General features: G+C 43.7%; 1 protein-coding gene and 1 long non-coding RNA gene across 2 annotated transcripts; one reads left to right on the forward strand and one right to left on the reverse strand.

Annotated features, from left to right (window-relative positions):
- Positions 1-3,619: 3,619 nt before the first annotated feature.
- Positions 3,620-24,031, reverse strand: LOC117088765. The gene is made up of 3 exons (XR_004439312.1): positions 23,880-24,031; positions 5,252-5,519; positions 3,620-3,979 (listed from the first exon to the last, which is right to left on the reverse strand). It is a non-coding gene; the product is annotated as an uncharacterized LOC117088765 (long non-coding RNA).
- An 18,754-nt stretch (positions 24,032-42,785) lies between these two features.
- On the forward strand, positions 42,786-46,388 carry IRX5 (iroquois homeobox 5). Its single transcript, XM_033218427.1, has 3 exons — positions 42,786-43,355; positions 44,404-44,809; positions 44,983-46,388. Exons 1-3 carry the CDS (start codon positions 43,107-43,109, stop codon positions 45,777-45,779), a joined length of 1,452 nt encoding a protein of 483 aa, XP_033074318.1. The 5' UTR covers positions 42,786-43,106; the 3' UTR covers positions 45,780-46,388.
- Positions 46,389-72,089: the final 25,701 nt, after the last annotated feature.

Genomic DNA, 72,089 nt, shown 5'->3' on the forward strand with positions numbered 1-72,089 from the left:
CTTAATTATTTATTGCAAAGATAGAATAAGTTAATACATGTAACGGTGTTTTGAATAATGCATGGCATAGAGTAATCAATAGATGGCAATCCAATATTGTATTATGACATGTACACAAAGATGTATATACAAACATGTGCTGCAAGTTCACACACTTAGCACACTCACAAATTCCCCATGGGCCACCGGGTGCCGTGGCTCACGCCTGTAATCCCAGCACTTTGGGAAGCAGAGGCAGGTGAATCACTTGAGCTCAAGAGTTCAAGACCAGCCTGGGCAATATGGTGAAACCCTATCTCTACCAGAAATGCAAAAAATTTAGTCAGGCATGATGGTATGCATTTGTGGTCCTAGCTACTCTGGAGGCTGAGGTGGGAAAATTTCTTTGAGCCTGAGAGGCAGAGGTTGCAGTAAGCCGAGGTGGCACTGCTGCACTCCAGCCTGGGTGACAGAGTGAGACTCTGTCTAAAAAAAAAAAAAAAAAAAAAAAAAAACTCCCCATGGCATTATTTGCCAAAACAAAAACTGGATATATGGCTTTAAAGGACATGGATAGGAAGAAGTAAATTTTGTACCTCCAAAACAGAGATAATAAATAGCTATTAAATACAATAAGAATGATCTTGAGCACCTATAGAGGAAGATGTCTGTAATAAAATAAGTGAAAAGCCGGGCACAGTGGCTCAGGCCTGTAATCCCAGCATTTTGGGAGGCCAAGGCGGGCGGATCACAAGGTCAAGAGATCGAGACCATCCTGGCCAACATGGTGAAACTGCATCTCCACTAAAAACACAAAAATTAGCCAGGCGTGTTGGCGGGCACCTGTAGTCCCAGCTACTCGGGAGACTGAGGCAGGAGAATTGCTTGAACCCGTGCGGCAGAGGTTGCAGTGAGCTGAGATCGCGCCATTGCACTCCAGCCTGGGCAACAGAGTGAGACCCAGCTCAGAAAAAAAATAAAATAAACAAATAAAATAAAAAGTGAAAAAAAAAAGCAAGTCACAGACTTCTATGGAATAATACTAATATGCTATATGTAATATATACATATAATATACCCATATGTTCCTATGTATAATATGCACGGAACATGTTACAAAAGGACTCCTTCAAATTGTTAGCAAAAGTGACCACCAGGCAGGGAAGTAGGACAGGTGAGAGAGTCAAAGGGAGAGGGAGAGTTTATCAAATAAACTACATTTTTTTTTTTTTTTTTTTGAGATGGAGTTTTGCTCTTGTTGCCCAGGCTGGAATGCAGTGGTGCGATCTCGGCCCACTGCAACTTCCGCCTCCCAGGTTCAAACAATTGTCCTGCCTCAGCCTTCCACATAGCTAGGATTACAGGCACCTGCCACCATGCCTGGCTAATTTCTTGTATTTTTAGCAGAGACAGGGTTTCACCATCTTGGCCAGGCTTGTCTCAAACCCCTGACCTTAGGTGTTGCACCTGACTCAGCCTCCCAAAATGTTGGGATTACAAGAGTGAGCCCCACACCCAGCCTACATTCTTCTTCTCTATTTTTTCTTTTAATGTAAGCATGTATTGTTTTGTTTTTATTTTTTGAGATGGAGTCTCACTTTATTGCCCAGGCTGGAGTGCAGTGGTGCAATCTTGGCTCACTGTAACCTTTGCCCTCCAGGTTCAAGTGCTTCTGATGTCTCAGCTTCCCAAGTAGCTGGAATTACAGGTGCATGCCACCATGCCCAGCTAATTTTTGCATTTTTAGTAGAGACGGGGCTTTGCCATATTGGCCCAGCTGGTTTTGAACTCCTGACCTCAAGTGATCCACTGGCCTCAGCCTCCCAAAGTGCTGGGATTACAGGCGCGGGCCACGGCGCCCAGTCCATGTATTGCTTTGAAAAATACAAAAAATAAAATAGAAAAGAAATGATAAATAAATTCTCAAAAACTGATACAGGGACAATGGTAAGCAAAAGAAAATTATGAAATCAATGTATCCTATAACTTTTTTTTCCAAAAATTATAAAATGATTGGCAAAGGAATTAGTCCAGTCATGCTTCAAAGAATGTTAGTTTAGCTATGGGGTTTCTAATACTTTGAATGAGAGCTAAAAATGTCAAAGTCATACATCTTTCAAGGATAACAATTCTCTAATAGCCTTCATTAATTGCTTCCTTTGTACATAATATTTGTAAGTTTTACGTCTCCAGGAAAGTAATGTTTGCACATTCAAACCGTGTACCTTCAATATTACTTAGGTGACATAAACAAATTAAAATAAGGCCAATGTATACCAGTTGTGTTTATCAACCTGATCCCCTCTGAAAATGAGAAATGCAATCAAATACCCTTTAATACTATTTATTAGTGGAGTAATATAATACATTTTGACAAGTCGAACAGTTGTAACAGGAGGCCATTTAAGTCTCTACAGGGCCTGTTTAGAATGAAAACAGGAGTGAGAGACAGCTCTATAGCTGGGTTTTAAGAACAGTTCAGCCATCAGCTATATCCTAACCAAGTACTTTCATCCAGTTAATTTACGGAGTGAATCCCTCAGGGTCTCTAGCCGTCTACCCCTGCAGCTCATTAGAGCCCAATATCCAACTTTTCTCATTGTAGCACTGAAAGCATTTATGCTTAAAATGTAATTAAACTTAAAACAAACAAGATCTTTATCCCCTGACAGTCTCACTATTTTTAAATTGACAAAGGCATGAACTTATATAGGATTATTTAGCAAGCACTATACATTTCAGCCACTTATGGCAAGACATTTGCCCAACTGTTCATCCTGCATGCAATTAGAAATCTAAATACTTGGGTAACGGATTTCTATTGGGAATTAAACTTGCAGATCTCTTACAAACGAGTAATGTGGTAAGACTTGCTGTCCAATGAGGTGTCTTATTGAAATATCCCAGGCCATTTCACTTGTCACAGCTGTCGTTTCAGCCGCTTGCACTCACAGTGTATAGCTTTCATTACGAAAATAGAAATTTGTGTCCTAAGTGCTGTTACATTACTAATGCTAAATATTTAATTCCCTGGGGTTCCAATTATGGTTGAGCACTGGCAACACTGATTCTACTTTTTAATAACAACTGTAAAAGCAATTTGAGCATTTTTCAATTAATTAAATACATAGTGAACGAGTAACCTCTTGTCATTTTGCCCTCCAGGACCTGAGCTAATTGGTATAAAATAAAATGTTTTGAAAATTAACTGATATTCTGGTCTGCACACTGTTATACCATTAAATTACAGTTTGCGAAATGAAGTTTGTCTTCTAATAGTTACACTCAATAGAGTCTGCAGATGTGAGTAAGTACCTGCATTTTATGTACGTCACGGTGCCTCTAATTAGAGCCGAGTTGAAAGTCGAGTGTAGTTTCTCCAAACACCAATCAGTATCAATAATACTTTGCATTGTTCACAGATAAATGCAACATATTTCAACATAGGAAAGTTTCCCAGGTTTCATTACATGTTTTCACAATTTAGCTTAAATGTTTTGAAAGTTTGTTCACAGGAATTACTATTGTTAATTATATTCACATAGGAAAGTCCAAAAAAATTTTTATTTTTTTTTCACAAAAGAAAATGACAAATCGGATGCCTGGGAAAGCCCTTCCTTTTCAAACACTTTGTGGCAGTTTCTCGTTTCACCATAGAACAATGTCATAAATAAGCTCTAAATTGTTGTTTCAGCTGAAAAGGATGAATTATAAAAGCAGATGCCATTTTACTCACATTTTAAAATAAACCTTTTTCTGAAGTACAATGAAATCTGATTAAAGAGACCATCTCCTTGTAGAAAAACGTCTCTGACAGGTGTTCTTCCAGCCCAGAGTCTTGATTGGCCATAATCTAAAATCCATGCTCGGAAAGCGAATGCCTTTTCAGCAGCTGTCTGCCTAACAGAGATGATCCCCTAAACAGGTTTCACTGAATTAGGAATCTCAGCAGAAGCATTAGGGCTCATGGAGTAAGACACAGAAAGTGAAATTAATCACGCTGGGAGAGAGAGAAAAAATCATAGGGAAAATTTAATCACTTCCATACCCATCTTTAGGGTTAAAACTTTAATATTTCTAAGATTTTAGTAACATCTTTGAGAAACAAATTTTTAATTATAGGACTAACTGGATAGTACCAGTCGGTTAAATAATCAGCCTAAATTTCTGATTAAAAAAAAAAACTTAACTGGGTAAAGAGAATATTTTAGATTTCTGAGGTTGAGTTGACTTTTCTGGAAGTAATCTCCAGTGAATCAGCAAATACACACACCACATATAAATGAAAATAAAAATAAAAATTTATTTAAGGTTTATTTAAATATTAATCTATCTGGAAGGTAATATCTTAATAGACCTTTAAAAACAACAGCTTAATATATATTATAAAATAATTCTTAAAAGAATAAGCCATAGAATTTCTAAATGACATATTACATCCAGTTATACCAATTATTTTTGCCAAAGATCATTTTTTTTTTCCAGCCCAAAAAACGACTATATTTTAAAATCAAAAAGTCAAAACTGGCCAAGCATGGTGGCTCATGCCTCTAATCCCAACACTTTAGGAGGCCGAGGCGGGTGGATCATGAGGTTGGGAGTTCAAGACCAGCCTGGCCAATGTAGTAAAACCTCATCTCCACTAAAAATACAAAAATTAGCCGGGCATAGTGGTGCACACCTGCAATCCCAGCTACTTGGGAGGCTGAGGCAGGAGAATTGCTTGAACTGGGGAGGCAGAGGTTGCAGTGAGCCAAGATTGCACTACACTCTAGCCTGGGTGATAGAGCAAGACTCTATCTCAAAAAAAAAAAAAAAAAAAATCAAAATAAAGAAAACTTATGCTTTGAATACCAGTGGCACAGATATTTTTTATATTAAGAAATGGATCAGAATTTAACTGACTTCTAATATGTGGCCAAAACACAACTAAACAAAACAACACCCAGTTATCTAAAAACATGAGACAGTCATAATTAAAGTCACTATATTTAGTATCAGGGTCCCCAGTTATTGCACCAAGCTAACCAGTTGGAGTTGGTCATCAAATCCCAGTCTCCACCCATCTCCAGCTGCAGTAGCAGGATGACGACTAGCTGAAGATGATGAGACATTGACTCCCTCAGGATCACATGCCCATCAAGTTCCCCTCCTTGTGACCTGACACTCCATGTACTCACAGGGGTTGGCAGCCCCAATCTACACAGTCAGAACTCTCACCTATTATCCCACCAATACCAGTACATGAAGCCAGTGAGAAAGCTCCACCAACCTTGGAGGCAGAGGATCTGAGCTCAAACTTGAGAGTGCGAACAGTGGTGTGATCTAGGATGGGTCACTTCACACCTCTGCACCCCTGATCTCCTGGTTCTGACATGGGGGACAATGTAATCTCTGCATTGGTCTCAAGGTCCAGTGAGAAAAGATGAAGCTGCTGCAGAAGTTGTAAAGCAGCATGGAAATGTAAGATACCCAAGGCTTCCAGGCTAATGCTTACCTGCCATTTAGCAAAGCATTTCTCATGTTACTGTGCAAAGTACCTAAAGTAAAAAACATATGCAGTGAATCCATAATAATGTGCCTAACAAAAAGAAAAAGGTTAGAATCATTGTGGACTCTGCAATTTTCACTACAGATGCTGTTTTAGAATTACGGCTTTAGGCCGAGTGCAGTGGCTCATGCCTGTTAATCCCAGCACTTTGGGAGGCTGAGGCAGGCAGATCACTTGTGGTCAGGAGTTCAAGATCAGCCTGGCCAACATGGTGAAACCCTGTCTCTACTAAAAATACAAAAAATAGCCAGGCATGGTGGTATGCGCCTGTAATCCCAGCTACTTGGGAAGCTGATGCATGAGAATCACTTGAATCTGGGAGATGGAAGTTGCAGTGAGCTGAGATCGCACCATTGCGCCCCAGCCTGGGTGACAGAGCGAGACTCTGTCTCCAAAAAATAAAAAGTAAAAAATAAAAAATTAAGGCTTTAGCTTTAGTCCCAATAAATTATAAGTCAAAAGAAGATATATTTAGAGTTTATTTTTAAAAAAGGGTGGGGGGAGCAGTAGGATAAAGAAGAGAAGGGGAATTAACAGGATATTATCTCAATATAGGTGTCATTTAATAAACCATAAACTTAAAATGAGGCCTGTTTCAATTTTATTTTCTAAGGTGTATTCAGCTATTTCCCTTAGTTCCCAGACTCGAGGCCCGATGGCTCACCTATCCTGGTTAGAATCAGCCTCTGCAGAACTCTGTGAAGTGGAGAAGGATGTCAAATGAGGGGGTTAGAGCAGACGCCCCTCATTTTAACACCCAATTGGCTAAAATACACAGAGAAGTGAGAAAAGACTTGCTTCCAAGTTAATATACAACTGTGGCATCTGGCCCATTAGTGGGCTCTGGAAGCCCTTTTTCATGCTGGCTATCTTCTAATAAGCTCCACTACCTGGTCTCCCAGTCCACAGAAGCATAAAAGCAGCACTTTGAAGGGCAGGGCAAGGCCTGCAGGTAGAGCCTATGAGAAATACAGCTGACAGCAATTGAAGAAACAGAAAGCTTCCAAGAAACGCTAATGAGAGCTAAACAGAAAATAAAAAACCAAAACAACTAAAACAAGACAAAAGGGCCGAGTCCTTTCATGAGAACAGTCCAATTCTTACTGATGACGATGAGTTATTACCAAAGTTAAATGAGACTTGTTATGCTTTCAAGATGAGAGGGGAAAGTATAATCCATTTTAGAAAGATTTCCATCACAAATAGTTAATGTTAATTCTTAAAACTGGGCTATCTTGAATAACCCATTCCCTGAGGGTTTCAGATTAGCATCGTTTCACTGTAGTTAGATAGTTTTATGGTTAATGTACTGTGATATAAATAAATATTGCTTAGCCTAACTGTCTCCACTGAAAATATGTGTTCCATAAAACAACAAGTAAAATAGGTCAATAACCAACCCATAGTAAATAATTCAAGCATAAAAGTACATAACATTAGAATGAACTAAGATAAACCAGTCCTCTTCAAAATTGACAGTGTATTTATTCAAAATGGACTTTTAAAATGAAAAACTAAATATCTAAAGATAAATGGTGAGAAAAGAGGTATAAAATTATTAACTTACATGCACTACACTCCTATAAGAAGAGTCTATAGGAAAATAAATCAGTTTATGCATCCATGTGATGATGAAATCATATTCTATACCACTCTTATTCGGTTTTACAACATACAGTTATAGTAGGTGTTCAATAAATTGTTGAACGGAAATATAATTTACAAGGCATTCAGATGTCAGATAAAAAAGAGATGGGCGATAACAGGTATATCATCAATTTTTCTTGGGGGTATTTAGAGATGTGAAATATAAGGAAAGTGAAAGAGAGGAATTTGAAATTTTAGAGGAACTCAACCTGCTGAAAGCTATGATGCACACATTGATTTTGACTGCATCTGGGAGCAAAAGATGCTGGGTGAATAGTATCTGGCTCTGGTTAGGTTTCAGAATAGGAGACTAATCTGAAGACATTCAAAATGGCACCAGGAGATCAGAAGGATGAAGTCAGAGTCCCAGCCTCACAGCTCCCCAGGCACTAGCTTCACTCCTAGGCAGTCCCATTCAGCCAGGCTAACAAAAGATGTCCTGATTTGTGACTTTGAGGAAACAAGGTAGCGGTGACCTCCATGGAGCCCCTTGGGGGCAGAGGGAGGTGACAAAAGGTTCCCTATATTGTTAGCAAGCTTCCTTCACCTCCTTGCCTGGTGCAGGTTATGTCAGAGTTTTAGTGATTCCATTGTTTTAGATTTTAGTTTACATGACTCTTCGGGCATTTTGCAGAGTATATCACCATAGAAGTGGGCATGTTTGCCTTTAATGTTTAATGTCTATGGGCATAATTTATGCATTACTATACTGTCCACCACTCTATTAACTCAAATGTGTTAGTAACCTTTGTGTTTTTTCCCATAGGCTGTGAATTGTGGATGGCATAACCATATCAGGGACATGGGTATCCTCTCAGTCCCCAGCCTTACCCCAGTTTATTTTATTTATTTATTTATTTGGAGATGGAGTCTTGCTCTCTTGCCCAGTTTGGGCAAGATGCGCCCATTGGGCAATGGTGCGATCTTAGCTCACTGCAACCTCTGCCTCCCAGATTCAAGCAATTCTCCTGCCTCAGTCCCCCAGGTAGCTGGAATTTCACGTGCGTGACACCATACCAGGCTAATTTTTGTATTTTAATAGAGGCGGGGTTCTCCGTGTTGGCCAGACTGGTCTCAAACTCCCAAACTCAAGTGATCTGCCTGCCTTGGCCTCCCAAAATGCTGGGATTACAGATGTGAGCCACTGTGCCCAGCCTTATCCAAGTTTATGACCAGCTGAACTTTACTCTCCCAGTCCAAAATTCACACAGCCCACTGAAACATAGGGCACTCCTGACATTACCAAATTGCTTTATGGTGAGGTTTTAGAAGAACTTCATGTGTCTGTCTCATAAAGACCTGAGTAAAAAATTTACAAGCACTTACACAATGCTTAGAATGTGCACAGTGGCTCACTCCTGTAATCCAAGCACTTTGGGAGGTTGAGGTGGGCAGATTATCTGAGGTCAGGAGTTCGAGACCAGCCTGGCCAACAAGGTGAAATGCTGTCTCTACTAAAAATACAAAAAATTAGCCAGGCGTGGTGGCTGATGCCTGTAATCCCAGCTACTCCAGAGGCTAAGGCAGGAAAATCGCTTAAACCCTGGGTATGGAGGTTGCAGTGAGCCGAGAACTTGCCACTGTAGTCTGCTCCCCCCCAAAAAAAGTGGCATACATCTTCCACTCCACTAGTGAAGGACATTTCAGGGCTCTGCAATAAATTGGCAAGAGGGGGCAGATAATTCATTGTTTACAACATTTTGGGGGAGAACAGATCTGGGGATTTAGAAACCCCAAAGGCAATCCTAGTGAGGTCTTTGAAAGGCTGTTTAGAGACAGAGCAGAAGAAGGGGGATTCTTCTCTCTCCTTTAGAATAGGTGTCGGTCAGCTAAATCCAGTCTGCAGCCTGTTTTGTAAATGTCATTGGAACACTCTTGTACAAGTGTCATTGGAGCACAGTTACACCCTCTAGTCTATGGCTGCCTCTGCAATGCAGTGACAAAGTAACTGTGACAGAGATTGTCTGGGCCACAAAGCCAAAAATATTCACTCTATACCTCTTAATAGAAAAAGCTGGCCAATGCTTGCTTTAAAGTAACTCCCAGGCTGGACATGGTGGCTCATGCCTGTAATCCCAGCACTTTGGGAGGCCGAGGTGGATGGATCACTTGAGATCAGGAGTTTGAGACCAGCCTGGTCAACATGGCAAAACCCCATCTCTACTGAAAATATAAAAATTAGCCAGGCATGGTGGCTCGGGAGGGAGGCTGAGGCAGGAGAATCCCTTGAACCTGGGAGGTGGAGTTTACAGTGAGCTGAGATCGTGCCACTGGGCTCCAGCCTGGGCAACAGAGCAAGACTCTGTCTCAAAAATCAATCAATCAATCAATAAAATTAAATCTCTCTACCTGAGAAGGACAGGAACCCCAGCAAATCTGTTTCTGTCCTAGAAAGCACCTTCCCCAACCCAGCTTTAAATAGCTTCTTCCTTTTCGCCCCTCCCTACCCCCACCTCAGCCTTGAGACATCCAGATGCAGAGGTCTGTGTTATTTGGAGATCACAAAGGCCTAAAACACACCCCACTTGCCAGTTGTGAAACACCCAGTGAAGACTCAGAACCATCAAGTCATTAGAGGAGTGGTTGAATTTGAAAGTTCCCTTTTCAGCTCCACATTCCCTTTTCAGTGACAGGGCAAAAAAAAGGGGATCTTTTCTCTCCTTTAGAACAGGGCTTGGCAAACTAAATCTAGCCTACAGCCTGTTTTTGTAAACGCTACTGGAGCACTTGTTTATGGCCGCCTTTGCGTTGCAATGACAAAGTAGTTGCCACCTTGATGGCTCAACATTGATTGAACACCTGGTTCCTGCCCATGCATTTGACCTCAAGTGCAGGGAAGCCTCAAAGAGGACGATGTGAAAGGGTGTGTGGATTTCATCAGAATAGGATGAGACGAGGGAAGACCCTCCAAACGGAAGAGGCAGCAGACCCACAGGCATGGAGGGGGTCATGTATGTCATGGTCTACCCTAAGAAATGCAGCTGCTGGGAGAGAAGGGTGCATAGGCTGAAGAGATGGGAAACAAGGCTGGAATAGTCTGCCAGTCAGGCAGCGAAAGACCTTGTGAATGGCACTGTTGAGAAGTGGAGGGCAGGAGGATGTTTCTGTTTAATTTTAATTCTTATTGTGATTTTACTTTAAGTTCCAGGATATAAATGCAGAACATGCAGCTTTGTTACACAGGTATATGTGTGCCATGGTGGTTTGCTGCACTTATCAACCCATCATCTAGGTTTTAAGCCCCACATGCATTAGCAATTTGTCCTAACACTCTCCCTCCCCTTGCGCCTCATCCCCCAACAGGCTCTGGTGTGTGATGTTCCTCTCCCTGTGACAATGTGTTCGCATTGTTCACCTCCCATTTATGAGAACATGTGGTGTTTGGTTTTCTGTTCCCGTGTTAGTTTGCTGAGGACGATGGCTTCCAGATTCATCCATGTATGTCCCTGCAAAGGATATGATTTCATTCCTTTTTGTGACTGCATAGTATTCATTCCATGGTGTATATTATCACATTTTCTTTATCTAGTCTACCATTGATGGGTATTTGGGTTGGTTCCATGTCTTTGCTGTTGTAAATAGTGCTGCAGTAAACATACTGCATGTGTGCATGTGTCTTGATAGTAGAATGATATATAATCCTTTGGGTATATACCCAGTAATGGGATTGTTGGGTCAATGATATTTCTGGTTCTAGATGCTTGAGGAATCACCACGCTGTCTTCTACAATGGTTGAGCTTATTTACATTCCCACCAACAGTGTAAAAGTGTTCCTATTTCTCCACAGCCTCGTCAGCATCTATTGTTTCTTGACTTTTTAATAATTGCCATTCTGACTGGCAGTGTGGTTTTGATTTGCATTTCTCTAATGGTCAATGATGTTGAGCTTTCTTTCATATGTTTATTGGCTGCATAAATGTCTTCTTTTGAGAATGCTTTTTCATATCCTTTGCCCACTTTTTGATGGGATTGTTTGGTTTTTTTTTCTTGTAAATTCGTTTAAGTGCAGGAGGATGTTTCTAAAGGATTTAAACAGCAGGGCACGGTGGCTCCCACTTGTAATCCCAACATTTTGGGAGGCCAAGACGGGCAGAACACTTGAGGTCAGGAGTTTGAAATCAGTGTGACCAACATGGTGAAACCTCGTCTCTATCAAAAATACAAAAATTAGCCAGGCGTGGTAGTGCGCTCCTGTAATTCCAGCTACTTGGGAGGCTGAGGCAAGAGAATCGCTTGAATCCAGGAGGTGGAGGTTGCAGTGAACTGAGTTTGTGCCACTGCACTCCAGCCTTGGGGACACAGTGAGACTCTGTCTCAAAAAAATAAAATCCTGAAAAAGCATTTAAGCAAGGGCACAATGTGATCAGATCTCACTTTAGGAAGATGACTCTAACAGCAGGGGTCAGGTAGGTGGGGTACGGGAAATCTGTGCCCTCTCCTAGGCTGCTGGACCCTCCCCACCACATCTCCTCTGAAAACCACTTCCCTGTGCACCCCAGAGAATTCAACCTTTTCCCCCAGGATCTATGGGCACCTTCTAGACAACAGCAAAAACAGTATCGTTCTCACCCCAAATCATCATTTTCTGGACTGCCTCCCAGTCCCATGCTTCTCCTTCTATCAGCTGTTATTGTTGTTTTGTTTCTAATTTCCAATCTGCTAGAAAGGTAATTCTATGAAATACAAAATGGTACACTCAGGTACCGTGGCAATGTCAAATGCTATACAGGTCTCTAAATGCTTTCCCTCATTTTCTGCATTTGTCTTGCCACAGACTGATCAAAAATATTTGTGGAAGTTCAGTTTCCAGTTTGGCATTTAAAGCACGTGGAAGCTGCCCCTTCATCATGACAGGTGGAAAGCTGTGCAAATTGAAAACTCAGCAACCTGACTTGGGTCTGCAAGAGTGAGATCACAGAGCAAACTGCTGCTTCTGAAACTGGAGAGACAGACAGGTAGATATAGAAAACGACTTATCAGAGCAGAGACCTCTGTGGGGACCAAAACCGGGCAGGAAATCCTGAATTATAATTGACCAATTGCCAGAGACTGGTTGTGTACACATCTGACAGTTAACCCCCACCCCCAACCCCCAGTCATGGGGAGGTAGGGGCCATTTTGTGAGGTTTGCTTCTTAGAGCTCTACTGGGTTATTACAGTGAATATCAGAGAAAAACTTCCCCTCATGCTTCTAACGGGATGGGAGGGGGAAAGAAACCACTTGAAATACAATACAGCACTCTCTTCCATTGTGTTCTTTTTTTATATATATTATTTTCTTCGAGATGGAGCCTCGCTCTATCACCCAGGCTGGAGTGCAGTGGTATGATCTCAGTTCACTGCAACCTCCGCCTCCCGAGTTCAAGTGATTCTCCTGCCTCAAACTCATCATGCCTGGATAATTTTTGTATTTTTATTTTATTTTATTTTATTTTATTTTATTTTTTGAGACAGAGTCTCGCTCTGTCGCCCAGGCTGGAGTGCAGTGGCCAGATCTCAGCTCACTGCAAGCTCCATCTCCCGGGTTTACGCCATTCTCCTGCCTCAGCCTCCCGAGTAGCTGGGACTACAGGCGCCCGCCACCTCGCCCAGCTAGTTTTTTGTATTTTTTAGTAGAGACGAGGTTTCAGCGTGTTAGCCAGGATGGTCTTGATCTCCTGACCTCGTGATCCGCCCGTCTCGGCCTCCCAAAGTGCTGGGATTACAGGCTTGAGCCACCACGCCCGGCCAATTTTTGTATTTTTAGTAGAGACAGAGTTTTGCCATGTTGGCCAGGTGGGTCTTACATTCCTCACCTCAAGTTATCCAGCTGCCTCGGCCTCCCAAAGTGCTGGGATTACAGGTGTGAGCCACTGTGCCTGGCCCCCATCTGTTCTTTCTTTCTTTCTTTCTTTTTTTTTTTTGAGGTGGAGTCTTGCTCTGTTGCCCAAGCTAGAGTGCATTGGTGTGATCTTGGCTCACTGCAACCTCTGCCTCCTGGTTTCGAGTGATTCTCCTGCCTCAGCCTCCCGAGTAGCTGGGATTACAGGCATCCGCCACCACACCCAGTTAATTTTTATATTTTTAGTAGAGACAGAGTTTCACCATCTTGGACAGGCTGGTCTTGAACTCCTGACTTCCCGATCCACCAACCTCAGCTTCCCAAAGTGCTGGGATTACAGGCGTGAGCCACCGTACTCGTCCCTCATCTGTCCTTAACAAGATCTGCTATTTGACTATAGCCTAACTTGATGGGGTTTTATCAGAGCCCAGGTGTCATGGGGGAAGTGAAATACTCAATTTCAGCCCCCTCTATACTTCCATGTGGTAGAAGACAAATACCCTACTCCAGCCCTCTCCAGCCATCCTGTCCCTCCTAAGCAGGGGAAACTGAGAAACGCATGTGAAGTTCATAGTCCAGAGGCATCAATTCACTAAAAGACGAAGACCTAATCACAGGACTATAGAATGTTTCCCCTCTCCCCACACCTACCGTGAGATTACTAAAGGCCTATTTACGACAAGTCTTTTTGCCCAGTACATCATGCCCAGCTATCAGGAAAAAAATTACAAGGCATACTGAAGGGCAAAAAACACAGTTTGAAGACACAGAACTAGCATCAGAACCAGATCGAAACATAGCAAGGATGTTGGAATTACCAGACTGGGAATAAAACAATTATTTAAACAACTTTTTTTTTTAGACTGAACTGTGTCTCTAAGTGATGTTTATTACCCTGTCTTTCCCAAGATCAAACATATTGCTAATGGTTAATTTCAGAAAAGTAAATTGAGCCGTGCCTGAAATTGAACAAGTGATGCTACAGTTCAAGTCAAAATCAAAGTCAGACTTTGTTAAACTGAATTCAAGCATTAGGTTGGGCAAAAGTAATTGTGGTTTTTTCCATTCCTTTTTTTTTTAATTACTATTTTTATTTTAAGTTCCAGTACATGTGCAGGATGTGCAGGTTTGTTACTTGGACAAATGTGTGCCATAGTGGTTTGCTGCATCTATCAACCCATCACCTAGGTATTAAGCCCAGCATGCATTAGCTATTTTTCCTAATGGTCTCCCTTCCCTCACCCTATGCACCAACAGGCCCCAGTGTGTGTTGCTCCCCTCCCCGTGTCCATGTAAAACAACTATAATTGTTATAGTTGAAATGTTTTTGTCCACTCTAAAACTCTTGTATTGAAAACTTAATCCTTGATGCAATGATACTGATAGGTGGGTCTAATGGAAGGTTTTTAGGTCATGAGGGCCCTGCCCTTATGAATGGATTAATGCGAGTATCAAAAAGGTTTGCAAGAGTAGGGTCTCTCTTTTTCACTCTTCTGGTATGTGAGAATACAACTTTCATTTTCACTTGTTCTTCTGCCTTCTGCCATGGGAGGACACAGCAAGAAGGCACCAGATACCGGATACTAACAACTTGATCTTGGACTTCTCAACCTCCAGAGTTGTGAGAAATAAATTTCGGTTCTGTATAAATTATCTCATCTGTGGTATTCTGTTATAGCAGCACAAATGAACCAAGATAATGATAAAGATACTAATGACTCTAAGGAATAAAGTAGAGGGCATGCGAGGACAGATGGGAAATATAAGCTGAGACATGGAAATTCAAAAAAAGAATTAAAAAAACTAGAGATAAAAAAACAATGTTAAGAGAAATGAAGAATACTTTTGATGGGCTAATTAGTAGACTGAGGCAAGAATCTCTGAGCTTGGCAATATCTCAGTAGAAACTACCAAGACTAAAAAGTAAAGAGAAAAGTAACTGAAAAGGAAAAAGAGAACAGAATATCCAAGAACTATGGGACAACTACAAAAGGTGTAATCAGATGTGATGAGAATACTAAAAGGAGCATAAACAGCGAAAGGGCACATAAAAAATACTTGAAGCCATAATGACTGGGAATTTCCCCCCACTTAATGTTATACACCAAACCACAGATCCAAGAAGCTCAGAGAACATCAAGCAGGATTGATGCAAAAAAAAAAAAAAAAAAAAAAAAAAACCAAACAAACAAAAAACTACTCCTAAGCATATCATATTAAAACTATAGAAAATCAAAGATAAAGAAACAATTTTGAAGGAAGTCAGATGAAAAAACACCTTACCTATAGAGGAGTTCATTACATCTGAACTTCTCCTCAGAAACCATGCAAACAAGAAGAGAGTAGTCTGAAATACTGAAAGTGTTGAGAGAAAAACAAAACAAAACAAAATCATCAACTTAGAATTCTATGCCCTGTAAAATTATCCTTTAAAAATAAAGGAGAAATAAAGACTTTCTCAGACAAAAATTGAGGGAAAGGGTTGTAAATAGATCTGCCTTGCAAGAAATGTTTAAAAAGATTATTTAGAAAGAAGAAAACATATATAGGCCAGAAACTTGGATCTACATCAAGAAAAAAAGATCATCAGAGAAGGAATAAATTAAGAAAAAATAAAAATTTTTATTTTTCTTATTTTTCATTAATCCAACAGATAATGTTTTATTCAAAATAATACTAGCGACAACAGCATTTGATTATATATACATGAATATGTTTATGTATAAGTAAAATGAATGACAACAATGTGATATTAGGCATAGGAAGGAGGAATTAGAATTATTTTATTATGAAAAGGTAATCATGTTACCTATGAAGCCGTATCATATTATTTGAAAGAAGACTTGGATTGGCTGTAAATGCATATGACAAACTCTAGAGCAACCACTGAAAAAAGTAAAAAAGAGGAAATATAACTCATACGTTAAGAAAGGAGAGAAATATTGTTAAATGCTTAATTAAAACCATAAAAGGCAGAAAAGGAGAAGACAAAAATAGAAACAAAGAACAAGAATAACAAATATACAATAGGAACAACCATGATATATGTTAATCCAGCTATATAAATAATCATTTTAAATGTCAGGGGTCTAAATGTACCATTGAAAAGAGGTTGTGTATGAGCCTGACAACAGAGTGTCAAAAACATATGAGGCAAAACCTGATAGAACTGCAAGGAGAAGTAGATGAATCCACTATTAGGGTTGGAGACCTTAACACTTCTTTATCAGAAATGGATAGATTCAGCAGGCAGGAAATCAGTAAGGACAAAGTCGAACTCAAGAAAACCATCAATCAACTTGATATAATACATCTATAGACTATTTCATCCAACAGCAGCAGACTACACATTCTTCACAAACTCACATGGAACATTCATCAAGATAGAACATATTCTGGGACATAAAAAACACCTTAACAAATTTAACAGAGTACAAATCATACAATATATGCTCTCAAAACACAATGGAATTAAACTAGAAATTAACAGAAAGATTAACTGCAAAATCCCCAAATAATCTGGAGATTAAATAATACATTTCTAGATAACATAGTAGTCAAATAAGAAATCTCAAGAGAAATTTCAAAATATTTTAAAATAAATAAAACTGAAACTGCAGTTTATTACAGGTTACAGAAAAACCAGTGCTTAAAGGAAAATTTATAGCATTGAATGCATATGTTAGAAAAGAAAAAATAATCTAAAATCAACAACCTAAATTTCTACCTTAGGAAACTAGAAAAAGAAGAAAAAAAAAGAAATCCAAAGTAAGCAGAAGAAAAAAAATAAAACAAAAAGTGGTACAAATTATAGCAAGGTAGCCTGCTATATACAAGGTTCATATGCAAAAGTCAATAGCTTTACCATATACTAGCAAGAAACAAGTGTAATTTGAAAATGAAAACACAGTACCATTTACCTTAGCACCACTACAAATAAAATAATTTTAAATATAATGAAATATGTGCAAGGTCTATAGGAAGAAAACTATACAATTGATAAAAGAAATCAGAGAACTACATAAATGAAGAGATATTCCATGTTCATGGATAGAAGGACTCAATGTGGTTAAGATGTCTGTTCTTCCCATCTTGTTCTAGAAATTCAACACAATCTCAATCAAAATCCCATCAAGTTATTTTGTGGATATCACCAAACTGATTCTAAATTTTATATGGATAGGCAAAAGACCCAGAATAGCCAACAGATATGATATGATATGAAATGATAAACAAGAATAAAGTTGAAGTTCTGACAATACCAACTTCAAGACTTGCTTTAAAGGTATGGTAATAAAGATAGTGTGATATTGGTGAAAGAGTAAACAAATAGATTGATGGAATAAAATAGAAGCCCAAAAATAGACTCACAAAAATATAGTCAACTGATCATAGACAAAGAAGCAAAGGCAATACAATGGAGGAAAGACAGTCTTTTCAACAAATGATGCTAGAACAACTGAACATCTGCATTCAAAAAAAAATGAATCTAGACAAAGACTTTAAACTCTTCACAAAAATTTACTTGTTTGGACAAAGGGAGGCAAGATGGCGCAGTTCCGGGTTCTTCACTGTCAACTTTCCCGCGCCCGGGAGAACCATGGGTCGACTGCGCAGGCGCAACCCGACCTCCGACGGAGAGAAACCGGAACCTGCCTAGCCACGCCTACCGCCCCGCCCCTGACCCGCCTATGTCCCGCCCACTGCCCTCCCACTCCTGGGCCCAGGACATAAAAGCCGCTGGGCGCGGGGGGGGGGGGGGCACGCGGCGCGAACTTCCTCGGCCCCTCCTCCTGCATGGGACCCAGGAACCTCGCCGGAGAGCGCTGGAGCGGGCTTCCTTGGCCCCTGCTCCTGTGCGGACCTGGGAACCTCGACCGAGAAGGCCGGAGCGACTTCGTCGGCCTCCACCGCCGGAGGCTGGTGAACCTCGCCCCTCCCTCACATTTGGTTTGTAAATAAAGGTTTTTTTTGCCTTGCCTACTTGCCTTTTCTCTGGCATTTGGTCTGGGGGTCACATTAAAGCCAATCATTACTCAATTAGATCGCAAAACTAAATGTAAAACACAAAACAATAAAATTCCTAGAAGATAACATAGGAGAAAAATCTAGATGACCTTCGGTTTGGTGCTGACTTTTTACACACAACACCAAAGGCATGATCCATGAAAGAAAGAACTGACAAGCTAAACTTTATTAAAATTAGAAATTTCTGCTTTGTGAAAGACACTGTTAAGAGAATAAAAAGACAAGCCAGGGACTGAGAGAAAATATTTGGAAAAGATATATCTGATAAAGGACTTTGTGTATACAAAATACACAAAGAACGCTTAAACTTAAAAATAAGAAAACAAGCAACCTGATTTTAAAAATGGGCCAAGTTGTGTATGGTGGCTCATGCTTGTAATCCCAGCAGTTTGGGAGGCTGAGGCAGGAGGATTACTTGAAGTCAGGTGTTCGAGACCAGCCTGGGAACATGGGGAAACCCCATCTCTACAAACAAATTTAAAAAATTTGACCAGGCATGGTGGTGTGTGCCTATGGTCTTAGCTACTCTGGAGGCTGAGGAAACGGGTTGCCTGAGCCTGGGAGGTAGAAGCAGTGACTGTACCACTGCACTTTTAGCTTTGGTGACAGAGTGAGACCCTGTCTCAAAGAAAAGGGGGGGTGCTAAATGCCTTAACAGACATCTCACCAAAGAAGACATATAGATGGAAAATCATCCCACAAATATATGGTCAACTGATCTTTGACAAGGTTGCCAAGTATACGCAATAGGGAAAAGGCAGTGTCTTCAACAAATGTATTGGGAAAACTGGATATCCACACGCAATAGAATGAAACTGGACCTTTATACCATAAACAAAAATTAATTGAAATTGATTAAAGACTTAAATATAAGACCTAAAAATGTAAAACTCCTAGAAGAAAACATAGTAGAAAAGTATCAAGACATTAGTCTTGGCAATGACTTCATGGATATAACACCAAAAGCACAGGCAGCAAAAGCAAAAATAGACAAGTGGGAGTCCATCAACCCAAGAAGTTTTTCCACAGCAAAGGAAACAATCAAAAGAGTAAAAAAGCAACCAAAGGAATGGGAGGGAATATTTGCAAACCATATGTCAGATAAGAAGTTAATTTCAGAAATTAAAGATTCTTACTTAACTTCAGAAATTAAATTATCCAGGTGTGGTGGCACGCACCTGTGGTCCCAGCTACTCAGGAGGCTGAGGCAGAGGATTGCTTGAGTCTGGAAAGTAGAGGCTGCAGTAACCAGTGATCACACCACTGCACTCCAGCTTTGGTGACAGAGTGAGACCTTCTCTCAAAAAAAAAAAAAAGAAAAGAAAAGAAAAAAAAGGGGGCTAAATGCCTTAACAGACATCTCACCAAAGAAGATGGATGGAAAATCATCCCACACGTATATGGTCAATTTTTTTTTTTTGAAACAGTCATGCTCTGTTGCCTAGACTGGAGTGCCGTGTCATGAACTCAGCGCACTGCAACCTCCGCCTCCCAGGTTCAAGCAATTCTTCTGCCTCAGCCTCTTCAGTAGCTGGGACCACAGGCATGCAGCACCACACCCAGCTAATTTTTTTGTATTTTTAGTAGAGATGGGGTTTCACCATTTTGGTCAAGCTGGTCTTGAACTCCTGACCTCAAGTGATCCTCCCACCTCAGCCTCCCAAATTGCTGGGATTACAGGCATGAGCCACCATGCCCAGCCTATATGGTAATATTTAATTTCAGAAATTAAATAAACTCCTGTAACTCAATAGCAAAAACACTAATAATCCAACTTAAAAATGGGCAGACGTTTCTTCAAAGAAGACAAAAATGGCCAACATGTATATGAAAAATTGAAAAATACTCAGCATCACACTAATCATCAGAGAAGTGCAAGCCAAAACCATGAGATACTATCTCACACCTGTTTAGATAATGGCTATTATCAGAAAAAAATAAAAAGCATGTTGGCAAGAATGTGGATAAATGGGAAACCTTGTACTATTGATGAGAATGCAAAATGATGCAGTCACTATGGAAAACATTATACAAATTCCTCAGAAAATTAAAAATAAAAATATTATATGATGCAGCAATCCAATCCAAAACCATTGAAATCAGGATCTCCAACAGATATTAGCACTCCAATGCTCATTGCAGCACTACTCACAGTAGTCAAGATGTGGCAACAACCTGATGTCCTTTGGCAGATGAATGGATTTTTTAAAAGGTGGCATATACATACAGTGGGATATTATTTATCCTCAAAAAAGAAGGACATTCTGACACATGCTGCAACATGGATGACCCTTGAGGACATTATGCTAAGTGAAATAAGCCAGCCACGGAAAGACAAATACTACATGACTCCACTTATATGAGGTACCCAGAATAGTAAACTCATCAAATCAGAGAGCAGAATTATGCTTGCCAGGGAATCGGGATGGGGGAATGGGAAGCTGCTAATCATCACACATAAAGAAAGTCTCAATTATGCAAGATGTGGATCTAGAGATCTGATGTACAGCATTGTCTCTATAGTTAACACAACAGAGTGTACAATAACTACATTGTACACTTAAACATTTGTTAAGAGGTTAGATCTTATATTAAGTATTTCTTATCAAAATTCTTCAGAAAAGAAGAACTACAAATGGCAAATAGGCATATAATGCTCCCCATTACATGTCTTTAGGGAAATGCAAATAAAAATGAGAGGCCACTACACACTTATTAAAATAGCCAAAAGCCAGAACACTGACAACACCAAATGCTGACAAGGATGTGGAGAAACAGTAACTCTCATTCACTGCTGCTGGAAATGCAAAATGGTCCAGTCACTATGAAAGTATGGCAGCTTCTAACAAACCTAAGCATAATTTTAACATTTGACCTAGCAGTCACTTTCTTCGGTATTTACCCAAAGGAGGTGAAAATTTATGTCACCACAAGAACCTGCACACAGATGTTTACAATAGCTTCATTCATAATTGCCAGAACATCGAGGCAACCATGTTCTTTAGTAGGTGAATGGATAAAAAACTGTGGTATATCCAGATGATGGAATACTATTCAGTGCTAAAAAGAAATGAGTTATGAAGTCATGAAAAGCTATGGAGGTAACAAATACATATTACTAAGTGAAAGAAGCCAGTGTTAAAAGGCTACATACTACATGATTCCAATTATATGCAATTCTTGGAAAGGCAAAACTATGGATATACTGAAAAGATCAGTTGTTGCCAGGGGTTAGGGAGAGCGAGGCATGAACAGGCAGAACACAGAAGATTTTAGGGAGGTGAACTGATTCTATATGATACTATAGTGGTAGAAACATGTCATTATACCTTTGTCCAAACCCATAGAACGTACAACACGAAGAGTGAACCCTAATGTAGACTATAGACTTTGGGTGATAACGATGTGTTAATGTAGGTTCAGCAATTGTAACAAATGCACCATTCTGGTGTGGGATGTCAATGAGAGAAGCTGTGCATGTGTAGGGGTAGCAGGCATGTGGGAAACTTCTGTACCTTCTGTTCAATTTTACCATGAACCAAAAACTGCTCTAAAAATTAAGCCTATTTTTTTTTTTTTAAATATATGCGGGCTGTCAGTCCATGGAGCACACTTGGAGTCGCACTGTGGACTGTGGCCTTTCTAGTGGTGGAGACGATTCCTCAACCCTGGGTCCCCAGCCCTTTGTTCAAGTATCTCTGATGGTGGAACAGATCCAGGTGTGAGCTTTGAGGGGGCTAGAGGGCAGAATTGACCTAATCTGATGGGGAGGAACACGAACTGATTGGGTAACTGGGGAAAGAGTGATGCCATGACCCAAGACATAATAAGGAGGAGGGTATGGAGAGAGACAGGCTTGGGGAAGAGGAGCCAGACGAGGAGCAATGAGGAGCTGTCCCAGTAGACAACTGAGCTCCCCATATTCAGGCTTGGGCCAAGGAGAGCACTGAGGTGGAAGGTAGAGCTCCAGAGAGCAGCTACCTTTGAGGGATACACAAATGAGGTGGCCAGCAAAAGCAACACAGGCAGGGGCCAAGGAGGAACCAAGCAATGAGGGACACTGTTCGCTGCACAGAGAGAACAAGCAGGATGAGGAATGAAAACCATCAGATTTGGCAACTAGGCCTTCTAAGAAAACTAAGAAAACCAGGCTGGGCGTGGTGGCCCACACCAATAATCTTAGCACCCTGGAAGGCCAAGGCAGGCTGATCACTTGAGGTCAGGAGTTCGACACCAGCCTGACCAACATGGCAAAACCCCATCTCTACTAAAAATATCAAAACTAGCAGGACGTGGTGGTGGGTGCCTATAATCCCACCTACTTGGGAAGCTGAGGCAGGAGAATTGCTTGAACCCAGGAGGCAGAGGTTAAAGTGAGCTGAGATCATGCCATTGCATTCTAGCCTGGGTGAGAGAGTGAGGCTCTGTCTGAAAAAAAAAAAAAAAAGACAGAAAGAAAGACAAAGAAAGAAAGAAAGAGAAAGAAAGAAAGAGAAGAAAGAAAGAAGAAAGAAAGAAAGAAAGAAGAAAGAAAGAAGAAAGAAAGAGAAAGAGGAAGGAAAGGAAGGAAAGGAAGGAAAGAAAGAAAGGAAAGAGAAAGAAAGAAAGAAAGGGGGAAAGAAAACCAGATGGCATGGGGCTGCATGAGAAATGAGAGCGGGAAAGCCAACAGAAAGACACCTTTCTATCGAGTTTTTTCTAAAAGCTCAGTTAAGGATGCAAATGCTCCCAGTGGAGCACAGAAAGAGAGTAGGTCTAGAAGGATGTTTTAGAATGGAAGTAAGGAAAAGAAATTAAGTGAAGAGGGAGAATTTTAAGATATAGAAAGAGGTAAGATACCAGAGGAAAATGGAAAAGAGAAAGCAAGTGATTAGCTAGATAGTAGAAAGGCTATCATTCAGGGAGGCCGAGGCAGGTGGATCACATGAGGTCAGGAGTTCAAGACCAGCCTGACCAACATGGTGAAACCCCATCCCTACTAAAAATACAAAATTAGCCAGGCATGGTGGCACATGCCTGTCATCACAGCTACTTGGGAGGCTGAGGCAGGAGAATTGCTTGAACCCAGGAGGCGGAGGTTGCAGTGAGCATAGATCATGCCATTGCACTCCAACCTGGGCAACAAAAGCGAGACTCTGTCTCAAAAAAATAAAAAAATAGAAAAAAAAATTACAGAAATAACGTAATTGTGCTTTGCTGAAAAAATTATCCCATTTGGTTTTACAATTAAGTCTGCATTACTTCAGCTTCTCAGTGGGTTTCAAGGTTTTCAAAATGAAAATGTCAAGGAAGTACCAGTTTCCAACTTCCTTCTAAAACCTGTCTATTCAATCTCTATTTTTTGTGTGTGCTCATCTTTTTGAGCAAATTAGGGATAACCCCTTATTTCTTAGCCACTCAGGAATAAACAGGAGCTACAATCCATATCTGGTCCTGTTTCTGCTCTGAGGAACAATTCCACCAGCCCCAACACAACAGGCAAAAAATCAAGGCAGTACTGAATCTTTCTTTCCTTTTTCCATCTCGGAATACGGTAGTGGCTTCTGGAGGTATACATGCTCACTCTTGCAGGATTTAAGAGTTGTAAGTCGTCCTCACAATGTATGTTAATTATATTAAGCAGATGCAGACAGGAAGATCATATCAGGGTTTATAATCCACAGTGGGGTTATAAACTCTGTGAAGGAAGGACTATGGCTACCGTGGTCTCCACTTACGGCCAACGCTGTCCCAGTACCCAGTACCTAGTAGGTGCTGAATGAGTATAGTCATGTGCCACATAGCAACATTTTGGTCAATAGTGAACTGCATATGTGATCCCACAAGATTATAATACCATATTTTTACTGTACCTTTTCTATATTTAGACATGTTTAGAGACACAAATATCATTGTGTTACAACTGCCTACAGTATTCAGTACAGTAAGACACTGTACAGCTGTGTTGGCTAGGAGTGATAGGTTACAGCATACATTCGAGGTGTGTAGTAGGCTATGCCATCCAGGTGTGTGTAAGTGCACTCTATGATGTTCATGCAACAATGAAATCACCTAACAAAGCACTTCTCAGAACTATCCCCATCGTGAAGCAGTGCATGACTGTATTTGTAGAATGTCTATTTGAAGTAATAAGACACAGGTAACATTACATGAAAACCTGAAGATACTAATCATTTGAGCATATGTTGTAACCAACCTCATCAAATTTCTAAAAACAAAAATATTCTTAAATGCTTTTTGTCCCTGAAATGTTTCACTCCTCTCCATCTACTAATTGCTATGCACAATAGAAATTTACTACATTTAATTCATTGAAATGCTTACGGGACAACTAGAGCTAGGAACATTCTTTCTCTTTCCTTCTTTCCTATACTCCCAAACCCCATCTTTTTCAAAACATTGCCCAATAATATTGAACAGTTTGCCTCACAACTGGCTTTACACAGGACCATGACAGTTGTATTACACAAAAACAAAACAAAAAATAAATAAAAATAATGAAAGGAGACACATTTCTTGAGAAATTTGCTCTTTAAGAGGAAAAAAGATGCAACAATATAAAAGAATAGATTCCAAACACTTAGGTATTTCGGTCGCGCCTCAAAACCAACTGCTGGACCCACACTGAACATGGATCTTTTTCCCTCTAGACCTAATTCTCCTGGGTCCCAACTCAAAACATCCCCATCCCACCACAACCTAATTGTTTAAGCACTCTAGATGCCATTGATATGCTTTTCCTCTGCCCTCACATGGAATCAGTCATCAAGTCCATTTATTTCTAGCATCTGAGCATCTCCCATCAATTCACAGATCTCTCTCCTTCCCCTGGCCACTCTTAGTTCAGGCCAACAACTACTTGCAGAAACTTAACTGATCTCTCAATATCCAATCTTGCTGGCCTCTAATGCATGTCCCATGCTACCACCAAAGTGATATATTTAAAATGCAGAACTGGTCAGGTAAATGCTTAAAACCTTAAGGGGCACCCCTGTTTGCACGATGAAATGCAAGTTTGTTGGCCAGGCATATAAAAGCCCTTCACAGCCTTGCCCCTGCCTGTGCCCGCTCTCTTCCCTCTCTCCCATCTCTGCATACATCCCTCGTAATCCTCTACACTGAACTATTCCAAGGTTCTCCATTGTCATTGGTCTTTGTTCCCCTTGCCTGGAACCCTGTTCCTGCCAGGGCTCAACCCCAATGCTCTCTCCTCTAGGCAGCCTTCCTTTACTTTGCCCACACTCCATCAGATTTAATTAGTGACTGGGCCTATGTACTCCCATGATCCCTGGCGTTCCCCCTTATCATGCTGTGCTGAGATGATCTGTTTATGGCTTCATCTCTACAATAGGCGATAAGCTTCAAGTTCTGCCAGGGTAAAGACTGCATGCCATTTAACATTTTGTCTCCTGGCCAGAGTCAATGCCTACTTTGTTGAATTCGGGGAATATTTGTATTCATATTTGATTCCCTGGATTTATCACAATGTTAAAGCACAGCAGGTATGCATGAATAGCAATGAATAAACAGAACATTCTATTGGATAAAATCCAGTTCTGAGATGAACGTGCTGCTTTCTACTTGTACCCACATCTGGTGCCAAAATGTTTGCATGACATGTACAAATGACAAGTAGACATTTATTTCTGACATTTATTTCTAATGTGAAGAAACTATTATTAAGAATGAGGTTGTAAGATAAACACTGATACAGTGAATTTCCAGAAGTTGGGACAAGCATCTTTAAGTTGGCAGCATTTGCTTTGGAGTCAAAAAATAAGTTTAATCATATCACTTACCAGCAAGTCATTTCACCTTGCTGGGACTCAGTTTCCTCATCTGAAAAACAAGTCTTCTCCAGCTCCAAAAGCCTGTAAGTGGAAGTAGCCTGCTATTTTTATGCACTGCATTTAAAAGGTATTTTGAATAAATAGGCTCCTGAAAAAAAATAGTGCATAGATGTGTCTTGCAACTGAAACTTTAGTACACTCATATACAAAGTTTAAAGATGGCACACATGTTAAAGTAACTTAGCAATAAGTTGTTCTAAAATATGTTGTGGAGAAAAAATATATAAACAATTATAGACAAAATTACAAAGTGCCTGGTGTTTTAAAAGAATGTACAGTGAATACAGCAACCACTGCAGAGTCAGGAAGTCTAGTGGTAACCAACCTATGATTTGAAGTATTTGTAAAATTTTTTTAAACTGTCTAAAACTGCACCATTTTCTTTTTATTTTACGTTTTTAACTACTACATAAACAGTAGTACAAGATGATTCCACAATGCTTTGTCATTGTATGTACTCGGAACTTTTAAGTGACTGGTCTAATATAGCCCTTTCATAAAATACAATTCATTTTGGTCTCCTCATTGGCAGTGCCACAGAGTTGAAGATATTGGAATCAATATTATTACATATAAAATCCTGAGTATCTTAATTTTAATGTCTTTTATAATTACCTTGCTCAAATTTATGATTTACATAAATTTAAAGAAACTCTGATAGAAACTTACATCTTCTGTTTTCCAGGTTCCCAAGCTAATGGGGACTTGGCTATATGAAAGCTTCCTATTTTAGCCTCTTAAGATTGGATGTACATTTAGAAAAGGCTCTTAGCTCTTACTACCCTGTACACTTTAACAAAATAATGTACAGAAATAACTGTGTTTTCTTAGGTTGTTCAAGAGTTTTTTAATATAACGATAAACTCTATGTATAATCTTACCAAAGGTCATTTGCGTGTATGTGTGTGTGTAGACAGTTTCAATCTATTGCCCAGGCTGGAGTGCAGTGGTGCAATCACGACTCATTGCAGCTGTGACCTCCCCAGGCTCAAGCTATCCTCCTACCTCAGCCTCCCAAGTAGCTGGGAGGTTAAAAAAATTGGTTAATTTTTTTTTTTTCTGTATTTTGTAGAGACAGGGTTTCACCATGTTGCTCAGGCTGGTCTCAAACTTTTGGGTTCAGGTGATCGCTCTTATCCCCCAGGCTGGAGTGCAATGGTGCAATCTCAGCTGACTGCAACCTCTGCCTCCTAGGTTCAAGCGATTCTCTTGCCTTAGCCTCCTGAGTAGCTGGAATTACAGGCGTCTGCCACCACACCTGGCTAATTATTGTATTTTTAGTAGAGACAGGGTTTCACCATGTTGGCCGGGCTGGTCTTGAACTCCTGACCTCAGGTGATCCGCCCGCCTTGGCCTCCCAAAGTGCTGAGATTACAGGTGTGAGCCATAGCGCCTGGCCTGTACGGCCTTCTTTGTGATGAGTTCCCAGTGCTGGAAGGGCCAGAACATGGGATGCTACAACATGGCTCAAAGAATGAACGACTATGCTGGTATTCAAAGATTCATGTGTACATCCTTTTACCCAGGTCAGTTTTAAGGGCAAAAACTATTTTATCTTGTGTCATTTATTTCACTATGGTCATGACCATAATGAGCTAAAGACTAAACTATAATTCATGAATATTGAAAGACTGGGGTTCCCTGTGCCTAGTATCTCAATAAAAAAAATGTTAGATTTATAATATTGACTGCTGTTAGAGGGATCATTGTGACCAATGTTTCATCCTTGGTAACTTTTGTTTTGTTTTGAGACTGAGTTTTGCTCTTGTTGCCCAGGCTAGAGTGCAGTGGCACAGTCTTGGCTCACTGGAACCTCTGCCTGCCGGGTTCAAGCAATTCTCCTGCCTCTGCCTTCCCAGTAGTTGGGATTACAGGCACCTGCCACGACACCTAGCTAATTTTTGTATTTTTAGAAGAGATGGGGTTTCACCATGTTAGGCTGGTCCCGAACTCCTGACCTCAGGTAATCCATCCGCCTCGGGCTCCCAAAGTGCTGGGATTACAGGCGTGAGCCATGGCGCCCAGCTGGTAACATTTTAAAGTCAATATACATGGCCAGCACGGTGGCTCACGCCTGTAATCCCAGCACTTTGGGAGGCCGAGGTGGGTGGATCACCTGAGATCAGGAGTTTGAGAACAGCCTAGCAAATCCTGTCTCTACTAAAAATACAAAAACTAGCCGGGCATCGTGGCACACGCCCGTAGTCTCAGCTACTCAGGAGACTGAGGCACAAGAATCACTTGAACCTGGGAGGCCGAGGTTGCAGTAAGCAGAGATTGCACCACTGCACATCAGCCTGTAGGATGGGGTGAGACTCCATCTCAATCAACCAATCAATAAAGTCAATATACATGATGGAAAATCAGAGTAAAAATTATCCTTGAAAATTCTTTCAGTGGGTCTCCCCAGTAATATAGCATACATGGTTGTGTACTACCTCACTACGTCTCAGAAAGCATAACGTAACTTTGCATAATTTCCACCAGAAGTTTGATGGAAACAGAGCTGTTTCCTCCATTCAGCATTGTGTAAAGCTGTCATTTTTAGGGGCCATGTACTAGAAAAAGATACTTTTTCTTTTTCCTAGTAAGTGTATATAATTGAATTAAATGAGCATTTTTCTGCAACAGCACTCAACAAAGCATTGTGAAGATAATGAGTTAATTCTACAAATAAAAACTGCAGGCCTGAGGGTAGTGACAAACGCTAAAGAGTCTATGAATTCAGAAACTATCATAATACATCCTTGAATGTCAAGTCTCTAGTAACACTGGAAAACTGCCCTCAAATTTCCCAAAGTCGCCTGTCAGCTTTGCAACATCTTTCCTAGAGTATATATGTGTCTTTGATTTCTTTACATAGGAATTGTTTGCCAATAAAGCAATTTTTTCAAAAGTATTTCTCTAAAATAAGAATAAAGTCTAGATTCTGGAAAAATCCTTTCTTATATTTGGCTACAACTTATGTTAAGATTTTATGTTTTAGGGCCGGGCGCGGTGGCTCAAGCCTGTAATCCCAGCACTTTGGGAGGCCGAGACAGGCGGATCACGAGGTCAGGAGATCGAGACCATCCTGGCTAACACGGTGAAACCCCGTCTCTACTAAAAACTATAAAAAAAAACTAGCCGGGCGACGTGGCGGCGCCTGTAGTCCCAGCTACTCGGGAGGCTGAGGCAGGAGAATGGCGTGAACCCGAGAAGCGGAGCTTGCAGTGAGCTGAGATCCGGCCACAGCACTCCAGCCTGGGTGACAGAGCGAGACTCCGTCTCAAAAAAAAAAAAAAAAAGATTTTATGTTTTAAAATCATAAACAAATCTAGTTAAAAACACTACAAAAATATAGAGTTTCTCCTTGCCTCCCCCCTCACAGACACAAAGTCAATTCAAGTCTCAAAAAAAAAAAAAAAAAAAAATACTCTATGTAATTACCATATGACTCACAATTTTCACTCCTGGGCATTTGTCCCAGGAAAATGAAAGTTTATGTTCACACAGAAACCTCTACACGAATATATATAGCACTTTTATTTGTAATAATGGAATACCAGATACAACCCAGAAGTCCTAATTGATGAGTGATGTGGTACACGCATACCATAGAATATTATTGAACTAAAAAAAGGGAACAAACTATTGACACATATAAGCTGAACCTCCAGAAAATGATGCTGGGTTTGAGTCAAACCCCAAAAGGTTACACACTTTAATTGCAATTATATAACATTCCTATAAAGACAAATTTATAGAAATGGAGAATAGGCTAGCGGTTGCCCGGGTTAAGGGAGGAGTGAGATGGTCTGGAAGTAGGGGTGGCTATAAAAGGGCAGTAACGAGGGATCCTCCTGGTTATAGAAATGTTCTCTATCTTGACTGCATCAATGTCAATATCCAGGTTGTTATGCTGTACTATACAGTATATTGCAAGAAGTTACTATTAGGAGAAACTGGGTAGTGTTCAAAGATTTCTGTATGATTTTGTACAGCTGCATGTGAACTTATAAATCTGAGAAAATAAAGTTAGATCAAAAACAAAAAAGGAAATCTCTCTAGCCTAATAAATTTACTTTATGACTCTGAGATCTAAGCTTAGAATTCATCCTAGCCCTTGGATTCTTTGTCATCATCAGCCTTTGTGGACCTTCCCAGTTCCTTCCCTAAGCACTCCTTCCCACCAGACGTACCCCTTTCACAGTGTCCACACCAAAGAGGCTGGAGACCTGTCTGTACAGAAGAATTCTTCCATCTTCCTGTAGCTGCTACAAAGGCCACAACAAGGTATTTCCCAGTGGCAAGGTAATCTGTCATTACTCAATTACCCAGATGCAGGGATTCTGTGAAGGAGGTGGATGTCAGCCTTCTTTACAGAGATGAAACTCTGCCAGTTAGGGCAACTTTTTCTCATATATGAAATGAGCCAATAGATTTGTTTGAGGAAGAGACATTCTATTCCAGAGGGACTACTACTACAGAGAATTAAAATACACACAGGAGTATCTTTCAAGTCTTTTTCCTCCCATAAATGTAAGAGTCATATTAGAAAATTATTTTAAACCGAGTCTAATAATAACTGATTGTCAAAAGAATGACTATGATGGTAAAAGGAATTTTTTGAACCTTTTTTTTTCAGGCATAAACATTCATTCAATCTAATAAAGACATTTTTAGAAAAAAGACATTTTTAGAAAAAAGTCAACCTACACAATTTATTTTTCCTATACTTTGGCTAAACAAAATATATTCAGTGATACTGTAAAATACTAAGCATTTTCAGTAAAATTGGCAATCAAGTAGAGCTTAACCTTCTTCTGCATGACAACTGAGGATTTTAATTGGAAAAGTATTATAGTCTATAAACAGGAACATCCAAAACATATTTAAACCACTCGAGCACTTTGATTTTTCCATGTCCTTTGCATCTAGATTGAAACTCATCACAGGAAATTTCAAAGACCGATGGCTGAATCTAAAATTAAAAAAAAAAAAAATCCATTTAGTTACCATGATCATTGTCACCATCAATCCTTAATATCTTATACTTCACTGGTCACACTTAACTCTGCTATGCTGTTTTATGCTTGGGAGAAGACAAATTACTAATCAATTATGTATACTAATTTAAAATGCTACTTTAGGAGGCATTTTAATAACTTAGTCATGGGGTGAAGTGCTTCCTCTAACTGCTTACGTGAAAACACCTTCAATAACACATTAGCCAGGATGCACTGAACATTTGGGAACAATTAATGCTATAGTCTACATAAACTATCAAATTGCTCCCCAAAAGTGGTGGTACAATTCTGCAACTGGTTGAGGTCACATGGAAAATAGAATTAAATGCTAATTTGTTCCCATATTAAGTTATCATAAAAGGTCCGACTAAACACAGTAAAACGAATTCTGGAAAAAAATTAACTAAGTAGATTGGTATGTACCGTATCAAAGCAAACTGTTTATCTTAATAGATACAAATACAAGACAATCTTAAAGCAGGGGCATTTTCTCCTTTTTAAAAACGAATGTTTAGCTAATCCTAGGCAATGACTTACATGATTTAAAAATACTTTATAGGAATAGATTTTCCCTAAAGGACAACAGGGGCAGGGTACTTTTTTTGCTTTCAAGCAGAGAAAAGCAATGGAAAAGGGCATAATATCCAAAAAGGAAAAATTTCCCCAGAAAACTATTTCCTCTACTTTACATGTTTCTTAAATTTAATTTACATAGTTCTACATATGAACTATAAAATGAACACACAAACACACATGCTTAGTTTAGTTGAAATTAAAAAGGGGTCAGGAGATGGTGACTATAATACATTTATGATTTTACTCCAAAATAAACTAAACAATAATATAGGTGTTTTTCTTAGCATACATTTGTGTTTATGCTTTATTTTCCATATCTAACTTTATTAAGAAACTATTGAGGAAAAAAATTTGTATCTTTTTTTTTTTTCCTAGAAGGTGTAAGTAATTCTATGGTTACCATGTTGACTTAAAAAACTGTAAATCAAATTAATGGTTGATGAATTTGGGCTACTAGTTTCACATATGATGATCCCTCATATTTCTATATTTCAAAGGTCCTTTTAAAGAAAAGGGGAAATAATTTGGAGGTGAGATGGAGAAATGAAATATTACAGCATATGAAATCACAGGTCTAGTATTTTATAAAGCATCCAGTTTATTATAGGACACAACTAAGTGACAGAGATCATCTGTCACACCCTTAGGCAAACTCCTGAGAAAAAAAATAAAACAATAATTTTGTGTTCTAGAGACTATCCTTTTTTCCATCAAAAGATACACTTGTAATTTTTCATTTCAACATTTCCAGTGGCATCCTACAAGAGAACTAGCACTCACAATGAGTCATCTGAATTTTCTTTAAATCATAACTCATTTTTAATTTCTAAACAGGTTTTACTATTGATTTAAATAAGATTACTATTAGTTACCATAAAATGAGTTAGGTTTCCATGAAATATCAGTCTGACATCTTGTTCAAATACTTACTTTTCTGCTATATATTACCAGCATTGTTTATCCTATTTTCCTTCCTTAACGAGTTAGATATGGAGATACCTAGGCATAAAATCTTCAGATACCTTGATGGACTAAAAATAAATTTATTTTTATAAAAAATATAAAATTTATTATTCTTCTTTTGAAGGATTTTATGTATTGGAAATAAATCCATAAAAAGTTGAGAATTATATTAAAAGGGGGTAAAAGTCTGACAAAAATGAAAACATGCATTGATGCCTAAAAAATCAGGACTGAAGTAAATTAATCTTCATTCCCACTGAAAGCAATCTGATGTCCAGAGACTGAAAATTATTCTACCATAAAATACGGCACATTAAATACCACAACAGCCCATTTGAAATGTCTTAATATAATTATGATATCATCTACAAATGATTGTACATATATTTTAATATTCATTACTTGAGATTCCAATGCAAAATATATTGAAATTGTAAAAATATTAAGTCAGTTAAAGACCCCATCAAATCAGTAACTATTCTATGACTAAAAGTAAGACTGAAAATAAGAAATGAAAAAAAACACTAAAAGCAGGGTCAACATATTTGGATGTTGCTTATCAGAAACAACACTATCATTCCTGATGGTTTGCTTATAAAATTCTATATTCCTACCAGCTAGCTGAAAAGAATGAAAAGCTTCTTACAAACCAGCTAAAAAGAAAGACTTTACCATGCCCCTTGAAAAAGCTCATTTTCACATTACTCAGGCTTCATTATGCTAAATCAATATTCGTTTAGTCACTGGGGTTATTGACATATTTTAAAATAAAAGTATACCCTTCAGCTACTGCACTCATTACAGGTAATTTGTCTTGTCAGAGAGCAGGGAATATTATCCTAGTCTTTCAGGGGCTGACAGCCCATGGAAATACCTCCCCATGGTTACAACTGTAAATAATTTTAAGGTAAAATATTGAAAAATCAATGACTGTTTCCTGCAATCTGTCACAAACAAATCAATCATAATCTGTACTGCCAGAGAGTATGATTTGAAGGAGATGGGAGCAGATGTAATTCTTGGCTGGAATCTCTCATTTCAAAATCACTTCACATAATGGTGTCATCATTTAAACACTTAACAGTCAGTGCAACTGCCACTGTAACATCTAGTTGGACAAAACCACAAGGAGGGGGAGGAGAAAATGCCATCATTATTATGTTAACAAACATTTAATTTAAATGGTTGCTGCATTAGTAAATTTCAGCTGAAAACAGTTTTACCTGCCCCCTTTCACAGTTCCAAATTAATCAAGGCTGCTTTTCTATAATCTGATGCTTAGTAAATTAGCTCATGATTCAAATTTTGCCCTCTGAAGCACATACACCTTTTATTTTAAAAGTCCATTATAGAGAATAAAATTTGGAATTAATATATAAGATATCTGAATTGTAGAACACCCCTCTAATTCTGTTAATATAGCAAAGACAAAACAGTATCATATATGTAAACATCATACTTTTAAAGTTTAAAGGTCTCAATTGGCCAGATATTAAATTTATATTTTCCTTCTATTAAAAAATATTACATTTCAACTTTGTAATATTGCAACATATTTTAAGATGACCAGCAAGACCTAGTCAATTCAAAAATACCCTTGCATTCCATACACAAGCTATCCCATAATAACCCAAGTATATGATGTGAAAAAGTTGGTGAAGGTCATAATACTGAATTTTTTTTGCAAATGTAAACTGCTTTCCAAGTAGTAATCACTTTGATATCACCATTTTTTACTAGACTACATTTTAATCGCTTCCTTAGCTGCTTATAACCTCTACTTAGGCATGAATAAAAGAATCTGAAATTGGTATATTTCCCCTTCCTGCTGGGTTAACCAAAAATACTATTTGACTTAAAGATTAAAGAGTCTTTTTCCTGAAAGTTTTTGTTTTTAAATGTACACTAGTTCTTTTAATGAAAGAAACTGGTTTTAGCCATGTTTCTAACCAATTTCCTAATTATATAACTAGACACCATGAAGTCCTTCATTGTTTTATTAATAATATTCCTCCCCAGATATAGTTCAGGGGGCAGATTTTTTTAAGCCAGTCAAATTTAGCGTTGGGGGTTGGGGGAAGGTGGTATGTCAACATTAGAGAAAGGGGCAGATATTTTTGATGCCTAGAAAAGTATATTATTTCCCTTAAAAAGGAAAACAGATATAAATACCATTACAAAATTTCAGCCTGTATAAACATTCCTAGATATAGTAATTGGCCTATTATAAAAAGGTTTTTCTCTGTTTTTAATTTAGCCTGCATATTCAATGTGGCTACACAGCATCAGAGGATTGAATCTTTTCTCACAGATACAAATTGAACCCAACTTTTGTTCTTCAAGAATCTTTGATTCTTAAACACCATTGGGTTTTTGAAAATGAAAAAGCACATGGGTAGATTATCAAATAAATAATCCACAATAAAAGAGAGCCCTCCATTCCATGTGAATCCCTGCAACAGCTACAAAGCAAGCAGCAAGCCAACCTAGGAAAAGATTACATGAAAAATGGAAAGGCACCTAAGGCTCTGATCCAGGAAAAGACCCCCTGTGCAGGAGCTCCTGGCCTCCAGGACACTACAGTGCTCCACGCTGGGCCCAACTAACTTCTCAGCAGAGCACTGGAACCAGTTGCCAACCACCAACTCTTCTACTCAGAGTTTGGTCGTGTCTGGCAGTAAATCATCCAGCAGAAAACACATTCCCCCCAAAATGAAGGCAACAAAGAACTGGGAGGCAAATGAGGATGGTTAAGCAACATGCTAAATGCATGCACGTCAACCACAAACTAAAATGACATCTACAAGAACTGTGCAGGACACCTTCGCAGATCTAATACTCAGAAAGAAGCTATTTTAAGGGTGCTGAGTACGGCAAAATGGTATTTCTCAGCTCTACCAATGTAGTCCATAGCACTAGAAGAGGCAGGCTCAAAAACTCAGCAGAGGAAAATAAAATTGTTTCCATATACCAAATTTAAAGAAATTGCTGTCTACTGCACAAAGTTCTTACATGTAATAAAGGTTCAGGATTACAGAGGAAAGTATTCTTTTAAAAGAGATAACATTACCTCCTTATCTTCAGAATCTCCTCCTTCCAATAGCCAGTACAGTAGCTCCATTATGAATTGTAGACTCTTAAAAAGAAAAACAGGAATAGTTAGCTTCATTTTTGCACCACTTCCTTCCTTCATGGAATTACAATTTAATTACCAATACTCCAATTGATTTTATTCCTAGATGATACATTTCTCAAAAAGCATGCTCTTTAGCCATTTCCACTAGAGAACATTTAATACAACCTTCTCAATTAATCAACCAAAACCCATTACTGCTGAAAGGACATGTTTTCTTCATATTTTCAAGAGTGGGAACCCCCTACATCTATTTTACATAGAAAGAATATAAGAGTTTTAATACATTTGAATACCTTTAATATACATGAAATATGAATCTTAATAAATATGGCCGATAACAGATATAAAACTCATCCAATCTGCATATGTGTTTAGATTTTCCCTACATTTACCCTTAGGAGGAAAAAAAAAAATCACTCAATCCTCTTATGTTTTAAATTCAACAATTTTATACATGGCTTAAAACAAAGTAAAACAAAAAACTAAGCTTAAAGGCAAACAAAAAGGAATCAGATTGCTCACCGCCTAACACTTTCTTTATATTTGTGTTGTGTTTTCCAACTCACTGTAATGCTTTGGCTCTCAGTCATACATGAAACCCAATTTCCATAAGCAATCAGTAATAGGAAAACACAAGGATGTTATTTTAAAATTATTATATATCACTTCATATTAGTTAAAAATCACTGTAATGCCTCGGAAAGTATTCAGAGAAACATTAATTTTATTGGAGGCTATATTAACTACTGCCTTCTGTAAAATTAACTTTTTATTTTTCCGATTATAAGAAGCCATTTTTTTTATTTAAAGTGTTCTGAGTCAATAAATTCAGTTCCTAGATCTGACCACTAGACAAATATTCTGCAAAACAATTCTTTCTCATAGCTTTTCTTATCTGCCTATATTCAGCAGTCTCTATTTGATGAGAAATGACAAGTTTTACATACCTGTGTGTACTCTGTCACTAAAAAAGTTTGGTACCCCTGACTGGAACTGATATTCCCACTAAATTTGTTCTTAAAGGAACTAGGTAATTGAAACGATTAAAAACTCTAATTAGGCATAAACAGGTTATTTCTCTTAAATAATAATTCTATTTGTATAAAATATCACAACCTTCCCTTTGATTTTTATGAAAAGCACTGAGTTTATAAATTTTACTGTCCAATTATACCATTAAAAATAAATTATTCAAAGTAATTCCATGATAAATAGTAAGTAAAAATGAATTATTCAGTTTTATTTCATGAATCTAAAATTTTTCTATTTATGGTACCCTTGTTTAATGAATTAATAAAAATTTTTAATGATCAAAGGCCTCAAGTAATTGACATTCTCTACATTTTGTACTTAGCCTCTATTATCAATATAAATACTTTGGTAAAACCAACATTGATGCCATTTTGGACTGACTCCACGTACAAGCAAACTGTGTGCAGACACTCACTTGCAGACGAGCCTTGGGATGTGCAAGGACAAATTTCAGCCAACATGTGGAGGAACCCCTTAGTTCAGAAGTGAACTTAGCTGACAACATCCAAATGTATTACGGAAACATCACACTTATCACCTGCACAGAAAATGGAAATGATTCTGTCTAAGGAAACACAGAAAACTAAGTAATACTTTTGGGATATTAGATTCAAATATCCAATTTTCTCCAAGGTATCACTCCATATTATGGCAAATAAACAAATAAAAGCTGTATCAAGGTGTGGAATATCATTAGCCTGAGAAAAGACTAGAAAAATGGATTATATAAATGACAACTGCAGGAGAAAATTACATTCTCTTCTCCCGAACAAATGTTAAGTGCATGCTTACTAATAAAGACTTAAACTCAAAGTACATTAGAATATACTGGTTTTCAATTTTGAAGCATCTAAGTTAATTTGCTAAGCTAAATTGGTGTTTAGGTATACTACAGCTATAAAAACACTGCAGATTTATGCAGAAATAAGTCTTCAGCATCACACTTTGGAGTAGTGCTATGAAAGCAAACCAGTCATTATTGAAAAAGGAAAAAAGAATTCCTAGATTTGACATGTTCTTAGAGTTGCACCAGCTGCTATTCTATTAAGAAAAATTATTCCCTATACACAGCTAACAAATATACCAAAAAGATGTTAAAATACAGGAGTCAACACAAAAGAGATATTGAAGAGAAATATACAAAGATAATGAGATACTACCACTAAAAACAGGCTGTACTATTCCAAAGTTAAAACATTATTCCAAAGTATGATGCTATGTTCATAATCTATTGTGAAGAGCATATTTAATTCACTCAGGATTACATGATTTAATTTACTTTCCTGTTACCAACTAAAGAACATTTTTTCCTAAGATTTCTAGAATATATACATATAGTAATAATTATTGAGTTATTCGTTAAAATGGACAATTAGTTCATATTCCTATTTCATCTCTTTTAATGCAATATATCAAATTTGAAAATAACACATGGATAACACCATAAGAATGCTCATCATAGCTGCCAGAGGGGAAAAAACTTTTTGATTGGGGGTGCTATGGGAGATAAATAAAGCAATTATCTCAAAATTAATGGTCTTGTTTTAGTTTTAGCAAACAAATCTACATAAGTCTTTCTTTTTAGTTTACTATGTAATTCTAACCAGCTAATTATCCTTGGAGTCAAGAATGAGCTGTGACTACACCTGGCTTTTCCGATCATATGCCTATGGTCTCCTCCACTTTCACTTCCTCTTTCTACAATGAGTTTTAATATTAAAGAAAAACATACACACTTCTTACATACACACTGATAGACAGCCAGCTTCCAGGAAATCATGAGCTACAAAGAGAGGGGAAAATCTTAATGCAATACTTATGTTAAAAGGTATTAGGTGCTGGGTAAGCCAAGGGTAATATAATTAACAGCATCCATCTTGCCAGTATTTTTGCATTCCAAGATTTGGAGTAAAGAACAGTAATATTATTTTAGTGGTCACCCAGGTTATGACTCAGATCCTTAAACGAGTAAGAGACTTAAATGCACTATCTTCACTTACTCATCAATTCAAATGCACAGAACAATATTTTGGAAGAAATAAAACAGTTTTCTTCTATTTTTAGAAATAAAAACAAGGCATTCCATAAACATTGTAGCTAGGTACTTGATATGAAAAAGAAATTGTTTTAGATCATTAAGGCACCCCAGGAGACTGTTTCTTTTCCAAAAAAACGAAATAGCATAAATTTCTCAAATATTTACCGCTTATTACATTCCTGTTCCTGCACATTAAGCATGCCTTCCTCTACAGATTTATTCTGAACACTAATAAGTGTTTGCTTAATAAAATACTGCTCTATTTTATGCTTTCCATTCAAAATTAGAAACCATTATTCCACAAAGATAGAGCACAAAGAAAGCCGACACAGGCATTACCAAAAAGCCACAAGTAGTATTAGTACATGCCAGAACACTTAACATTAAACTATCATTTCTCTCTAAAACTTCTGTTGCCAAAGTGCTCACAAAATCTGGAAGCTCAAAGACAGGTTTCAAGTGCAATTAAATTCTCCAAAAGCAAAACTGTACAAAAATATGCCGCCCTTCTTATGTCACCATTTATAGACAACATTTTCTCAGGATCTTAATTAAGATAACGATGCACACCTGTGTCAACATTCTCTGGCAAGACAGCCTTATCAATCATAATCCTTTAAGTACACTCCAAAACAGCAAAGTGATATGACAGAAGCAATCTGTTGCCTTTCCTAGTACTGGTGTTGTGTCTGTCCCACAAGAATGATGAGATCTTTAAAATACAGCAGACCTACTTTTAGGAGTCTTTTAAGTTTTAACTGTAAATAGCTATTACACTAAATAAACAGGAATAACCTTTTTTGCACTTGACTGAAACAATGACAACTGTACAGCCAAAACTTGAAGAACAAGCTCTAGGGCCACGTCTCGGCAATACAACTGCGGATCCTACTTTAAAGCTTTAAATTTTAAGAGTTATGCGAAACTGGATCCGTGCAGACATGACAAACCAATAAACCTTTAGGAAGTTTTAAAATGAGAATATTTAATAGTCCTACGTTAAAAACAACCCGAGCAAACTTATCCCTAGTGTAAGTTTAAGTGTTTGGAAAGATACAAATGCAATAGAAAGCAAGGGGAGAAAAAGTCTTCTTGGTAACCTGGGATGGGAGGGATACAGATCCCACCTCTGCTGGAAGAGAAAGCTTCAGAGTCAAGGCACCAATTAAACTACCGCTACCAAGTATGCAGCTTTCCAAACGGAAAAGCTGATGAATAGGAAGTAAGAAGGAGGGAACAGTGAAACAAATGGTCTCCAGTATCCAGACAAAAAGTTAAAACCTCGTGTTTACCAGCAAAAAAAATGAACGCTTTCATATAAAAACGGAGAAAACCCGCCAGATGCTATCTGCATGCAGTCTGCCTGCTAATCATGATCCGCCCTTCCCTTTCTCATATTAAGACAATTCCATCTCAGACGCCGGGTGGCCGTGGCCAGCTGAGCAGCAGAGCCATCAATGTGCAAATAAAGCAGAAAATAGAGACATCCTTAAGAAATGAGTCTTAAATTTGACATAGAGAGGAGGTGACAACCACGGCAACAGAACCATACATTCTAAATGCCTCAATATCTTGCAGGAGTCTCTCCAGTCCTTGACACCAAAAATAAGACAGTACAAGAAAAGGGGTTAAAAAAATTTAAAAACCAACCAACAAACAAGCCACCGGGCGGGGATGGGGGGAGAAAGAGCGGGACGGCCGGAGTGGCAGGATGATGTAATGAGGATGTCTGTGTGACAGACTCGGGTTCTCGGTGGCACAAACCTCCAGGGCTCTACTCCGGAAAGCCGCGTCCCGGACGAGAGCCGCGGCGACTGAGTGGCCACGCGTGGACTGAGGGGCCACGCCCACGCGCGCCCGCCGCGGAACGCCGACACCCAGAGAGGCTCGTTCGGCGCCTACGCGGCCCGAGGCCCAGGCCCTCGCCCACGGGACCTCTGGTCGCGCGCTGAGCACCGCCGCGTCCGTCCGGCCCACCAGGGGACGCGGCTCGAGGGGCGGACGGCACGGCCAGGGGGCCTGGCCCGGGCGGGGGCTCACCTCTCCTCTGCCGCGCGGGCGCGCGGGCCGCGGACGCTCCCTCGTGGCTGGCGCGAGCCCCCGGCGGGCGGCGCGCGCGGGCCGTTACCGACCGTTAGCGCCAGGGGCTGCGGCTGCGGCGGGCGGAGCCGGGGGCGGGCGCTGAGGGGCCGTGGGGCTGCAAGAGGCGGGAGCGAGGGCAGCAGGGCGGGGACGCTGCTCGCGGGAGCTCCCAGCGAAGACTCGGGCCTACTGCGAGCCCGGGAAGAGGCCACCGGCGAGGCCACCACTGGCCGGCTCCACACTGCCCCAGGGTCGGGCCGCCCGGGGCGTTCCGCCTCGCTTAGGCATTGGCCGGCTGGAAGCCACCTCGGCCCAGCTGTCCCCGCTGCCGCCAGCTTCCCGTCTCCATGACAATAGCGCGATCGAGGCCCCGCCTCGCCCCGCCCCTTTGGCGCCGAGACTAGCAGGAAGGCGGCATTACGTCACCGGGGGGCGGAGCCCAGAGAGGCCAGGGCCCAATCATAGGTGAAGGAGGTGTCAGGCACTGGGCTGGGCGGACCCAGGGTTTCTCGGAGAATGTAGTCTGAGCCGGTCAGTCCTCTTGGTGGGCGGTGTCTGGGGGAGGGGAGCGGACGGAGGGGAGGAGACAACGCGTGTGCACGAGGGCGCACTGCCGAGAGGGTGCCGGTGCAGCGGATGGGTTAGCGTGAGCTCGCGAAATAAAGTACATCTCGCCCGTCAAAGTCAGTGCGAGAAACTTTGTATATAGTTATGCTTGGGCTTGCGTGTGGCCCCATTATGCGAAGTTCCCGAAATCCCGAGCTTCCGCGGTGTGCCCAAACCTGTGCCATCCTCTGTCCTAGTTCACCAGCGCCCCTGTCTGTCCCAGAGTTCGAGTGCGTCCGTGGCTTGTGGCGGCGGGAGGAGGAGAGGAGAGGGTCTGTTTTGTATTCTAACTGTGTGGCCGTCGTGGGCAAGGGCTCTGCCTCTGACTCAGTTGTGTGTGTTTGCCTCGCCAGCGCCTCGCTGAACAAACAGTGGTTGGGTTGGGCACTGCTCTGCCCAGTGTTTGCAGTGGAGCGTGGGCGGGTGCGAGAGTGCGTGCGAAGGGGAAGGCGACTTAGTTGAACAAAAGGGAAGGGGATCTGCTCCCTCCACCACCACCGACTTGGCGGTGCGAGCTGCGTGCGATTGGAAAGCCGGGAGAAAGAGGCGGAGAGGCGTGGGAGTGGAGCTGGGGACAGTCCCGAGACCTCCTCGGGTGTAGCTGATTCTCTGGCAGTTCTTGCCCACCACCCATACTCTAGAAAAAGGCTACCCCGGTAATTCCAGGCACCAGTGTCTTTTCCCTCGCCGTCCGACGCCGTGTCGGTAGAAGGAAAGCTAGACGAAGACGTGCAGACGTCTGAGGCCTGTCTCTCGCCCACCTGCTGCTGCCGGCGCAGAGGGGCAGTCATCCCGGACTTCCAGCGCCCTGGGCGCGGGCCATCCATCGGCTCTCCCAGAGACTTTCATTCCGGATCTCCAGCTGGCTCTCGACCTCCCTGTCTTGGGGAAGACGCCAGAGGGAGGTGGGCAACGAACGGCCTCGGAGCCCAGCCTGCCGAAGAACAAGAAATCCGCTAAGTCCGCAATCTACTGTGGCTAGGAGAGCGCAGAGCGTTCGCCGGCGCACAGCCCGCGGCCTTGTTCCCTTTGTGCTTCGGGGCGGCGGGACCCGCTGCAGGGCTGGCCGTGCGTCGGGACTGCCACTCCGCCCCAAGTTAGCAGAAGAGGAAAGTTGGAAGATATCGGCGCTCCTGGGATGTGATTGTCATCCTGGGGCCGGCGCTCGAGAGTCTGAGAGAAAGCGAGAAAGAGGGAGAGACCGGGGAGGGGAAAAGGGGAGGCAAAGAGGAGGGGTGAGAGGGGGGCCGCGGAGGGGAGGCGGGCGCTAGGGAGGGGCGAGAGGAACGCCAGCGAGCGGGAGAGGGAGCCGGGGAGGAAGAGGGAGAGGGCGAGGCGCGCCTGGCGGCCGGGTTGGCTGCGGCCGCCCAGAAGCTCCTGCCAGTCCTCCCACCTACTACACCCCGGGAAGGAGGAGCTTCGGACGCGCACAAGGCGTCAGAATCCTCAATTTCCAACTTAGCATCTTGGCAGGACCTTTGCAAAGCCAAAAGCAGAGCCCCCCGGTGCAAAGAGCGAGGGGAAAAAAGAGAAAGCAGCAAGGGAGGGGAGGGGAAAAAGCCCAGCTGGGGCGAGCGAGGCGCGCAGAGGAGCGGGCGCGGCGGTCGCAGCCGGAGGCGCGCGGGAAGCCAACGAGGAGGCGCCGCGGGCCGGAGCCCCGGAGCCGGGGCCAGAAGAGCTGCGGCCCAGGGCAGCCAGAGGCCAGGTGCCCGCCCGCTCGCCCTCGCAGGGCGCCGCCCGGCTCGTTGGCGGCCGCGGCGCGGCGCGCCCCATGCCCGTGTGTGGCCATGTCCTATCCGCAGGGCTACTTGTACCAGCCGTCCGCCTCGCTGGCGCTCTACTCGTGCCCGGCGTACAGCACCAGCGTCATTTCGGGGCCCCGCACGGATGAACTCGGCCGCTCTTCTTCGGGCTCCGCGTTCTCGCCCTACGCTGGCTCGACTGCCTTCACGGCGCCCTCGCCGGGCTACAACTCGCACCTCCAGTACGGCGCAGACCCCGCGGCCGCAGCCGCCGCCGCCTTCTCCTCGTACGTGGTAAGTGAGCGGGATCCGCGGCTGGCGAGGGGCAGCAGGGGCCCGGCGGGAGGACGGGGGCGAAGGGGGACACGGGCCTAGGCGCCAACACCGACCTCCCCCGCCAAGCTTCGCGACCCCTTCAGACTTGGGCGATTGTCTCCCCCGGCTTCGCCCAGGCCTCGGACTCAAGAGTTGCTCGGAAAAGAGAGCCGCGTCTTGCTCGAATCGCTGAGCTTGCGGGAAGGGGTTCTGTGGGGAGAGGTAGCTGCAATTAAAGAGCAGCATTTGGTGTAAACGTAAGCTCCGGGCTGCCCTGCAAATTTTATATTTTTGGTTTTGCCATTTTGGAAAAGTAGTTCAAAAGAAATAGACCCGAAATTTGAGCAGAAGCGTGCTAAGTTAATGTAAATGTGTTTGGCCTAGCCTTTAATTAGTCCTCCAAAATGTTGCAAATCCGTAATCCTATCTTCGCAATCCGATTTACGGGTATTAAATTTCAGAAAAGTCGGTCGAGCTGCGGTGTATCCGGGATTTTTCGGCCGGGTTGTAACTTCGGTCTGGGTTAGTATTTTTGGAGGGTGGGAGTGCCTGGGCATGGCTCAGCTTTTTGTTTGCATTTCTTAGCGTGTTGGGAAAAAAAAAAAAAGAGCAAGAGCCTTTACTTCCCTTGTTTTCCCCCCTTGCGCCCAACGTGCGGCCGCTCCCGCGCGGGACCGCGGAGTCGCCTCAGTTGCCCAGGCCTCTATCTGGATGGAGGCCGGGCCGCCCTGGCCAGATCTGCGCACGGGGTACGGACGTGCCCGGGCAGATGGGGGCCTATGGGAGGCACCGAGGCCGGGACAGCTTCAGGGGCCCCAGAAGGACCTGACCCAGGAATTGAGGTCCCCGCTGCCTTCTGAGGAGGGGGAGGAGTTGCTCCTAGGTCTGAACCCCGCCAGCGTTGCCCCAGAGGAAGCTGGAGTGCGGGCCTCGTCCACCCACAGACCCCGGGGAGCGCAGGGTGCTTCGGTCGTTCCGATGGCAGTGGAGACCAAGGCCCACACTCACCTCTGCGTCTCCACCGCAGGGCTCTCCCTATGACCACACACCCGGCATGGCGGGCTCCTTGGGGTACCATCCCTACGCGGCGCCCCTGGGCTCGTACCCTTACGGGGATCCAGCGTACCGGAAGAACGCCACAAGGGACGCCACAGCTACGCTCAAGGCCTGGCTCAACGAGCACCGCAAGAACCCCTACCCCACCAAGGGCGAAAAGATCATGCTGGCCATCATCACCAAGATGACCCTCACCCAGGTGTCCACCTGGTTCGCCAACGCGCGCCGGCGCCTCAAGAAAGAGAATAAAATGACGTGGACGCCGCGGAACCGCAGCGAGGACGAAGAAGAGGAGGAGAACATTGACCTGGAAAAGAACGACGAGGACGAGCCCCAGAAGCCCGAGGACAAGGGCGACCCCGAGGGCCCTGAATCAGGTTGGTGGACACGGGAAAGGGCATGTTGGGCGGGAGTAAAAAGGAAAAGAGAGACCTAGAGGGGGCGCGCACGGGGCCTGGAGGTTGGGGGCAGGGGTCTCTACCTTTGCGGGCTGGAACCGGGTCCCGCCGCGTGGCCACTGCGCCTCTGACAGCCTGGATTTCACCCGCAGGAGGAGCTGAGCAGAAGGCGGCTTCGGGCTGCGAACGGCTTCAGGGACCACCCACCCCTGCTGGCAAGGAGACCGAGGGCAGCCTCAGCGACTCGGATTTTAAGGAGCCGCCCTCGGAGGGCCGCCTCGACGCGTTGCAGGGCGCCCCCCGCGCCGGCGGGCCCTCCCCGGCTGGGCCAGCGGCGGCGCGGCTGGCGGAGGACCCGGCCCCTCACTACCCGGCGGGCGCGCCGGCGCCGGGCCCGCATCCAGCCGCGGGAGAGCTGCCCCCGGGTCCCGGCGGGCCCTCGGTTATCCATTCGCCGCCTCCGCCGCCGCCTCCGGCGGTGCTCGCCAAGCCCAAATTGTGGTCTCTGGCAGAGATCGCCACATCCTCGGACAAGGTCAAGGACGGGGGTGGCGGGAGCGAGGGCTCTCCATGCCCACCGTGTCCCGGGCCCATAGCTGGGCAAGCCCTAGGAGGCAGCCGTGCGTCGCCGGCCCCGGCGCCGTCGCGCTCGCCCTCGGCGCAGTGTCCTTTTCCAGGCGGGACGGTGCTGTCCCGGCCTCTCTACTACACCGCGCCCTTCTATCCCGGCTACACGAACTATGGCTCCTTCGGACACCTTCATGGCCACCCAGGGCCCGGGCCGGGGCCCACAACCGGTCCGGGGTCTCATTTCAATGGATTAAACCAGACCGTGTTGAACCGAGCGGACGCTTTGGCTAAAGACCCGAAAATATTGCGGAGCCAGTCTCAGCTAGACCTGTGCAAAGACTCTCCCTATGAATTGAAGAAAGGTATGTCCGACATTTAACGCGGGCTGCGTCGGTCCCGGACTTTTCTAATTTATTAAAAACATGGCCTTGGCAGTTATTTTTCCATCACTGAGAAAGAGAGAGAAAAAAATAAACTACCCCTCCTATTCAAAAGTTTATAGTTTATGGAGATGGATGACATAAAAATGTAAACATCTCCACACACACACACAAAAGTCTTAACCAACCGAAAAGAAAAATTAAAAAAGGATTTGTATTAAATCTTATTCTGTATATTTAATGTAGCATTTTTGTATTTAAATTGATAATTCATTATCTTTGAAGTAAATTATGAAATCAAGACACCTGTACAGGCATTTAATGTTTTTTTGTAATATAAATATATACATTTGTGTTTCCCCAAAACTGTTTCATAGTTTAAAAATACAAGTTTAATTTAATTTTTTACACCTATTGATTCTGCTGGGTATGAGCTAAAGTATTATTACAGAAAGGAAACAGGTTATACTCTTAGATTTAAAAAGTGAAAGAAACTGCAGGAGCCTTTGTAAAATGCAAAATATTTAATTAAAAGAGATTTTAACATAATGAGAGCCACTCATTACTTTTTAGAAGCCTCAATAAACTGTCCATTGCCTTGGTCAAAAGGTGCAAACTGCAACTTTTTTCAAAGTGGGGATTGAAAGGTTCCACAGACTTTCAAGTGTGCCAGGGGAAAAACATAATTAGGTTGCAAGCCCCGGGGAACATGGCCCTGCCCAGAAAGCAGATCTGGATCATTGATGCGGGCTGTATGGGAGAGACTGGACCCTGGAGGAAGGAGAAGAGAGACCCAAGTGTGTGCCCAGAAGGGAGAAAAGATGGCAAAGCCAGTTAGGGACACACACCACCCGAGCGCCATCGCTTAACCTAATTACTTCCAATCAGTGTCGTGTTTTATGCAAAGCAATCGGCTGGTGAACTTTGCTAATGAGTTCGATTTTATGCCGGATTTAGCCCTTATTACTATTTCAAGGATGCTTCGGGCTAATGCGGGCGGGAGTATTCAGGGTTGCCAAGAGGAAGGCTTTCCCAAGTCACCGTCTTCTTCTCTGCCCCTTCAAATTTGGGCATTGATCTCTTTGGATTTGATTAAATTATGAACGTTCCATCCCAGACGGTGCGGGTGGCGGGCGGCGCAGGAGTGCCCGCTCAGCTACGGGGCTGGGGTCGAGCGGGACGGGCGAGGGGACGGTTTCCCCCTTTCACAGGTAGGTGTCACACTTGTCCTGAATTTCAAGCCTGCACTTTGCAGAGTCGGAAATTGCAGAGTGGGCGGAGGGGGAGGAGGGAGCGCCACAGCCACTTGGGGGAAGCGAGGGGAGCACCTGAAAGGATCCCTCCCCCTCACAACGGGCCTCTTTTTGGACAAGTGGCCTTCAAAAGTTCGAGGCCATTTGCCTAGATAACGAGGCCGTTGTGGACTCCATCAGGCTTGTCGTCGCTTTAGCACTTTTCCCAGCTTAGATGCAAGAGTCCGAGCAGCTACAAAAATATTTTTGGGGTTTTATTTTCTCGTTTTAATCCCGCATACTTCATCTCAAAATGAAAAGTCAGGATGCATCTGAATCTCTAATGAGGAAGAATCAACGCCCTGCGCCGGAGGCCGGCCAACGATGTGGGTTCGGGCTTGGCTGCAGTGCTGGCGGCTCCATTTTGCAGCCGAGATCTGGAGCCCGGACGCGTTTTACTTCGTGGGAAATTTTCAGTGGTTGGGGGAGGGAGTTGGGATAGGTGTTATAGCAAAAACATACCCCAGTGAGGGTAATTAATTTGCTCTATTAAACCCAAGCCTGAGTGTAGAGAGGGAATGTGTTTGCACATAACACCGGCTTAATTAGGCTAAATCAAAATGCACATATTTGCATTTCTACTGAAGATGACTTTAACCTTAACTCGGTGTTTTAAACCCACCCCGAAGTTTCACTGGAGTTACTGTTGCTATTTCTTTTTTTTAACCTGCCACGGGGCTCCTTTAAGCTTATTCGAATTTAAACAAGTTTGAAAGCTGCATTGTCCAGATGTTTTAGCAAACAGCGGTGGACTTCAGGGTTTAAATTAGTGAGAAAATTCACGCAGGGAAAATGGTTTCAAAGCTGGAAGTGTGAATGATTAAATATGCATGAGACGATCGTATTTTATTTTGTCCCTTTAATTATAAATGATTTTTTTAAACAATTGAATTCCAGAGATGACTTGCCCTCCCTCCTTCCTCCCCCACCCACCCCGCGCCTCATCCCCCTCTACTCTCCCCTCCCTCCCCCACAGCCTGGTTCACAATCAGCTTTCCCCCCTGTTGAATATGCAGCCCCAGGAGTCACCTTTTCTAAAAAAGTCAGAAGAATAGGCCAGTCCCCTTCGCTTAAGGGAGAGTTTAAGGACATCAACTCGGCGGGGTTTTGGAAGCATTGGCCCTAAACCCTGCCCAACGATTTTAAAAAGAAAATTACAGGCCTCCCAGTGTTCCCGGGAATATGCAAATGGCAGGGCGCAGGCCTCCCAAATCAGACCGCGAAGGCTCGGGGCTGGGAGCCGAATGCCCGCCGAGCTGCCTGGGAACGGGAACCGCGCACCCGGGAGCGCCAGGCGTTTCTCTTCATCCAGGGGCTGCGCGGGGAGCCTCCCGGCTGAGGAGCTAAACCGCTGGGGGCTCGGCGGCTGCTTCCTGAGTCGCTGACCCCTGCCCACATCCTCCCGCCCTGGGCCTCCGCAGGGTCTGCGGTTTTCTATGCGCACTTGGTCTTCAGTACTAGCACCCAATTACGTCTGGGTTTTTCTTCTTTACGGAGCTGGGTTTCAGCGGTCACCAGCTTTTCTGGTGTTTAGCGACTTTGAGTTTAGAGGTGGCCTACCAGGCAAATGGGGGGTTCAGGGCATTTAGGAAATGTCTTCCTCGCTTAACCCCAGAAGTGGTTTCGTGTCTGTAGATCCCAAGTTCCTCCCGGAGCCTCTCCTTTGCGTCTCGGGCCCTCCAGCAGGCGAAGCCTCTTAGACGCTCTGGGGAAAATTTCCAGCATGTACGGGGTTCAGGGTTTGTTATCAGGCATGGATTGGGGCGCAGACGTTGCGTGAGGCAGAGCCTAAGGTCCCGAGGTGCTGCGACTGTGCTGGCGTTTGCCACCTGCGCCTGGCTAGACCGTTTCTGGGCCTCAAGAAACGCCTACCTTGGCATTTAGGGACCAGAAGCCGCTGGATGTCTAGCAACAGGGGTCACGGGATCACTGCATGGGGTCTCTGTAAGCAGTCCCCTGAGGCAGTGCAAAAACGGGAACCTGCTCTGTGCGGGGCCGAATCAGTTTATGGGATTTGGGAGTCAGGAGAGACGTCTTTCTTCTTCCCGCTCCTATACTCCGGGTACCACGGCCCGAAATGCTGTTCCCCCAACCCGGGTGCGGGGTCTGCAGCAAGGCCTCCTGGTTTGCAAACCCGTCCAGGCCGCTTATTCCGGGTGCCATGCGCAGCCCTTGGGACCTAGAAGATTGAGGGTCAGGGAGGGTCGCGCGTAAGGTTTTGGAACCGGCCGTGCCTCCTAGTCCACCTGTCCCGCACAGTTAGCTGCCGACTCGGACAGAAGCGCGGAACAGCGCAATACAAACCGCCCAAAGTGAAAGGAATGTAATTGCGCTCCCATGACAGAGCCAGACGCTGATGCAGTTTAGGAAGGGCGCCGCCTACCGGTCCCCGGGAACCATGCGATTCGCAGGGAGGGGGACCTAGAGGAGACCCCCGCTATCCCCGCACCCACCGTGGGGCCTTAGCTTTGAACTCTGGCCCGGAGAAACTTAAACTGCTTCTCCACCCCAACGCGCCACAGCCCTGGACCTAAGAACCAGTTAGCATTCGGGATTTGGGGAGCAGGGCCCATGACTAGAACAGTGTTAACCCTACCGGTTCCCGCCACAGCTTCGGCACATTTCAAAAAAACAGGCGTAGGCAATTGAGAAATATGCCACCGGCTGAAACAGCCTGCGGGTGGGGGCTGCAACCCTTAGCGCCCGGCAGCTCCCGCCCTGCATCAGGTGTACTCTCTTGCTCTCCTGCGGGCCCTTACACGTTCAAACTGTGGACCCCGCGCAGTTTTAATTTGCGGTTTGGAAAATGGGGGTGCCACCGTGCAACCGCGCCCCAAAGACCGTTTTGGTCTTTAGAGCTTTTGGCCTGTGGGTGAACATCTGTAGAAAAAGGAAAAACAAAACAAAAGTACCCTCCCATTGCGTCGAACCCTCCTATTTCGAAAAGAACTTTCATGAGGTCAGCGTGGCAAGGCCTGCGGTGCTCACCTCGGCTTCGCCCTACCCCGCCAGAAGCCCTCATAGGTTGTGTTCACTGTTCTCCCTCAGGTGCAGGGTTGTTGGGGAAAGCCGGGCGCGCCCTCAAGGCTGGATCTTTGTTTCCCTCGTCGCCCGGCCATCGAACAGGAGGGAAATCGGGCCCGACTGGGACCTTGGCGCCCCCCTTCCCCTTAAACTGGCTAAAACTTCAGGACTGTCCCTAGACCCACCCCGCGGGTCTTCCTTTGTGTCCAGCGCAGAGTGGATCTCCTTTTCGTTTTCAAGACTACTGCGACTTGGGCCCCGGGCACTAGTCGAGCCCAGGTTGTGGCCTAACAGCAGATCGCCTCGGGGGCTTGGCTGCAGCTCTGGCCGCATCTCCAGCGCTGGGCGGCCTCGCGGGGCCAATGGGGGTCTCTGGCCTCGTGTCAGCCGCGGGCCCCAGCCCTGGGTCCCCAAGGCCGCTCGCCGGGCAGCTCTCGTTTCCGGCACCGGGACGAGCCCAGCGCGCCCAGACATCACTTTCCCAGTGAAATCTGCTTTTATTTGCTCCGAGCAAACCGCGGGCTCTCAGCGCTCCCGCCTGATGGATGCAAATGTAAATGTGCACTTATTTAATTGGATCAGGCCCCAAGATAAAAGAGATAAACGGCTCCCCGTTTGCTAACTTATTTTCCGAGGCATGCAGCGCCGCGTGGAGGGGAAGTTAATGAAGGAGCAGCGCAGCGCTTGGCACTCGAGCTCTCCGAAGCGGTGGCACGCCTGCCGGTCGGCTCCGCGTGGGCTGCAACTCCTTGTCGACCTGCTTTGCACTGGACCTGCCCGCTAGATAGGGTCCCCGCGGGACCTTCTGTGCGCCAGGCTGGGAAAGTGAGAAGGCGTGATGTTGGCATTGCGCTTGCAAATACCTCACCCTCGCCACAACTTCCTCTTTTCTCCACCTCGGTTTGTCCCCCTTCCTTTCTTACCCAAGTCCCCACGCTTGGGTCGTACTGGCTGGGCCCATTCCATAGAAAATCCTTCCTATCTTCTTTCCCAGGCATCTTCTTAATTCCCCAGGTGTCGTCTTCCACCCCAATTGGAGGTTTCAGAAAAAGACGCGAGGGCCATGAAAAAGACCAGGTGCGACCCTCCAGCCTCCAGGGTCCTGCGGAGCCGCCCTCGAGAAGGAAGGACCCCCTTCTCTGTTCCCACAAGGCCCTTTTTTGGAGCATGAGATTTCTTTCAGAATCAGCTGGAAGACATGGATTAACCCCTTTTCTCCCAAATAATGTAGGAACACAATACACAGAGCACTTAAGTCGTTGCAAGGGGTCGCGGAACCCCGAAAACCAGAATTAGGAGAAAGGAGTGCCTGGCTCTTGCCTCCCCGGGGCGGGAGTTCGAACCTCAAGGCCGGCGCATCCTCCTTCCCAACAAGTTTGTTTTCCAGTTTGGGGTCTTGATTTTTCGTTCCCGCAGTTTCTTTCATGTTCAGAAGGGCTGCGAGGAGGTCGGGATGGGCTTGGGAGAGAGACCTGATGAGACAACCTGCCGAGAATGGGTGCACAACAGTCGGTGGTGAGGGGCGCCCTAGGCTGAGACACTGTGGGCGGGAGGGCTGGACTGGCGAGGTTGCGAAGGGCTGGGTAGGAGGGAGGCCCGGTCGGGCAGGGCGTCCCGGCCACGCCCCGTCCCCAACGCGCTGATGGATCGGCTTGTCAGGAGAGCTCTGTGCACGGAGCCCATCAGAAAGCACTTACCTCGCTAAACTGAAATTACTGTCTTTTCAGGGGCTAATTTGTGTAACTCCCATGGAGGGGTTTGGAGGGGTTTGATGAGGCATAAAATGATGATTAATGAATTTATTGGCCGCTGCTCATCAAACAAGGACTGGAGAGTTCGCGTCTGCACCGGCGGCCTGGCGGCGGCGCTCAACACAACTGGGGTTCAGCCTCCAGGGGCTCAGCGCCTGCTCAGGTTTCCCCAAGTGCCCGGTCCTGAGTGCTTTCCTTAGCTGCTTCCTGCTGGCGGTCTCCCCTACGACCCCAACCTAATTCGGGGCACAGGCTCTAGCTGCCGCCACCACCCCCTGCGAACCAGCTGCCCAGGCCTGAGGGGAGGTCCGCTGCAGACCCATGGGAGCAATGGCTTCTCCAGGACTGAGTGTGACTGTGGCACCCGAGGCAGCCTGGAGCTGGGGGACTGGAATTGTCTTCCAAAAATGTTACAGTTTACTGGGTTGGTACTTGGGCTTTGGTGGCTCAGCCCTGCCTCTGCAACTTGCTAGCTATGTGTCCTTGGACAGATCCAATACCCAATCTGAGCCTCAGTGTCCTCATCTGTGAAATGGGGCTTTACCACTCCTGGTTTTGTGAGGATTCAAGTGCATGGCGTATGGCTACCCTTCAATACAGTTAATAAGTCATGCTATTTTAAGACTTCAGTTCACTGAAGATGCTAGCTAAGGCCTGGGAACAAACAGAGGGTGGGAGACAAAGGCTTGGGTTGTGACTTGAGGGAGAGAGAATCCTACCTGAATGCCTGATCTTTCTCAGCACTTGCCTCAACCTCCCCTTTTCTGGCTCTGGCTTGATAACCGGGACAGTGAGGGAGACCTGAAGGCAGTTCAACCAGGGAGTGACCTGCTCAGAGTTGAGCTTTCTGGAGCTGACTGGAGATGCCACGTGGCTTGTTTACATGGCAGAATCTACTTTCAGGTTAGTCTGCTGGATGGTTCAGAACTTCTTCTTCTCATAACCCACCCTTTGTCTGTAGACTCCTGTCTTTTGGAATCTGTCCACAAGGACCTTTTGGCTATTTCTGCTGGTTTTAATCAAGAACCTGCAGCCCATGAATTTATCATTTCAACTTGGATTATTTTCTCTGATTGAATCACCTCCCCTGCCTATCTCATACCACCTCACGCTGTCCGTCCCAGATCTCCCAATGGTGGACTTCTCCCTTGCCTTCCCAGGACATCCCGTGTTCCTGCAACAGAAGACAGGAAAGACCTTGACATTGACCTCTCTATCCTAGTGAGGAATGCCTAGTGATAGTGGAATGCCTATCCTAGTCTCTGTGTTAATACAGCCCCACTTAAACTGTTCCCTTCCTTTCTTCTAACCACTGTCAATTAAGCACCTGTGATATACCAGATGTACTGTTCTAGTTATTGATGATGCAGCAATGAACAAAACAAAGTCACTGCCTTCCTACACTTGAGAGAATACGACAGAAAATAAACAAATGAGTGAGGTAATGACTTATTACCATGTCCAGGTGATGAGAGTTATGAGAAAAATTTAGTAGGGTAAGGGGTTAGTGAGGGCAGTCTGGGAACCCTCCCTTAGGAAGCTTTCTTAGGTGTTTGCACAAAGACCTGGAACAAGTTAGAGAAAAGGCCATGCCGATATTCGCAGGACGAGAGTGCTAGGCAGAAGGAAGGACAAATGCAAGGATCCTACAGTGGGAGCAGGTTTGAGCAGCAGGGAGATCTTTGTGGAAGGGGAAGAAGCCTAGGTAAAGCTAGGGTCAGGTTATATGGGACCTTGTAGGTCCTGGTGGGATATTTGGGATTTATGAGAGAGGGAGAAAAGGAGGAGGTGTGGGAGGATTTTGAGGGGAGTAACAAAATCTAACTTATGGGTTTTTTTTTTTTTTATGGTGGGTTTTTTTGTTTGTTTGTTTTGGTTTTTTTTGACAGTCTCACTCTGTTGCCCAGGCTGGAGTATAGGGCGCGATCTCGGTCACTGCAACCTCTGCCTCCCAGGTTCCAGTGATTCTCCTGCCTCAGCCTCCTGAGAAGCTGAGACTACAGGCACATGCCACCATGCCCGGCTAATTTTTTGTATTTTTAGTAGAGACGGAGTTTCACCATGTTACCCAGGATAGTCTCCTGACCTCGTGATCCGCCCGCCTCGGCCTCCCAAAGTGCTGGGATTACAGGTCTGAGCCACCAGGCCCAGCCCAACAAGATCTAATTTATGTTTTAAATGCATCCCCTGGGTGTGAGGAGCTGAAAGTCTGATAGGGCAAGAGTGCAAGTAGGAAACAGTTAGGAGGCCGATGGAGAATTCAGGGGGAGGGAATGTTGCTTTGCACCAACCTCTACTTGGTGGTACCCAGAGAGGCAGGGAGAAGTGCTCACGTTTGGGCTATATTTTGAAGGCAGAGTCAGCAGGCTTTACTGATGACGGATTGTATATGGGTGAAGAGAGAAGAGCGGGGAATGCTGGATGCCTCTAAGGATTTGGGCCTGAGTCCCCAGGATAATAGGGGGTGTCATTTGCTGAGATGCCTAACATTAAGGGAGGTACAGGGATTTTTTTTTTTCCTCCAGAAAGAGGGTAAGTAAAATACTCTCTGCCCTGACCCTCAAGCCATTGGGCCAAAAGGAGCTGCTTTTGTGGACACATGAGGCATCTAATGACAAAGCACTCAAATGCCCAAGGCAGACACACAAGTCCAGGGAAAACTCAACAGATTCTCTCTCCTGAAACCATAGACCTTACAGTTCTTTGACCACATCTCCTATTTCTTTTCTTTTTTTTTTCCTTTAAAAAATAATCTCTCTATCCATCCCCTTTCTCTCTTTCTCTCTCTCTCTCTCTCCTCTCTCTCTCTCTCTCTCTCTGTCTCTCTCTCTCTGTCTCTCTCTGTCTAGTAAAGATGGGGTTTCACTATGTTGCCCAGGCTGGTCTTGAACTCCTGAACTCAAGCAATCCACCTGCCTCAGCCTCTCAAAGTGCTAGGATTATAGGTGTGAGACACCAGACCCTGGCCTCCCTGTTTATTTCTTTTTTCCTTACCAGTGGAGAAACTGAGACTGAGGAAATGAAAATGACTTCTCCAAGCTCATGCCATGGGTTTAGAGACAGGGATGGATCAAAAACCCAAGTCTCCTAACTCCTAGGCCTGCATTCTTCCCTGCCTCATCCAAGCTAAGTTCTCTGGGATATCTGTATTTTAACGGAGAACTCCTGGAAACAAAATGCTTTAACAGAGAGGAATGAATTTATAATGGCAGAATCTCAGACACTGTGACAGGCTGTCAAGGGAGATATACTTAGGCTGGGCCGGGAAACATCTTAGCCCTCCTCAGACACTGCTGGAGGATGACTGCCTCCTCAGGACTCCGTGTGTGAAGTACAGATGAAGAAAAAGCTTGGGATGTGCTGTCTCTCCCAGAGACTCAACAACAAGGAGGAACTGGGGCCTTTTCGCCTACCAGGGAATGTTTTCTTTCCTAAACAATTGCTGTTTGAAAGGATTTACTCATTTCTTCTGTTTGAAGTGACGTCTGCCCACCCACAATTATCCCATGTGATGCCAGCAAAAATTAACGTTCCTTTGCCCATCATTTCACAGCAACTCCTATCAAAGACAGATTGGAGTTGGGGGCAAGGCCCCTCATCATGGGTCCTTCATGCATTTATTTTGATTTTTTTTTTTCTGACATTTCAGCTTCACAGTTTTTTGTTTTTTTTTTCAGTTCTTTACTTGGCTTGGGGATTTTGTTTTGTTTTATTTTTTTCTGTAAATGATCGATAGCTTTGTCCCCAAGGGAATCCACAGACCCTTAGGAACAGCATCTCAACATCTTTCAAGCAGAGTGAGACATCTGTTATCCCTAGATTCCAAATCCCCTCACCATTCCAGAATGTTCCAGACACCTTCCCGGCTAACATGGTTTGATATCAGACATCACATAGTTGTTTCTGAGACTGTTTTTTTAGATCCAAACCACAAGATTTTTTGTTTGTTTGTTTGTTTTGTTTGCTCTCTATTTGTATCCAGTATCTGAGTCCAAACCCTGTGTAATAGGTGTCTTTTTTTCCAAATACTCATCTGTGCAAAGATATTCATTGGTCGCTGAGGGCCAATTTTCCTGGATCACATAAAAGAGAAGATTAGTGGCAACGTGGAGAAAAGGGCTCATTTGGAATAAATACCACCTCTTTGCTCTCATGAAGAGTGTGGCAGAAAAGTCATTGGCCTGGTTTATTTTGGTTGGTGGAGTTATTTTTCTTTCTGGGTTTTTTTTTCTTTTTAATTTTCCCTTTCAATCTGGCTAAGGCCTGACAAGTTCTAGAGCATGTAGGAGGAACATCTGGGACTCCACAGGGCTGGAGACTAAAAGGAACCAGAGCCCTGTACTCCACGCTCTTCAAACTCACTCATTCCAGGGCTGGAATGAGTGCAATTTCTATTGTGATTACTATTTAGAAAATAATTTCCTTCCAAGTTTTTCATGATTTACTTATTTAGGAACATTTATAATGCTACTGAAACTGAAACAGAAGACACTTATAAAAAAAATTAATTCAATGAAATTCTTGACCCCATGGGTTTGAAAGTGACTGAGGTTTCTCAGGGCCTCTGATTGCTTCTAGAGGCTTCCCCTGACCCTGTTATTTCTTCTTTGCAGGCTGCCCTCAAAGTTATATGGGCTGCATGAGTATCTCCTCATCTCCACCTAAAATCATGTCATGTCTTTCCAGAGATGTGCTTACCACACTTTGGAAAATAGCAACTGCTTATTTTACAGATATGGAAACTGAAGTCCTGAGAGGTAAAGCAACTTACTCAAGATCAGTCAGCTGGTTGGGGACAGAGCCAGGGGTGTCTGCCTTCCCTTCCCCACCCTGCTCCCCCAACTTCCTCACCGGTTCCTTCTGGGAGCTCTTTCTTATCAAACCCCTTGCACTCAAATTCTCATCTCAAATGTGATTCTATGGCGCGGGATTCAAACGGGAGCGGCCTTGCAAACCCCTGAGATTTCAATGCTTCTGTCCCACTGGTCCTGCAATACCTGAACCCTTTTTTCCCATCTGTGGGTCACTCTTTGGGGGTAAAAAGCCAAGACCAATAACCAAATATGCTCTTTGACATCATAAAAATCCCTGGCCCTTCTTTTCTTCTGCAGGGACAGGAGAGGTGGCCAGAGTTTGCACCTGTGAGAAAACACAGCGGGGCAGGGCGTTGGGGTTCTCAGGTAACGTCGCAGTGAAGGGGTAGATGTCATCTTCCATCCAGAAGTTTCTGCCCCAGGAGCCCCTCATGTCCTCTTTCTCCAGTTACCCACAAATGGTTTCCCATCCCAGTCCCCTCCTTCCTAGAGCCAACCACAGTGACATGTGGTAATTGTTGAGTGTCAACAAGTGGGGGCTTTGGGCTGTAATGTCACTCAAAGTCAACTCCCCCAGCTTGTCCCTTTTCCCTTCTTTTCTTCTCGGGTGGGGGATCAGATAGGCCCTCCCCTACCTGCCCTGGAAGGTCAGCCATGCCCCTCGGTGCTGCTGCTGCCCACCTGGCTTAGCACCCAGCCCTTCCTCTCACCCTTGCTCTAAGCCACACATCGACTAGCTGAATTATATACAGGTTGGGCATCCTTAACCCGAAAATCTGAAATCCAAAATGCTCCAAATTTCAAAAATTTTTGAGTGCTAACACGATACTGGGAGTGAAATATTTCACACTTGACCTCATGAGACAGGTCACAGTCAAAATGTGGGTAAACAACACATGGTGTATTCAGTGTCCCCAAGGGGAAAATAAAATGACCTTCAGGATATATATATATATATATATATATGGTATATATTAAATATAAGCAAATTACATGTTTAGATGTGGGTCCCATCCCCAATATATCTAATGATATATTTTGCAGTATTCCAAAATCCCCCCCAAAATGCAAAATACAAAACACTGCTGTTCTCAAGCGTTTTGGATAAGGGATACTCAACCTGTATCTCCAACTAGAAGGACCACAAGCAACTCAATTTCAAAATGCCACAAACTGAAGTTATGCCCTCCCCATTCCTCCCCTTAGCCCTAGCTTCATATCAGCTTCTCCCCCTGTCCTGCACCCAGGGGTGAAGGGAATGTAGAAACCTCCTGGCACCTCTCTTTCCCTCCCTTCCATACTCTAATTAGAGCCTTTGTCCTCTGTTGCATGGACTGTCACATATCCCTGGAGCATCTACCTGCCCTTATCAGCTTTGTACCACTTACACCAAGCCTAAAGCTTGATGTGTCCTGGGTATTCAATAAATGCAGATGGAAATGAAAACAAATGAATGAATCCTAGGCCAATGTATTTGTACTTTCCTATGCAATTTCCCTATGAATTTTGAAAGCGAGCTGGTGTCAGACAGATGTGGGTTCAAATCCTGATGGCCCTCTGTTATTTGGAGTATATTAGTGAGCTAGATTAAATGCTCACGGAATCTAGACAGAGATGCCCAGGACACGTGGGGAGTGAGAAGGTGAGCTCTAGAGTGTACCTGCCTGTGTTCCATTCCGGTTTGTGACATGTGCCAGCTGTGGAATCCCAGGTAAGTTCTTTCACCCTCTAAGCTTCAGTGTTCTCATCTGTAAGATGGAGATAACAGTATACAGCTCATAGGGAAAATGAGATAATGCCTGCAAAGCCCACCAAAGCACATGATCAACAATCAATAAATGGAAGCTGGGCCAGGCATGGTGGCTCACGCCTGTAATCCCAGCACTTTGCAAGGTCGAGGTGGGTGGATGGCTTGAGCTCAGGAGTTTGAGACCACCCTGGGCAACATGATAAAACCTGTCTCTACTAAAACTACAAGAATTAGCCAGGTGTGGTGGCGCACGCCTGTAATTCCAGCCACCCAGGAGGCTGAGGCACGAGAATCGCTTGAACCAGGGAGGCGGAGGTTGCAGTGAGCCGAGACCACATCATTGTCAGCCTGGGCGACAGAGCGAGACTGTCTCAAAACAAAACACAAAAAAACAGAAAATCAACAACAAACAAAATAAATGGAAGCTGTAGCCATTATTAACTGATAAATATTGCTTCATGTTATTGAAGATGTCTTCATCTGAGAATTTCTAAAATTGTATAGTGTGTTTTCTTCAGTTCTTAACTACTTCACATCTTTTTGCTGACCAGCAATGTTTAAGGTGTCTAGTGTTAAAAAAAAAAAAAAAAAAAAAAGCTTATTTTAAGAATCATGCCTCGGAACATTATTTCATTACTTAGACTTGCTGCTGACTCATCTGTCCCCTGGTAACTGAGTCTTTCTTTACCAATAACTTTAATTACATCAATCACTCATTTCAAAAACTGCTGAATAATGAGAACTCCTAGAGGTGACACCATGGACTTCTGTCACACAAGCAGGGACTTGGGGAAGGAGAACAGGTTTTTCTTTTCTTTTTTAATAGCATTCAGTACTTCAAACAGGGAAAATACATTCAGTCTTCATGATTTACTTTCTGTCTATCTATAATTAGCAATCTTCATAGCAGGGGAAAATGACAATTCATAACTTCTTGAACTGAATTGAATTTGTTTCATCTTCTGACATTTCTGAGTCATAAGGCCCAAGTCTCTGCCTCTGGGGTAAAATAAATGTTTGATAATTCTAGCACCGATTCCTTTGCTAAAAGCTGCTAATTACATAGTTCATGATTTAACATATTACCTAAATAATTATCTTGTCATTAATAACAATAGCTACCTTATTAAGCTCTTAGTATATGCCAGTTATTGCACTGAAGCTTTTATGTACATGATCTCAGCAGAATCTCATCAAACCCTACAGAATAGGTGCAATTATTATCCCCATTTTACAGATGAAGAAACTAAGGCATTGCAAGATTAACTTGCCTGAGTAGGTGTCAAAGTAAGATATGTGTGTAGGAATGTCTGTCTCTCTTTCTGTGCCTAGACACAACCACGAGAGAGCTGCTGGCTGTTCTTTGCTGCTATAGGCATTAAATGCTTCTCTGGCTATTCATGGCTCAGTTCTACTGTGAGTTGAATAAGGTACCTGCTATTTGCTGAGCTTGAAATGCTATCAGACTACAGGGAAGCAGTAATCCTCAATGTGGTGAGAGGAGTAGGTGGATGCCTAGGCTAGGCATCTCTCAAAACCCTGCCCCAGAGCACACAGTCTTCCTTCCTCCTCTCCAAGCCCTTGTTCCCTGGCTCCTGGACTGTGACATCAGCCTCCTAATAGGTCTCTCTGACTCCAGATTCTCCCTGCATCTTTTCATCTGTAACCTCTTCCCTTGTTAGCCAGGAGACAATGGAGCTATGGAAGGTTGTGGAGCAGGAGAGTGACAAAATCAAAGCTGCGCTTCAAAAAGAGTAAAGTCAGGCCAGCCGCAGTGGCTCACATCTCTAATCCAAGCACTTTGGGTGGTCGAGGTGGGCAGATCTCTTGAGGTCAGGAGTTCAAGACTAGCCTGGCTGACATGGTGAAACCCTTTGATTAAAAAAATAAAAAGTTAGCCGGGTATGGTGCCGGGTGCCTGTAATCCTGGCTACTTGGGAGGCTGAGGTGGGAGAATCACTTGAACCCAGGAGGTGGAGGTTGTAGTGAGTCGAGATCATGCCACTGCACTCCAGCCTGGGCAACAGAGTGAGACCTTGTCTCAAAAAACAAAATCAAAACCAACCAACCAACCAAACAAACAACAACAAAAAAAGGAGTAAAGTCTCAGCTCCTGTATCTGTCATTCAAAGCCTTTCTTCAGTCTGACCCTTCTCTCCTTGTAGCCTCATGTCCCAAGACTCTTAATGGGTATCTTGTGGTGAACAGTCCCTGCCCACACCCTTTTCCCAGGCTCTTCCTCTGCTTCAGTGCCCTTCATCCAGGTCGTCTGTCTAAATCCACCTGCCCTTTTGAGATTCATCTCAAGCCCTTCTAGAGGTCTTCCTCAATGGTTGTAGCCCATAGTGCTTCTGCCGAGCCAGAGGCAATGGAGTTTCCAGGCTCTGGGGTCAGGGGAATCTGTGTTTGCATCTCACCTCTGCCACGTATCAGCTGTACGACCTTGGGTAAGGGCTCAACCTCTCAAAGCCTCAATTCCACAATAGTAAAGACATGAATCTCTCTGTCCTGGAGCTGTTAGGATGAGTGTGGGCACTTCTGGGGAATGTCTTACGAACTCACTCATTCTAGCACTGCCTACAGAGCCAGGTGTGTTCGTTGGCCACATATTGAGTGCCCAGGTAGAAGACTGGAAACAAGATGATTCCAAAATGCACACACTCCAGTGAGCTCTGGGCTGGCTACTGTGATCTTTTCATGTATGTTCCCTTGAACACATAGATCTGGCTCTGGGCTTTCCTGCTCTGTTTGTCCTGAGCCAGTACCATACTGTTTGTCTTAACTATGGCTTTGTAATATGCTTTACTATCTGGTAGGGCAGTCCTTATATCTTGTTTTTCTTCGTCAAAACTATTTGACTTGACTATTTGGGGGCATTTAGTCTTCCACATAAATTTCAAGATGAGTTTATTAAGTGTTCAAATCATTATATTTGTACCCTTTCTGCGCCTGACACAAAGTTTTAGCTTCAAGACTATGGGCGTGAGAATATCCAGGTGATTCTCTGAGGGCACAGGTTGAGAAAGTAATAAAATGTTCTGACAGGACCTGTCTCGTGCACCCTGATGGTTCTCAGGTGAACTGGAGGGCCCAGGTGCCTTGCCTTGGGTAGGTAGAGGGGAAAAAGCAAAGGCCTTTTGTTGCTCTGAGGCAGTATGACAGAGGAGTGCATGCCCTGGCCCTGGAAGGTAGCACTCCCCTGTGCCTGCTGCTCTGGGCAGGGTGCAGAGCTGGCTTTCTGAGTACTTGGGGCTTCTGGTGCACCCATACCCAATGAAGGAGGTTTCCTTATTTCAATCAGGTTTCCTTTAAATACCCTTGGCCCAGTCCTGACTCTTTCCTATCAAATGACAAGTACCAGGGATCCAGGTTATATGGTGACTAATAGCATGGGCCCCAGAGTCAGGCTGCCTGGGTTCCTGTCCCTCTATGATGGGTCCCTCCTCCGCCTATCCGTGCCCCCACCACCCCTACCCTTAGCAAGTGGCAACACTGCCATCTAAAAACCCAGGAGTCAGCCAGCTCTTCTCATTTTCTCCAGATTGTCACATCCAGTAACCAAATCTGGTTGATTCAACATCCTCGACTTTTTGCTTGAATCTCTCTTGTTCTCGATTCCCATGGCCACCACTAATCCAGGCCATGGTCACCTCTCACTTCCTCAGTGACCTCCCAGTTCCAGTACTGCTCCCTGCAGCTGAAATTCCCCACTGAGGATGGCTGCAGATGTAGTGATATGATTCCGCTGCCTAGAATAGTCAATGGCTCCCTATTGCCCTCATACAAGGCCCAGAGACTCCTAAGTATGATGCTGCTTCAAACTTTAAGCTCTGAACCTGTAAAACAGTTTGTCATATCTGTACTCTACCTTGCCTCTGAGGCTTTGCACACGCTGTTCCCTTTGCTTGGCATGCTCTGTCTTTCCCCCTTTCCTGCTACCTTCCTACAGTCAGCCCCTGCATAGTGAAACATCTATATTTGAAGCCTCCCCTCCCTTAGTGTCCTGCCTCTCTCTATGCTAAACACTTAAAATAAGGGATAAGCATGAGTTAAAAACCCCACTTCTACCCTTTACTAGTTGCGTGCTCCTGGATACTTAATTCACCTCTGAGATTCAGTTTCTCCATCTGTAAAATGAGGCACAATCATAATGTTAGGAGTCCATCCCAGGCAGACACTTTAAAAGTCAGTGTCTGCTTTCCTGGCTCGTAGGATTGTTGTGAGAATTAAAGGAGATTGCTGCAGGCAAACTTTCTAGGCCTGTGGATTGTTGCAGGCAAACTTTGTAAACAGATGCGTAAGGCTCAGTCTTACCCTAAGGAACTTTCATTGAGGTCAGACTCATAGCACAATGATTAATAGCTTCTTGAGAACCATTTTTTCTTTTTGTTTCCCAAGGGGACCCCAGTCTTGTTTGGGGTGGCAATGTGCCCTGCCCTAGGGGAGGAACCGATTATATCTAGGCCTGTTGTAAGAATTCCATTTCACTTTTGCATGATGGTCCTTTTCCAGCCTTCCTTGCAGCTACATGGTCATGTGACCAATTCTGGCCAATAAGATATGAAAAAAAATCTACTAACCTTTCTGAATCTCAGCCTCTTATTTTATAAAATCAACGTGCAGTGATGTTTAATCTCCCCTTTTCTTTTTTTTTCTTTTTGAGATGCAGTCTTGCTCTGTTGCCCAGGCTGGAGTGCAATGGCATGATCTCGGCTCACTGCAACCTCCGCCTCCCAGGTTCAAGTGATTCTCCCACCTCAGCCTCCTGAGTAGCTGAGATTACTGGCATGCACCACCATGCTCAGCTAATTTTTGTATTTTTAGTAAAGACAAGGTTTCACCATGTTGCCTGGGCTCATCTCAGACTCCTGACCTCAAGCGATCCACCCACTTTGGCCCCCCAAAATGCTGGGATTATAGGCGTGAGCTACTGTGCCCAGCCTTTTTTTTTCTTCTTCTTTTTAATGCAGAAAATCCTCTTTTTGTTGTTCCAAAGAAATCTTACATGAAATTCTAATATATAACCAACAAAACACAACTGCTGTAATTGAAATGGAAATTGGAGAGTGCAGGAGTCCTCTCCCAGCCTTTCTGGGAAGTCCCTGTGGATGTCTACAAAACAACACTTAGAAATCCTCTGGGTTGGAGAATATCTGTATTCTGTAGTGGATATGTGTTATCTAGTTTAATTTTTGGGACACCCAGATTCCATTCCTGCATCCTGAATTTCTCCCTGAGAACAACCATTCCATTCCCCCAGGTCCATATGCTTTTGATGAAGTTAATTCAATTTGGTTCCAGGGCTGGACATATGATTTTGGCATGCCCAACATTTCATCCCACTGGACACAGTGATTGGTTCAGGAATGTGCACATGACCCAATTTAGCCCAGTGAGATTAGATCTGGGATTTTTATTAAAATTGAAGAGAGGTGGAATTTTTTTCCCCGTTAAACTTGAACCCTGGGACTATGAAACCTGAAAATAAAGTCTACATGGAAGCAAACAGAGCTGAAAGATGGAAAGAGACCAGATCTCAGAGGTGTTAAGCCATTGGATTAAGATTTGCCTGAAGACAGAGAGATCTGCCACTGGACCTTTGGTTTTGTGAGCCAATATTTTCTTTTATTTAAGTGGCTGGAGTTTCACCTTCTATTATTTGCAACCTAGAATCACAACTAGTACAGATTCCTTCCAGATCCAGAATCCCAGCATCCTCAGGGAGGTAGATTTTGGGGCTGTTCACCAACTTTCCACTTTTTCTTCTCCTGGGCACATGGTAGGATTGCACTTCCTCACTCATTCTGAGTGGGGCATGACATATGACTATGGTGTATGACTTTCCTTGTCAACAAAATGTGAGTAGACGAGATATGTGTCACTTCCAGATGGGCTCTTTAAAGTCAGCACATGATTCACTCCTCTCTCTTTCCGTCCCATAATAATGTTCCAGATGTTGGAGACTCTATCATCCTAGGTGCCAGATTGAAGACAACGAGGAGCACAGATCTCTGCTGACCCTTGATGGATTTGGACTGTGAGCAAGAAATAAACTGTTATTATTTTAAGCTATTGAGATACTGGATCAGTTGCTAGAGTAGCATACCTTAGCCTACCCCGAAGGATAAATGAATAATTCTTTTTCACTTCCTACTCCTTCTCTTCTTCATCTTCTCTTCCTCCTCCTCTTTTTCCTCTTCTCTTCCTCTCTCCTCCCTTTCTCCGTCTCTTTTTTCTTGCAGCCTTGTTCTGGCCAGCAGTCTTATAACTCTGTTTCTTAGTTTACCTTCTGGCAACAGACCATTAAAAGGGTTCCATGATTGCTCTTCTCCAGCCTTCCCAGTGACATCCAAGTGGACACTGGCAGGAGATAATCCGTTTACCTCAACAAAGTCATGCTGGTGGCATCCCCACTAGTGCCAATCAATTACAGCTGTCAGTCATTCATTCTTCCTAATACTGGTCTCAGTAGGGGCCAACTTCCTGATCATATTGTTGGACACACAGGGCTCTGAGTTCTGGAATAAAACTTTCTCCAGAAATTTCCATTCATTATCTTATGAAAATTAAAAAGATTCTGAAGTCTGTGGCATGGTATTCACAACATAATGCTCTGCCAAGATAAAAAAAAAATGGACAGGCTAGGCACAGTGGCTCATGCCTGTAATCCCAGTTTCTTTGGGAGACCAAGGTGGGAGGACTGATTGAGCTCAGGACTTCAAGACCATCCTGGGCAACAAAGGGAGACCTCGTCTCTACACAAAATTTAAAAATTAGTTGGGCATGGTGGTGCACACCTATAGTCCCAGCTACTTGGGAGGCTTAGGTAGGAGGATCACTTGGACCCTTATAGTTGAGGCTACAGTGAGCTGTGATCTTACCATTGCACTCCAGGTTAGGCGACAGAGTGAGACTGTCTCAAACAACAACAACAACAACAAAATGGACAATTAAAAAATTGTATGAATCAGCTTTAGTTATTAATAAGTAATTTTTAGGGCTGATCAGCTAATTAAGCCAATGCACAAGATTCTACATCTGGGGTGGAGGTTTGGAAATGACTAAGTTCTTCTGAATGAAAAAGTAGAAGTAAATCATTCCTGAAGTTTGAGTGTGATCATCATCATTAACATATGAGATACTGTACAGCCCAGGAGTCTCAGATGCATCTGCTAATAGGGACCAGACAGACCATGGCATTATTAGAGCAGGCCAGTGGGAGTAGTTGGGACCATGGGGACCTTCACAGGGATGCTTCTTCTACATTCAGCTCTGGCGATTGTCCCCATGTAGGAATGTAGGCCCAATGTTGCTAGTTCTTCCTTTTTTTTTTTTTTTTCCCAGGAGACTTGAAATCCATCTGGTTGTCAACTAGATTTTTTTCTAAAATACTGTAAAGTTCAAACTTTGTCGGTGACCACAAGTAGAACATTTGATAGTGTATAACACATAGTCACCCTTATTACGTCTTGCCATCCTACATTGTCTCCATTCTACAGATTAGGAAACAAAGGAGTAGTGACTCCCCCAGATGGACATAGCCAGGTTCTGAAACTTGAACCTACACCATTTGGCTCCACGTCAACTGTCAACGGCTTTCTCTTCCTCCTCTATCATAGCTGTCTCCTCGTGACTGAATATGTAATGGAGAGACTGATTGTGCACCAAAGATTCATGCTTCCATTTCCATAGCACAGGTGGTGAGTGGGAAGTGGCTATGAGCTAGTGACTACAGTTCCTAGCCTCTCTTCTTTTTTATTTTTTATCGTTTTCTTTTCTTTTTAATTTTTTCTGCAGCCTCTCTTCTAGATCAAGTCATGTGACAGGTTCTTGCCAATGAATGGAACATGGCAGGAAGTGATATGTGTTATTTCCGGGCAACAGCAATTAAGAAATGGGTGCATCTTCTCCACTCTCTCTTTCCCCTCCCACAGCTTACTGCAGAGCAACACAGCAAACTTGGAAGCCATGTGTTGGAGATGAAAGGACCACAAGATGGAATACATCCGGGTTCCTGATGTATTTTCCTCCAAGTATGTCATTTGGAGGAAAGCCAACTCCTATGGGTAGCACTCATTTTGGACTTAATAAATAAACTTTCGTTGTCTTTAAGTCATTATGTATTTTTGGTTTTGTTATAGCAATTAGCGCTACCTTAATTGATATGAATACGAATGGACTTTAAAACATTTTTCCTTTTTCCCTTCCATTGTAACAGGAGGATTCATAATGGACAGGGTTATCCACTTGAATCCAGTAGGTCTTGGATGAGAAAATGACTCAAATTAGGTTTGGTTTCTAGGGATGGGAATGTAGTGGCCCTGAGAGTCCCAGTGTCACTGCCTCTTGACCCTCTGCTCTCTTCCCAACCTGGCTTAAAGGGGGCCTCTTCATGCTTCAGCCTGGGGTGAACATATTATCATTGCTCTCTTCTGGAGGAAGGCAACAGACAAAACAAGCACTCGGCCTGTCTGGGCCGCACACCCTCAACCAAGATAGGAGTCAACATGTTTGGGAACATCAAAGACAGTGTGGTATCTTAAGCATAAGGAGATTAACATTTACAAAGGTTTGCCCCTCGGCCTATTCCCAGGAATCCAGCAGACAGAGCCAGAAGGGACAATTAACATCGCCCATCCACACTGGGGTCTTCTGGCATCTCAGAAGATTTTCTTTTGAGCTTTCTGCTACATCTGGGATGGAAGAGGCAAAGTCTAGTCTCATATTTGAGCAAGAACCCTCTGCACTCAAAAGCGATGTTAAAACATGCTGGGCATGACAGCATAGGTGTGAAGTCCCGTGGGAGAATTTTGCCCCTCTAAGTACTGTGCACTGGCACTCAAAGGGAGAGAGTTGTTACCCAGAAAGTCAGTACCCTCCTAAGCCAGCCAGTCAGTACAAAGGGACTGAGGTGGGCTGTGTGGCCAGAGGAGGGGTGAGGCACTGGTTTGCCTCTTTGAAGCAAGAGGTCAAGAATATCCCAACACTCTCCAAGCACCAGCAACAGTAGGCAATAGATGGGGGAACTAAATCCCTTACAGCTGTTGGAAACCATACCCTATTCAGAGATAATTGGCAATTAGTTAAACAACTCCTGTTTAAAACACTCCTCCTCACCATCCTTAAAGACAGCTGTGTTTAAAAAGGGAAGGGGAGAGACTTCTCGGGAAACCTAATCTTCAAGTCGATAAAAACATAACAGAGCTCTGGGAATCAATGAGTTAGAGAATTTAAAACTATGTCCAGGCAATAGAACATCTTTCTAAGACCTATTGCTCCATTTTTCTCTTGCAGTACAACATAGCGACCAAGAGCACAAACTTAGGCGTTAGAAAGGCCTAGGTTTGAGACCTACTCTGCCACTTACAAGCTATGGGAACTTGGGCAAGTTGCTTAAACTCTCTAAATCTCAATTTTTTCATCTGTAAAATGGGCATGATAGTAATTGCACTGTGAAGATAAAATGAGATGGTGCCTGGCACAGAGTCAGTACTCAGAAGTGTCAGCTCATAGGCATACAGGCATATTCAAACCCAAATTCCTTAGCCTGGTATTCAAGGTCTTTTATGGTTTATCTCGAATCAACTCTTCCTAACTCTGCCCCATCTCATGTCCCCTATTATCTAGCCAAAAAGAACCAACCCACCAGGCTTTAGTTTCCTCTTCTGTGAAATGATATCAATGAATTAGATTCTCTCTGAGGTTTCTACCAATCCTACTCTTCTAGGCCTTGGGAAAGCCCCATCCCATGCCTTTGACCACACCGTTCCCTCTGCCTAGGACTCCTTTCTTCTCATCTTCATTTGTCAGTCTTACTAAGCCTTCAAGAAACCTTCCCTGGGAAGGGATTCGTTTCTTCTTATAAATCAGCTCAAACCAAAGTTGTCAATTGCTGCCTTTTGTTTGTCCTGGACGTTTTTTTTTTTTTTTAATTTTTTTTAGATGGAGTCTTTCTCTGTCATCCAGGCTGGAGTGCAGTGGCGCAATATTGGTTCACTGCAACCTTACCTCCCGGATTCATGCGATTCTCCCTGCCTTATCCTCCCAAGTAGCTGGGATTGCAGGTGCACATCATCACACCCTGCTAATTTTTTTGTATTTTTAGTAGTGATGGGGGTTCACCATGTCGGCCAGGCTGGTCTTGAACTCCTTACCTCAGGTGATCCACCTACCTCAGCCTCCTAAAGTGCAGGGATTATAGGCGTGAGCCACCATGCCCGGTCCTGTGCTGTAGTTTTTAAAAGCAGAAATTATTACATTATTTTAAATTTTCAACTTACTTTATTTTTATTTTTATTTTACTATTATTATTTTGAGACACAGGCTTGCTCTGTTACCCAGGCTTCAGTGCAATGGCACCATCATGACTCTCACTGCAGCCTCAAACTCCCAGGTTCAAGGGATCCTCCCACCTCAGCCTCCTGAGTAGCTGGCATGCACCACCATGCCCAGCTAATTTTTTGGTAGAGTCTGTGTCTTGCTATGTTGCCCAGGCTGGTATTGAACTCCTGGCCTCAAGTGATCCTCCCATCTTAGCCTTCCAAAGTGTTGGGATTACAGGCGTGAGCCACCACACCCAGCCACAACCTCTTTTAAAAAGTCAGGCTGGACACGATGGCTCACGCCTGTAATCCCAGCACTTTGGATCACCTGAGGTCAAGAGTTCAAGACCAGCCTGACCAACATGGTGAAACCCCATCTCTACTAAAAATACAAAATTTGCCAGTCACGGTGGTTCATGCCTGTAATCCCAGCTACTTGGGAGGCTGAGGCAGGAGAATAGCTTGAACCCAGGAGGTGGAGGTGGCAGTGAGCCAAGATAGCACAATGCACTCCAGCCTGGGCAACAAGAATGAAACTCAGTCTCAAAAAAAAAAAAAAAAAAAAAAGAAGGAAAAAGAAAAAGAAAAAGAAAAGTCAGAAGACTTGGCAATCTGGGATCTGGACAGTTGTCTGGAGATGGCTAACTGCTGCCCCCTACAGGTGGGGCAGGTGTTCCTGAATTGTTTTTCACCTCTGATGCTTTCCTAATTGACTGATTTTCTGCCTGGGACCGGAAGGCAATTTGCCTCCTCCTCTGCTCCTCCTCCTCTCCCTCCTCCTCCTCCTTCCCCTCGCTCTCCTCCTCCCCTTCCTCCTCCCCCTCCCCCTCTCCTCCTCCTCCTCCTTCTTCTTTGTCTGGTCCTCCTATTCCTTTGTGTGTGTGTTGGAGTGGGTTATTATTTTTTGTCTCCCAATTTATGTTGGAATATTGATGTTTATAGGCACCCTCATCTCCTCTACTGGCCTGTGAGATCCTTGAGGACTGGACTCTTATTCATTCATGAAGCCCAAAGGACCTGGCCTAGAGTCTGACTGCAAAGAGGGAATGAGCAGGGCCCCTGCATGCCTGTGAATGGAATCCCTGGAGTTGTACAACCCAGCCAAGTGAGTGAGTGAGCTCGTGAGTGAGTGAATAAGCTAATGAACGATGAAGATGTGCACTTACATAGCACCTTTTATGTGCCAGGCACTGAACTAAGTACTTTACAGATGTTAACTTATTATAAAATGAATGGGCATAGGAGCAAATATTGAATGAATGGGTCCCTGTGCTTGGTTCTCAGCTTAGGGCTGATGACCTCTTTTCTCTGGGAGATATGAACATACGTTCTCGGTTCTGAGCCCCAGTTGGCTTGGGAGCTCTGTCCATATTCCAGACCTTGGTTCAACAAGCTTTACTCACATCAGTGGAATGGGGATGAGGAGATTGTGATTGTCCCAACCTGATAAAGTTGTTGATTTTCCAAAGAACTGCCCCATCCCCTAGTGGAATTCTAAACAATAGACAGAGGTCACTATAGTTGCAATCTAGACAGTCTGCTTGGTTTCGCTTTCAATGCTGAGTCTCATTCCCTGAGAGTAGGGCATTCTTTGTGTTTGCACAAATGTTTGCATCAATCTGTTTCATGTATATGACATTTTAGAGCTTAGTATTTCTTAATTCATTATCTACTTTGATCCTGAAGAGTTACTTATTTCTCCCTCTTCCCTACCTCCATTATAAGGTACGGAAAACACGCATTCCTTTATACTCATTTTACAGATGAGGAAACACAGGTCAAAATGGAGAGAAAGGATTTGCTCTAGGTCTTACTGCAAGGTAGAGATTCTAACTTGCACTTCTGGCTCAACTCTTTTTCTGTTTCATTGCAAAAATGTATGATACTTAGATGGAAAAACATCCCAATCCATTGGTCACCATTGTGATATCAACAGAGATGAGGACATGCTGGTTCTGTCGATTGAGGGTGGTGGAGGGAAAGTGCAGGAAGGAGAGGCCTGATTGGAGGTGGCTGGGGAAGATGTTGAGAAGAGGCTTGGGGACAGGGACAGACGAAGCGAGAGTGGTAGCAGGGGAGATGAGGGTGCAAAGGCCATGGAGACAGATCCTAAGAGAACTGAAGAGGTGAAGAGCAGGGGTCTCGGGAACAACAAAAATAGTTAGCAAGGTGGAACCACTAGGAGCATGGCCTCTGGAGCCAGATAGGCCTTGGTTCAAATCTTGCTCACTTCTAGCCATGCAACCCTGGGCAACCAACTTAACCTTTCTGGCCTCAGCTTGCTCATCTGTAAATTGGGAGTGGGATTGCCCATGCCTAAAGGTTGTTATAAGGAGGACCTGAGACAGTATATAGCGAGTGCTCAATAATTGGTCACCGTTGTAAGCATCAGCTACTTTGATCTCCTGGCTATACATTTGAGGGAAGAGAACAAGCTTGTTTCTAGTTACACAGTAACTGGGGCACAGGGATTGGGCCTCCTGCATTCCTGCCTACTATTCTTTTAACACATCATTCAGGATGGGTGTTCAGGAGGCCCCTAAGTGAGGAAACCCACTCCCCAGCACACCCACTGTTTCCACATCCATGACTTGACCCAGCCTCAGCAAAGTTCCCTGTTGGCCCAAAAGTCAGAGTAGAACACCCAGCAGGAGATGCTATTGTATGCCACCTTAATCTCTCCCTCTCCCCCCAGAAATATGTGTCTTCTTCCTAGGCTGGGAGGGGGGTTTCTGATCCAGCCCTGTCCCACTGAGAAGGTCCCAGGACCACAGGAAGCAGTTTAGCTCTCCTGAGCCCATTTTCATAGTCTGCAGCTAATGCCTTCTCTTCTTTCTCCGCTGCCCTCATGGCCCCTCTTCCTAAACCTGCTGCCCCTTCTCCACGTCCTCACTAAAGTTCAACTGCACCCTGACTCTGAGCCTGAGCAAAGTCAACCATCGCAGAGCCATCAACAAACGCAGTAAAAATTAGAGCGAGCGAGAGAGAGATACATAATTTATGATATGGTGGAGTGTGAGTGACAGGCAGCCGCAGGAGGCCTCGGCACCTTATCGATCCTTTCAAAAAACCCGAGAAAGGGCCCCGTGCTGAGGGCCAGGGGAGGCATTGAAGGTGCAGGCAGGGGCAAGGCCATTAAGGACACAGCGCGACAGGGCGGCCACCGGGGGGATGGGCAGGGGGCTTGGGCAGGTGGGGCACACACATGCGTGCCTCCGATCAATGACACCATGTCAAAACATAAAATGCATGCTTTGGCTCTTAAGCTAAATGTGCGTGAGATTTTTTAAAAGCATCGATTCAGGATGGATCGATGAAAATTGAGGCATATATATTCTTTTCCCCTGTGCAAAAAC

Source organism: Trachypithecus francoisi, unplaced genomic scaffold, assembly GCF_009764315.1.
Source record: "Trachypithecus francoisi isolate TF-2019V2 unplaced genomic scaffold, Tfra_2.0 Lachesis_group10, whole genome shotgun sequence".
Lineage (NCBI taxonomy): Eukaryota > Metazoa > Chordata > Mammalia > Primates > Cercopithecidae > Trachypithecus > Trachypithecus francoisi.

Coding starts and splice junctions, on each gene's coding strand:
- IRX5 (XM_033218427.1), top strand. CDS start 43,107: ATGTCCTATCCGCAGGGCTACTTGTACCAGCCGTCCGCCTCGCTGGCG. Junction 43,356..44,403: donor CCGCCTTCTCCTCGTACGTG/GTAAGTGAGCGG, acceptor TCTCCACCGCAG/GGCTCTCCCTATGACCACAC. Junction 44,810..44,982: donor CCCCGAGGGCCCTGAATCAG/GTTGGTGGACAC, acceptor TTTCACCCGCAG/GAGGAGCTGAGCAGAAGGCG.